Source organism: Schistosoma haematobium, chromosome 4, assembly GCF_000699445.3.
Source record: "Schistosoma haematobium chromosome 4, whole genome shotgun sequence".
NCBI classification, from domain to species: domain Eukaryota; kingdom Metazoa; phylum Platyhelminthes; class Trematoda; order Strigeidida; family Schistosomatidae; genus Schistosoma; species Schistosoma haematobium.
Genome location: NC_067199.1, coordinates 39743827 through 39815915, shown reverse-complemented (window position 1 = coordinate 39815915; position 72089 = coordinate 39743827). Strand labels below are relative to the sequence as shown.

Here is a 72089-nt window from a genome sequence, read left to right as displayed (position 1 = left end):
ACGATGATGCGTTGATTGTTGTTGTTTAGCTGCTGACCAAATTGTTATGGATGGTAAGGCGTTCAAGCCAACCGCTGTTTCATCATCACCAATTGATCGACTTACCGACGATAAACATCCAACTCTACAATCGACTAAACTTGGATTATCAAGAGGTGGTATGGAAATACATTTACTAAAACAATTATTATTAGGTGTATTTTCTTTGACACCACGAGTTACAGCTAAATTGATCATAGAATCTTTAGGTGAATGTGAATAGAAAATTTTATTCTCCACAGATGAACTATTTTCAGAGCCAACTTCAGTTAATATTGAACCGCCAGTTCGTAGGATAGAAACAAATTCGGACTATAAAGGAAAAATTAAAAAAAAATTATTTAAGACAGGAACATAGTAAACAAAAAACCGAATTTTCAGATCTTTCAATATCAACTTCAATTTAAAACAATTAGTCCATCTGATAAGTTCGAATACTGTGAAGACGCAGGACGATTCCCATGATTACTAATATGATATAATTAAAGCAATATATTTCTAAAAATATAAATTGTTAAGGTTTCTTTGTTGAACATGGATTGCACTCCTAGTGTTAGTGTTCACACTGGGACTTAAACTCACTACCTTTCTCTTCAAACGCTAAAACGTTATTTATTGAGCTACGACGCCCAGATAGCCACTGACTTGGTCAAAGGGTATAATGTTTATATCATTGTTACCAAGTGACTTCATGAAGTCCATTAACCCTTTCTTTGACAATCGTATGAAAGCGGTTCAAAACATGGAACTGTTCGTACGACCACGATCAAAACCGGTTATCAGTTGAGAGTACTTTTTAGATTCATTGAAAGAAAATTACTTCATGTCTCAAAATACTCCTTGTATCATCAATTCACCAATTGTAATAGAAATGTTCCATGGAAAGAAAACTGTAGATAAACAACAAGGCCCTTTTGACAGTTTCTAAAATGCTAGTTTCAAATAGTATCACATTATACGGGATAGCTATAAATGAATTGTCCTCTGACTGAACGAATTCATGAGTCAAATTAGAGTACCTAATAAATTTGTAGTTTCATTAATATCTCTTAGAAAAAAATTAAGATGACAGTGATGTTGGAAAATATTTTTGTGATATAAGTATTTTATGAGCTTTTTGATTCGCAAAATATCTTACATTAAATTCAGCATCAACCCTACGTAAAAAAGTGACTTTTACTCTGAAAAAAGGGGAGAAGTTGTTCACACTTTAGTGAGTTTTCAAATAAGCCGCGATCAGCAGAGTTCAACCATTTCGAGTGAGACGCTTATCAATGTCAGGCAACGGAAGATAGTCGCTCAATATCGTGAGATTAGACATGTAAACCATTGGTTGTGAGCTCAGTGGTCTAGAGGTTAAGCACTGACGCGAGAGACCGAGGGTCGTGAGCCCTAATCCCAGTGGAGTCCTGGATAGGATCTGCTGAGGAACCCTGTACTAAGACGAAAAAGATATCCAGTGCTGCCTCGTTTTTAGTGATGATCTGTCTAAAATCGGTTCGTGATTAAAACTGAGAATAAATAATAGATTGGAATATTTAACAAATATTTGATAAACACGATACAATTATTGTTGAGGTGTAGAGATTATGGTGTAGACTTTTACCTGGTGACCAAACAGAACATGAAATTAAGTTCTACAAATTGGTGATAGGAGCCTAAGTAAATGAATCATTGATAATGACTCTGAATGAGGGAATAGCAGTCCCTCTGTAGTTGCATTCATCCAGCTAAAATAAATATAATACTCAATAAATCAAGTTCGGAGACAGATATTTAAAATGAACTTGTGACATATCATTTTTTTGTATAATACTGACTATCAACTGAGGGTATATATATAATTGTGAAGTCCAATGATAAGTGTTTTGAAACTATAAGGAAAAATTCGTAGCTAAAGTGGATACATTTGGAGAGGGTTTTAGACTTTATAGATTGAATGATTTATATCTAAGCTATCGTAGTCATCTTATATATTTTTCTGGTTAGCGTTTTTTTAGCGAGTTAGTTTTCTACGGGATGGGGACGCTAACCCCATGCCCAACCCTCCTCCTTTATCCGGGCTTGGGACCGGCAGTAGCCCCCGGAAGGACTCCAGGTCAGGATTTTCAATACAAATGTCAAGACAGTTCTACTGTATGGGGCGGAAACCTGGAGAACTACGAAAGCCATCATTCAGAAAATACAGGTGTTTATTAACAGTTGTCTACGCAAAATACTTCAGATCCGTTGATCGGACACTATTAGCAACGACCAACTGTGGGAGAGAACAAACCAGATCCCAGCGGAGGAAGAAATCAGGAAGAAGCGCTGGAAGTGGATAGGACACACATTGAGGAAAGCACCTAACTGCGTCACAAGACAAGCCCTCACATGGAATCCTCAAGGTCAAAGGAAAAGAGGAAGACCAAAGAACACATTACGCCGAGAAATGGAAATAGACATGAGAAAAATGAACAAGAATTGGATGGAACTAGAAAAGAAGGCCCAGGACAGAGTGGGTTGGAGAATGCTAGTCTGCGGCCTATGCTCCATTAGGAGTAACAGGTGTAAGTAATTAAGTCGTCTTATATGACATTATCAGTCTACTTAAAATATAAGAAAAATAAGTGTTTAGTGAACTGATATATTCGACAGAGAATTAACGGAAAGATTCTTTTTTGGAAAAGGAACAAAAAACGGACCACAGTATACAGTATTTACTTGACTGAAAGAAAATATTGAACCAATAGTGTAAAAATTCATTCATTTAATTTCAGTTCGACTTACAGGTGATTCTGGGCGATGTAGACAATCAGTTAGTGCAATGCCTAAATATTCATTTATATCCATTTCATCATTAGTATTACTGTTATTATGCATGGAATTCTCCTGATCCATTAATAATGAGGAAGAGTCTTCAGTGAAATGTTTCACTTCAATTGCCGACTGTGGAGTATTTTGTTTTTGATGATGACGCTTCTCGATGATTGAAGCACTTTGACTAGTAGGCATACTTCCATTACATAATGATGATGATAAGCGATCAGGCATAATATTCAACGATGTCGACTTGATAACACGTGTATTATTATTATCAATGACATTTTTATCCGATGACGGGATTTCCATTAATACAGACATTCTTTCCGGTGACTCATGAAAACTACTACTACTAATAGTATTAGTAGTACGATCATTGTTTTTATTCTCTTGTACGCTACTATTGCAACAATTAAAATTACTTTTTAATATATTATTATGATTAATAATACCATCATCATTAATATCATCTGTATATGGAAAAATAAGCCAAGCTTGTGAATCACCGACCCAAGCTGTACATATAGTATCACCAGCAAATGCACATATTGTAGCTGTTGTACCAGAATTCCAAAACTGATAAAAAAAATAAAAATAAAAATGAGAAATTAGTAATAGCACGCTAACAATAAGCTATACTTGGTAGGTCTCAGTAGAAGTGCGTAGTATAAGAATTACGACCCATGGTAAAGGCAAGGTTATGAATACTGCTACTAATGCTACCACTGTCAAAAGCTGCGTAAAACTACCATTATAACTGATGCATATTTATAGATGTTCAGGCTGACACCGACAAGGTCATGTGGGAAATGACTTTGGATAGAAAAAACACACTACTCACATATAGCCCTGAGACATGAGATGATTTGTCTCGTTTCGATTAGCATCCACCATTTAAATGATGAGAAAGTAGGTGGCTCTTCTAAGCTTAAATTTCACGTTTTATCATCATCCTTCAGTTGGTAGACAGCAGTCTGAAAGTTTATTTTTCTGAAATCTGAAAGTTTGAAGAATTTACGGTCGCAAAATACGCCAAGTTGATGGAACTTAGAAGTGCAAATCATTTGATACCAACTCAGCAATTCCAAAAGTTAAGCGCATGTTGAAAGACCTGAAGGTCCCGGTTACGATCCCCGTCAAGGTCATGTCTATGCATTTCTGGGGAGACACATCCTAGAAAGAAACAGATATCTAGTGCTTCTTATTTTGTAATGGTTATTTAAGAAAAATTTGTGACGTAAACTATGAGATTTACGATAGTTAATAATTCACTTCCTGGAAAGAAAAAATCAGAAGACAATGAGTTGTGTGTTAAATTGTAAATACATAATACCTGTTACATAATACAAAGAGATAGTTATATAAAGTTGAACAATATTACCTGGTTGCATAAAAAAATCATTGCTCAGGGTTAAAATATTTAGAATGATGACCATTTTGTAGTGGGATGATCAAGCACTTACTAAAGTATATAAATAAACTTCATTCCGGATGGTGAAATAAATTTCTAAATGCATTAGTGTAAAAAAGAACTTTTAACTGTATTGTTTGTCGGCTTTCCAATGAAGAACAACAATTTTCAAACCTGTGTCGATGATCTAATTGCTGGTTCCCAAATATTGTGGTACGATCGAGGGTAAATGGAGTCCTCTATCTCTAAAAATGCTCTCTTATAGCCATACGTTCATAAACTCTTACAAAGAGGTCATATCAGCCATCTTTATGAGGTGTGTTGCTTACAAAAGTGAGAGGATGGAAAGTGAACGTTCAGGGTTTAAACTAGGATGGTGGATACGGAAGGCGCAGTTAAAAAAGACCCTAACTTCAAACCAATGTTGTACATGGACTTCTAGATCCTGAGGGAACGAACGAGGTATGAACCACCAGCTGCCCTGGGACGGTACCTTCTTACGTTGTTCCACCGTTTTGTGCATTAAGCCAACAGATTGAAAGTTCAGAATGCTGTCCCCTAAAGTGATTTGTTGACAAAGTGTATACGAAGTAACCGGGATATACATTGCAGTAGAGTCAATATCATACAATAAAACTGGGATGAGACGGGTACTAAATATCACTTGTTAATTTGAATTGTGAAAGAATAGCTTAACTTAAAATAATCGGTTAAATATAGCGAATAGTTACGTAACAATGAGATTAGGAAATAAGTTTGAAATTAGGCAATGGAATATAAACGTACGTTATTTTTAAAAATAACAGTGACAAGTAGATAAAACGGGACCAAAGAATATATATATATGAATGGTGCATTTTCATTATAATCAAAGTTTTACTGTGTTCACGTTAGTAATTTGGCTAGTGAAAATCAAAAGCCATTTCAAATTTTTCGCATTTAGATTTTTCACATCAGCCCAGGGAAAAATCACTACTAGTGAAATGGTGTCAGACATAATCTCAGGATATATTCAGAAAATTCAGTTAGTTCTTATCAACTTGGATTGTCTGTGGCGTATGCGAAATATCGATCTACCAACTAAGATGAAGGTCCACTGCTTGTCACTCGAAATGTGAAATATGGGCCATGAAAATGGAAAACGCGCGGTGGCTTTAGACTTCGTTATATATATAGTGTTGAATTTATGTTTTAAGTAAAGACTAAAACCACCGCTATCCCACCCTTGCGAACTTGAAAGCGGAACGATGATAAACATACCTTGGACAAAACACTATATTTTATGATGTATTAAGGAATACGATGGAAAAAAGCTACTACTAAACTAATTGAACTAATTTTGTGCCAAAAAAACAGTCACCAATGTCACATTTGTTTAGTTCTGCTTAATAGTTAAGGAATTCCATCGACCAAAAAGTTGAAATGTGACCCCTAATTATCTAAGTAATCCGATATTACGTACACTGTATTGAGATGTAAGATGGTTGGAGGCAGTCGTCAGAAAACCTCAGACCTATATTGATCGTGACCTCTTATTTCAATCAGATGCAAATCTTTTTTTCACATTCATCATTAGTTGTGGTAATAAATTGCATCAGTTTATTTGCTTGTATCATTGATAAGATCTTGATATTTAGAAAATAGGTGGTTTCAAATAAAAATTACAAATGTACATTTTTATAATGTAACATAATTTTATAATTGACTAATCACTGAATAGTGACCAATGTCATGTTAGCCAAATCGGTTAGATTAGTTTTCATATTGTAACTTGATTGATAGAATTCGATCAGCATTAGACAAGTATGGTATGACTTAGTGATTAATCAAAAGTATGGTTATATTAGAAGGCATCTGATTTGAGTTGATAGATAATTTGACTCTTTCAACTACAGTTAGGTTATACAAATTTTGTTTTGTTAATTCCGAATGATTGTGGAAATAAAAAATTTGCCACAATTTAAAATAACTTCATGACAATTCATTTTTGATTTGAATCTTCTCATTGATGTTTAGGACTACAACTGATGAGTCTCTTATTAGCATATGTACATCCTGTGCGGATTGCCTCGATATTGCCTTAAGTCACAAGCATTATAAGGAAAGATGAACATCAACTCTGAGATGTTACATCCAGTTGACGAGTCCGAAATAGGACGAAACGCGTACCATGGATTCCACTGCTAGTCACTATCCATCTTTGCTTATAACTTTATTACATCTTCTCCCAATCCAGACGTTTAGAACGATGGGCGGAACAGTTCAGCTGGCCTTCAGCTACTCTAGAACTATCCTCCATTCTCAGACAGTGTGAATGGAACATTGATGTAGGTCCCCCAACTCTAGCAGAAGTTCAAAAGGCTATAGTTAATCTGAAACGAGGAAGGGCAGTTGGTCCAGATGGGTTGGCTCCAGAGGTCTTTAAGGATGGTGGTCCAATTTTAGCGATTAGGTCGACTAATATTTTAGCTAAGATCTGGGAGTTAGACGTTATTCCATCTGACTGACTGATACCGTACAAAAGTTTGTTTACTCTATATGAGTGGTAATAATAATAATAATAAGTAACTTTAGATTTCAAATTCCTTGAATGTCGAAAATTGAACATATTTTAAAATGAAAACATATGATGTACTCTTTTCTGTTTTGTTTGTTTAAAAAAACAAGTAGACATGTTCATGTTCAGACTGAAACTCAGTACCAGTGGCTTCAAATGCCGAAGAGTTACCCACTGAACTACTGAGTTCATATTATTACTAACTTTTTCAATGAGTATATTGTTTAAATTATTATTAATCAGCGTTTAGATTACTCCATTGCTGATATGTACCATTTAAATTTGATTTAACAAGTTCTACATAGGACGGAACCAACATCCTGGATTTCTAAATTCACTAATTCAAGAAAACTCATTTGATAGCCTGGCTTTTCGAGGACAAAGAATAAAAAACAACTTTATTCACTTGATAAAGGATAATAAAATATTAGCAGTAACAAAAGCGCTGTCAATAACACATATTTAAGTGAGTAGGACTTTTGCATGGACATTGACACACAAAGAACGTAGATTATTACGAATTCTTTCATAAATATAAGAAAAGAAATACATAAATAAAAGAATATGCATAGGGAGACATAAAGAAATAAAATTGAAAAAATAAAACCTGTTCATCAACCTCTATCAAACAACATCCTTATGAGGAAGTGGACAAAGAGAGAAAAATAGAAGCGACTTAATAAGAAAAATTAACTGGAAAGAAATGACGGGGATAATAACAAAGACATCGAACAATGTTGCAAACATTTCGAGAAAGCATCTATGAGATAAAAAAAGGAAGAATCATCTTGGCCTGTCCCCGTTTTTCCCATACAAGTGGGCACACACAAACATAAACTCTCACACACATTTAAGTACTATCTTTATCTAAGCTGTCAATTACAAAGCTGTTGCAGTGGAAATATAATACAAAGATTTATTGATTTTCTTACAGAATATAACCAACACCAAACAAAGAATAACCACACAGTGAAGTTAACAGAAAAACTAAGATTCAATGGATAAGTATGGAAAGAATAGAGACACATTTATTTCAAAGTATTTGTTTATATGAATAAATTGATTAATATACCATATTGTGTGTGTGTGTGTATTATTCGAGTGTGAGTGATTCAGCTAACCAATACTAAATTCAATAATTAGAGGAAAATAACGAACGAATACATTTACTTAATTATGACCGATTGCCTCAAGTTGTATCGGAATTGTTACATGAGTTTTGTGATAGATAATTTTGAAGGAAAAGAAACTCTTGTGCAATGGAATCATTGTGAACCATGAAATTCTGGCAACAAAGATGGAAGTTCAATTTTAGATTATGGATATCAATGAAATAAGGTGATCATAACGTATATTATTATGCGTTTATAAAATTATTATTTAACTAAAAGCACACATTTTGTGTATGTAGAAATGGAATTGAAATATATAAAAAAACGTCAAGGTTATTTATTAGCAGTAAGAAGTTTTGACTATTGTATGCTCCGATCAGATTCATGCCAAAACGCGTTGATTCATCCCTTTTTAAATAATCAGAGCCAGTGGACAAATCAAGATGCTAGAATATTCTGATGTACATTTTAAATAAACCCTGGTGTCTTATACTAATGTATCTCAGCGTTTCGAGTTTATTGTTCCCTTTCAATTCTTGTCTTGATATGACGATAGTTGAGTGAAGAATAGTTTTTAATAAATACTATGCAATTAAATAATATATAAATACTGAAAACTCGAAGTGAGACAGCCCTAAATTAAGCATCAAGATGCTTTTTATTTGTTGTGATCCTTCTAAGTCTCTGTTTTAGCATCCAAGTACTGTTTAAATTTTTTTATAATAAAAACTCGAACTGATGCACATTAGTAAGTTTACATGAGGGATTGGTCTTAAATAGACAACCATTAAGAATCAGGAAGCATTGATCAGCTAGCTTTAGCCTTAATGTAGAACTCCTCAACAATGAGAACCTACGGTCCCAATGGGGACTGAATTCAAGTCTCGAGGTGAGCGCTTGATAATGGCTTTTTACTCACAAATAAACATAGAAACTGAAACCGACAGTCCACTAACTTAAGTCACAATGACAATGCACAGCAAGAGCTAAACAACAAACTGGTTGAACTTTTATTCAGTACAATAAAAGAGATCACTCTATAACACAGAATTATTTTGCATACCGAGAGGTATCTAGACACTAAGAAAACAATACTAGTACTACCTAACGTAAATATGTATGTACATTTATATAGTCAGTATCTAGTAGAATGAAGACACGTTCAATTCACTAAAATATGAAATAATAAAATGTGCATACCGCCAAGACAATAGCCTATACAACAAATATCTATGATCCAAAAATAAATACAGACGTACACACACATACACAAATGACCATACATACATGCATAAACGTGTACACAACATACCTCGATTACTTTTCATGCAAACGATATTTTCATTATAAAGACACAACTTTCACTAATAAATATGAACAAATTCTTCATTGAAAAACAAAATTTCAGTTGTGTACTGCCTTTATATTTATATACATACCGACATATTAGAAAACTGTTAACTATGTACAATCGTTCTAGATATCATTTACAAAAATAAGTAATTTCCGTTCCTTCCCCACCTCTCTTGAGTTTCTGTCTAACATGAAGAATGTGGTGACGATAATCACATTAAAAGGTGAAATAACCACGTCTTCAGAATCAAGAATTAAATTAGACATTATTAGACACTTGTTTTGCTATTTGCATTTATGTAGTCAAGTGATAAACACACACAAACACGTACATACGTGTTTCTGTTATGAATATACACCGGTGTGTACTCAGTAGTGCATACTCAGAAATCTCATGGGATCCAACCCAAAAATTTTAGGTTTGTGAGGAGCACGGTATTGAGTCGATGAAATTTACCCTCAAAACATACAAAAATATCCACAAAATCACCATATATATGGGTGGAAATTTTCGAGCAACGGTTTAACTAGTTTCCAGTTAGCCTGTTGTTATCAATCAAGGTTGAGAAGGCAATACCTAGTATACAGAGAAGGACAAAAGTGAGCTCTGATACATTAAGCCCGGAGATCACTAAAGCACGTGATCCAGTTGTTGTGGTTAAATTCACTATTAGCCATTATCCAACTTCAATTATCTTGTAAAAACTTGTGATTAAATAGTAATATCGAAGTGATCTGCTCAGGATGCATACATATTAACAGAAACACATCAGTCCTAGGTCTTAATATTAACAATGGCAAAATACAAACACTTGTACAAACTAAAAATGGTAATGCTATGTAGGTGGAAGTGTAACAAATAAACAAAACTAATAATAATAATCAATTGGAAATAATCAAGTTAGAAGAGAACAGTGAAGAACTAATGAGAACAGGATGATTCGTGATAGATTTAAATGAAGTCATGTAAATAAACAAAACTTGTGTTATCACTCAATCATAAACGTCTTCTTTTTGTACATGTGCATATTGATACAATTGTCTATGTATATGTGTTGAGTAGTATATGTATGTTTATAACTAAAGGTACACATATATAAATTTGCATGATATCAGACATACTAAAATTATATTATGAGTACATTTATTTTTCATGCATCAATATGCTTATGAAAAAAATAATAAGTAATACAAATGTGGTTCTTTTTTTTTTGGAAAACAACGTCACAGACTAAATCTGAATGTGACTAAATTACGTAAACAAAGGCATACAGAGAGAAAGGGAGAGAGAGAGAGATGTATATAACTGATTCATCTCAATCATTTGACCATTGATTAAAAATATCAAACCTATATAAGTTAAGAGGGCAGTATCAAACGACAGATTATACATCAGAGAATTTATTGTCAATGATTATAAGATATAATCATTTATTTTTATGAAGATTTCATTATGTAATAATGAGGATAACTTTTATTATGATTGATAAATTCAATGTTAAAAGAATCGAAGTTAGAAATGTTTCATTGTATATAGTCAAAGCTTAGTACTTTCGTTCACTACAACCCTCTTTTCGATTAAATGAATAAATGAATGACTAATTGGTATGCTTTCGACACAAGAGAAGATCATTATAACAAAAACGGCTATATACTTACTTAACAAAAAGAGATAAATATTGATTACATAGTGACAAAAAGTTATTTAACATGGGAAAGAAAACTAGAAATCTTTTGAAAATATAAATATAAAAGTGTCGTATTCAATCACTGATATGGTGTAAACCAACAAAAAAAACATTGAAAAGTAGAAAGGTAATATTAAATAAAGTATCACATATCTATAACATAGATGAAGTTCGAGGGAGTATGAATTTACTAACAACAACAATTTTATTAAACCAGTTATTGAATTGTAACCTATTAGAAGATGAATATTTGAAATAGGTAATTGCCAAGTTTTATTTACTTTTACCATAGTTACACCTTGAAAAGTTATACTGAAGTTATTCGACATGTACAGGATTAAATAAGCTTACTCGAAGATTTTGCTGATCGATCTTAGGTACACACAAATGATACAATGTTGTTAAGTGATGATGCTGAAGATATCAGAATTTATTACTCATTAACTATGAACACTGCTTCACAGCTAATCTGTGTCGATGTCTAATTTGACAACAAACAAAGATGAAGTAGTTGATCCCACTGACTATTACACTTACCTTAAGAAACTTATAAAATCTAGTGGTCTAATAGTTGATAAAACCTCAAGGAGTCATACAGAAAAGTGGTTTACTTATAACCAACTTATGCCATTTTCAGAGTGAAAACACGATGTTCCATATTGTTCTCTATTGTTTGCGGGTGTGGAATATGTCCATTGAGGATTGAAGATATGATTAAGTTGTTAGTGAGTGGCGACAAGTATCTTTGGATGTATAATGACGTATGAGTATGTATAAACTTTAATTGGTTGAAACTATTGGGTCATATATATTATGAATATTAACCAACCGCCTACCCTAACACGCTACGTTATTTGTCATGGAATCGGATCGGAAGAAAGGCAGAGATACTCGACCGAAATACAACATTGGTCCACGAATAAAATGACTGATAGTCCGAACCATGTAAAAAAAATGAGTAAGTGAAACAAGCTGGACGAAGAACAAGTCAATAAATCGTCAACTAATTAAGAATATCACCGACTGATTTGATTTAGAGTGATATTGCTGGGAAAACCTCAAGTTATCAAGTCATTTGTAAATAGATGTTACTTATTTCCTGTAATGATAGACAGAGTACATTTTTTCGAATCCATATTTCCGCTCGGCCTTTGCAGTTTCTGATTGGCCGTTATCGCCTTTAGTTTACTAATTTTCCTATGTCCCACGTTCTGCTGCTAAATGCACAGAATTATTTTACTTCAATTTTGTCCTCGTTGAATATCAAGCTTTTTCTGCACGCCTGTCTTTTTGGGTCCCGTTGTTTTAGGATTACTGCTGACACTATGTGTCAGTTGCCATTCTATCGAGTCCGCCATAGAACACAGTTATGTATTATGAGGATCTCGATCGTTCGTGATCTAATTGAATCAATCTCAAGACACAATAGATATAAGTAGTCTTTACATACTTGTTATTCAGTAAATAATAAGGAAGCTATCGTGACAAGAAAAACTGAAAACACCAATTCCAAATACTTCACCTACTTTTAACATTATCCACTTTAGTTTTGTTAACTATACATTTTATATTTGCTTTCTTAGATCATACAACATATCTGTTTGATCCAATTTATTTATAAAGTCGGATACGATTTTTTCTCTCTCTCTCTCTTAATGTTAGTTATGAAAAAACAAGTAGATGAACTGGAATGAATGGACACTTCTGTACAACGACACTATTGCTCTATTGAACAAGACAATATTTATTCATTTGTTTCACACATTAATGGCAACATAATGCATACATTAGTCTCTTTTTCTCGTGCGCATACACACAAACTTTTATAGAACGACACATATATCACAGTAAGAAAAAATGTACCGATATTCATACAAAAATAAGCACTGAAACAACATATATATATACATATATTTGTTAAGCGAAAAGTGTATTCTATTATTACCTTTTGTGCTCTTCCACTGTTGACTGATTTATTCAATCGATGAAAGATTTCGGCTAATATATCTGGTATACATTTAGAATAATTACGATTAATACTAGATGACGATGATAAAATATGTCGTTGTAACTCTATACTAAGTAAATACGGTGTAAGGTGAGAACAGTGTTCAGCCACTTCTGGACCATTATGACCATCGAAAATACCGAATGCCGTGATTGGTGAAAAATCTGTAAGACATGATTGGTCAATCTGTGTAAAGTTAAAGAAAATCAAGCAAAAAGAAAATAGATGAAAACTATACTAAGTGATGAATAGGATTGAAAATCACTAATTTTTGGCAGATTTATTAAGTTCCCTGTTAAACAATGAGCAGTAAGCTGATATCGTGAATTGATTAGACCTAGGTATGTAAATGATTGGATGACAACTCAGTGATCTGAAGGTTAAGCACTTGTCGCGAGACTTGAAGGTCCTGGGTTGGATTATTGGTAGGGTCTTGGATGTGTACTGATGAGGAGTCCTGCACAAGAATAGAACAAATGTCTAGTGTTCCCTGGTTATCAATGATTGTGTGACTGTTGTCAATTCGTTATCTAAACTACGAAAAATGACCGTCTTCACAAACCCTACATAGTAATATTTAATGTTGTTTAAAATGGAAGGAAAGAAAATGCATTCAAAATAATTGAAAGCTTAAAAGTGTCGTACAGACATTTCATTTATAGCATAGAATGCCTTGTTAGTGTTAAAAAAACAATGAATTTTAGATGAAATATTTCCTAAACATGATTAAGGTATAAAATGTTAACTGAAGAAAATGACACTTTCGGTGTGAGTTGAAAAGTTCCGAAATAGATGTATTTAGGAGAGAGCAGGAGTAGGTCAAGACATGATAGTTGTTAGATTGTCTCTCACACACAGTTTTTTAGCGATCGCAATGAACTTTCTCCATTTAACAAGCTTTTGTCAATTGGAAGTTCGTTTCATGCAACGCTTCCAATGATTTTGGAGAATAGACTTGAATATCATCAACTACTTCACTGTATACGAATCAACCGGTAGTTGAAGTCAACCAATTGTGTCATCATCCTCAATTTCGCAATTTTAACGTACACACACATATTTATACAAAACTAGCTTTGCAGTCCACAGGAATATGTTATTTGTATTTTCAATGGTTGAGATCGTGAGTCAGTTGAAGCTAGACTACCATGGAAAACCTGGGGGCACTGGATGGCCGTTTCGTCATATTGTGGAAATACTCAACAGTGCGCATCCACGATCTTGCCTCGCAACATTCCAACCCAGGACCTAACAGTCTCGCGCGCGAGCGCTTAACCACTAGACCACTGAGCCGGCCGGCATTCAACGGCGTTAATGTCTAACTCCAACTAATCCACGAAATCGAGCCACACATCCACCATTGTCATCAGTGAGTTACTATCTCACAACAGACCTGGTTGAACTCCACTGGTCACTGTTTCTCACTAGAACTCCAGGATATACCTCTTGAAGCCAGTCACTAGTGAGCATATGTTGATTAATATCAGAAAGGGGTTTTGTGGATATTATAGTAATAATATCCACAAAACCCCTTTCTGATATTATTTGTATTTGCCAAAAGAAGGCATTCATTCTTACATCAGATGACTGGATGTCTTAGCCAATCATGAAAACTGATTATTTCTTATGAATGGTAAAACTAATAAGGAGGATTAGAAGCCTTCCTAATCAAATGTTTGCAAACTGTTTACATTCATATAACGATAACGTTTTGACAGCTTAACAAAAGGATACAGAGAGAGCGATTCTTATCGTACTTGTAACTAGTTAATAGAGGTTGATCAATTCAATATGAAAATAAACAAATGGAAATTTCTGATCTTCAAGAAGCCAATAATATATCATATCCACGTAACAAATTTTGATTATTGTAACTTTAGTCTGGTAGACCAAAGTCTAATATCTGAAACTATGAATAATGAGTTTGAATCTCAGTAGGAATATCATTAGGAATTCCAAAAGTACTACCTCAGCTAACTGAATAAGATTTTATATTATTGCACCTATCTGTCTATCTACCCATCTATCAACATGTTACGTTATCTTATTTCACAACACTTTCAACCAGATATCTAATTAAGAAATCCTATCAAAATCAATAAACGTTTACTTTACACATATTTTTTAGCTGGATTATCCCTAATTATTGAAGGATCTTTCGAAAATATTTCCTTAGACAAAATTTTTAACAATCAAAACAATGGTTACCCTACTAACAAAATAGTTCGCATTTTTTCTACAATTTCAATCGGAAGATAAGTGTTTACGAGATCATACTTACCAAGTTGTTTACATATAAGTCGTAAATGGGTTCATGTGTAAAAATACTTCCCTGAATGATTAAATGAAGCCACATCAAATGAAACTACATTTAAGTGGATTAATAAATCGTTTAACATAGAGAATAAACATCTAGGAAATCTATGCATCTCTAAAGAGCATAAAACTGCAGATCATGGAATCAACCATGCTGAAACTATTGAATAATGGTCGTGTCATACCACGAAAAACTGTAAACTATTATATTCCAGCTCAATGATCTGAATGTATGTTGGGTGATTGGAGGTAGTCAACATGAAATCCTGGACCTAAATTTCATCTTAATTTGCACTTGTCAGCAGGGCGCACCTGCATTCTTGTGGGAAATTGACGTTCCCTGTAAAATTCGAACTCTTATCAGCTAGTTTCACAGTCTGAAGTATGCTGCCCGCCATAAGGCCTAAAGGCTCTGTACCCGATTGTTTGTAAGGGCCCATGAGTAGGCACTATTAAAGAGTCACGACTCAGAACTAAAGAATTATTCAATAATCTCCAGTTTCCAACCGATTGTGACAGAAATTACTTTCACACATTAAACAACAAGTTACCATTTACTATGTCTTATAACTGAAGGGAATGAAACCAACTGAGCCACTTATTTAGTTATCGATCAGCTGATAGATCATAAGAAAGATATGGACATGCAATAAATTTTTTTGTATTTTTTTTATTTTCAACAAATTGGTCAGACAAAATTCGCTTGGTTTTATAACTAGCTCCCAATTATCTATATTAAGATTGAAATCGAGATCAATCGAGAATTTTGATAGGATCGCTTTCATTGAGCTTTGGAATTATTTTTTTATAGCTGTTCCGTCTACACTTGAGAATTATCAATAGTGGAAACTTATAAAACATTCTTTAATGGACGACTATAGATCATGAAGTATGTTTCCGTGATACAGTAAACTAAATGTGAATTTTAAAAAAAATAAATACTTGCAATTTATTACACATTTATATACATAACTGTGATTTGGTTGTTCTCTGTGATATATTCATTTAGGAATCGATTGAACTTCAAATAACTAAATCGAAATCAGTGATTGAAAAGTCAATGCATCTACACTGTAACCCATATGTGAAATAATATCTAGAATGACTAAAACACCTGACATTCACAATAACTAAATCACAGGTTAATAACTCACTACTACATCCTACTTACTTTGCACTTTGTGAATCCAAGTACCATCACTGGCGCTCAGATACAAAATTGTAGCTGAAAGTCAAGTACATTAAGTTTTACTGTGCTGAAATATAGTTTGCTTAGTCCAGAAACTGAAAACAGTAGCACAATTGTATATAATTAGCTACTTACTAGAATGTAATTGTTTAATATGAGAGAATAGTTGAGCAAGTTAGAACTTTTAGAATTATTCTGCAGAAAATAATTACCAATATTTCTAATTGTAAGCTTTTAGTTAACTTACTAACTGTTGATATATATTCTACCATTAATTGATTATTCACCTATTACTCAAATTTGTATCATAAATAACTTAAATATATACAAACCATAATTTCTTATTTGTGGCATGATCTTTTAATTAGTCAATAATATGATGTGAATTTTTGAGTCATGGAACAATACAGTTATAGAGAGTAAATCAACTGTTTGCGTTTCTGTCCAGACTCATCATCGGGGATAGAAGGAACCGCATGAACTAGTAGGAGTCAGGATATCAAGTAGTTGTTGATTATTCGAATCAAGTAAAGGTCACTGATCTTGTTGGAGAAAACCCAACTCCTCGTTAATGTCGACTATAATTGAGTGATTTTAATGCACGGGCATACTTAGTAGGTATATAAAAAGTTGAATTCATAACAGTAATGACAACAATTGGCGATTTTAAAAAGTACTCATTTATTAGTATGCTTACATGGCTTTTATACGAGGGAACATAAGACAGTAAATCCGCAACAGCAAACCAACGATCTTCTTGACGTCTACGTCTGTTCACAATTGAATGTGTATCCAATAATAAATTTAATGGATTCAGTGAAGCACGTGAATAATAATATTGACATAATGTTTTGTCTGTTGTATCATGACATAGCTTAATAGCTTTCTTCAATGATTCTAAAGCGACTGTTTGTATATAGCCAAAATCATAATTATCTAATTGTAATTATTAGTTGGTTCGGGTGAGACGAAAGGTGAAAGACACCGAGTAATAAATGAAGAAAAAAAGAGAATAAACAGAGATAATTAATTGTAATACTACGTAAAAAACATTGAGAATATTGATATAATACGAAACACTAAATATGCACTCAAAGTTGTTGACAAGGAGGATAAGCTAACCAAATAAAATTTATGTGCACATGAGGACTGATAAAGTCAGTCAGTAATCATCAACATAGAGATGAACAAAAACGTAATTTACCCCAAGTTCCCGTACTACGACAACACGACGAGATGAAATTAAAATGATGAAGGAGTTGAAATAATGTGATAACAATGATAATGAGAAAGACTAAATATTGAAAATATGGTTCCAAAAGACGGAATGAAAAGGTAGGTATGAAGGAATATTAGAATTCAAGATCGAGTGAAAGATAGAGTAAATCCATCTGTGTCACTATGACCGACTCTGACCCATGTCACTTAAAGTCTCCAACCACTGACTGTGGTTACTATGAGGACTCGGACCAAGTTATCTGCATATACAAAAATAGCTCAGGCCAATAGTCAGTGGCTTAGAGGACTGATGCCATGCTTTGGTTTGGCCGCTTCTAGCCACGTCATCAATAACGCAAGTTAGCAAACACTAACCGCGATTTCTGACTCCGTGTCGAGACTTCATCAAGTACCAACCCACCAGGACTGAGACTTCCAATGATAGTGAAACAGTCAATACACTCAACTAATTTACTCCATATCACTGGGTTAGGGATCGACGCACACCAGTACTGAAGAAATATTTTGCATTTGCAGGGAGAAAAGTGTATCCTGGAAATGCTCATACTGTTGCTCAAGAAGATCAAAGAACTCTAGATCTTGTCAGCGACTTCATCAAGCTAAACAATTTTGACAGTAATAAAATTTTGGTGACGGAATAAAAGGAATAAGTTTACGTAAAAAATTACAGTCATATATACATTGATGTGGTGGTTAGTGGATGTCACTTGACCCTTGATTAATGAAGTAGCAGTTGGGGCAGGGTCCCAACCTTCTGTATAACAGTCGAGATTCGAGTCCTTTCATCTCCTCAAAAATAAAAACTATCTCTTAACACTTCGAATAATTCGAAACCTGTTCACATGACACATTATTTACTTTGTAGAACCTAATCGATCATTTATTGTCGTCATATTATATAAGGGCATGATGAGTGAGATACCTGTATAAACAGTCCATCTCAATAACCAAAGAGAATTGGTTTGCTAAACTCGATAACCAACAATTTGTAACATTGTAGACTAGGCCACTAACTATGAACGATGATACTAAGATTCGTAAGGGTTTGTATATTCTTATTGTTGACACTTAGAGGCACGGAATACAAAAGGACATTTCAAAAGCCAACTCGTCACAAGATACAATTATTTCTAGATGTATATTCCAATTGGGATGCATCAATACATGTTTAAATCGAAGATTTGGATAACTACCTTTAAAATGATAAGTCATACGTTATGGGTTCTATCGACAACCGCTACTTAATTAGCACGAAAACCGAATTATCTAACCTGGAACAAACTTTATTATTATTAGTATTGATATTATTACTGGAGGACAGTCAGAAAGTATTCGTTAATTTCTAAATAAATATTTAAGTTAATTATTAATTTTAGAAGCGACCTAAATATCTTATATTAAAATTATTGAATAGAATTTCAGAAAACTCGATCAGGTTTGTGTTGTGTGCCATAAACGCCACCTGTCGGACGATGATGACTGGTGACTTTAATCGACCCCATCAACTTCAGTAGACGATGAAGATTTCGGACTAGTTTCTCATTGGGTAGCTTATTGGTCCAGCTTAGTCGAAATTGTGCTGCTGTACATTACTAAGCTAAGAAAAACAGTAGTGTACAGACCGACAGAAAGAATAATACAAAGTCTGGACTATTGATATCAAGATTTCAATTAATAGATACAAAAAGGGATCGGAACAAGAAATGAAGTAGTCAATCACTAAGATTTAGCTAATTTATTGACCCTGAGATATTTTTCATCTTACTGTGTTCACAAAACCCACTGATTGATCAGCAGCACAAAATAATGAAAAGGCAAGTGATAGAAAAACGTTTTTGGTGATGACCACGTAACGGTTTCTTGAAAAACGGATTGAATAAACCTTATCCACAAACCGGCCATAAGTCATACCCAATAAGATATAATATAAACATTGCCACTTAGTTAAAAAAAGTCAGGATTGAGCCAGAGCTCTTAATATTTGAAGTCAAGTGTGACAATCACTCAAGACAAAATAACAGGTAGTAACTGCATTTAGTAACTTAACTTTGTGCCTTACTTCACCTCTAAGTATAACTAAAGTATCAGGAATTTCACAAACAACATACACAAACGCGATTGTAAGTCCGAATGTGAAAAGAAGACTTTAGGTATTAAAGAAGTTTGTTAATATTGTTTCGTAGGAATTAAAATGTAATATCTTGAACCTTACTAAACAAATTACAGATAAGCCTGATAAATATCAATTGCAACAATTCGTGATACTAATGCCAAACAGGCAAAACTCACAGAAATGTCTGAAAGATTTACGTTATTTTTTTAGCAAGAAAACGACAAAAACGAATTCAGGAGCTTTCTGTGCTCACCACACCTTCAGCGAAGTTCCTCTTCATTAATTACACAGATTTCCAGAAGTAATAGCATCGATGTCTGTGAGAATTTCGAATGGGTCATTCCCTACTTTCTTCCAGTGTGATTCCTATTATACCTCTTTCCAATTATTATTCTTATTGATGTGATCGAACATTAGAAACTTGGCTTTATAAGCTGCACTGGATTAAATTTTCAATATTACCCTGATTGAATGAACATGTATAAATCACTACCGTTAAAGTTTGATTACTTTTTTAATGATGAGTGAATAGAAACGAGAAAGATTAGAAAAGAACACCTTTGAAAAGTGGTTGTCTTATTATTTTTATTGATTTAATAGGAATAGATAAATAATAAACAAACTTAAGATGATTTTATTTCATCGTAGATATAACTACATATGAAGATGTGCGAAATGATGATCGAAACATAGTCATCAATACATAATGACCTCCTAGAATAAAAAAATCTATGCATAAAAGCTAGATTTAGTTTTATTAAAGAATGGTCGGAATTGGACAATTAACACCGAGTACCGAGTACGAGCACTTACCTGTGAAAATGTTCGTTTAACAGTAAACAATTTCAGAAATAAACTTAAGCGAATTCAGGACGGTGAAAACAACAGATCTATCGGTCAAGAGTATTTTAAAATAGGAACCCTAAGATTGAAACAAGTATCTTCTGTTAAACACCAGGCTAAAAATATAATCCAACACCAATAAGATATATTTGTGACAGTTGGTGGTTCACTTCATGTGAACAAAGTATTTTTTTAAGGACAAAGCACAGTAGAAACACTTTGATTTAGACATGAAATAGGGAGGACGAAAATTCATTAATGTATAGCGCTGTTGACTTTTACGAACAAGTGAATATGGTCAAAATTAATAAAAACAAGCGTATATTTGTAATATCCTAATGAGAAAATCAGATTTTTTGACGTTTTACGACCCAGTGTAAGCCACTTCTTCAGAGAACAAATGACCAATATATTCCATCCATTTTTTTCATTGTCCACAAATGATAAATGCATGCCTAGTTATCGAGTTCAAACAAATTGCCTTTTTTCATTTTTTCTTTCTATTTCATTATTACAACAAATTTAAAAAGTAAAAGAAATGTACATTTTGCTTATCTAGACAATACAAAAAGAATATTATAATCAACATCACTTTTGAAAGTAGTGTTTGTCTTTATGTGTGAGGATAAATATGGTGTAGTAACTAAATAAAAGATGATAATCTAGTTCCAAGTCTGTGGGAAAGATGAATCTAATCCGTAAAAGTATTATAATGACAATTTCTTTTGACACACTAATAATCACATCTAATTTACTACAGAAGCTTTAGGATTAAAGATATAAAAGGCAAGTACTCAATCTATTGACATCAGTGTTTAATTGATAGTAAAGTTTGATTTATTTGGAAATTGTTCTGGCAACAATTTTTAAAAATTAAGATGTGAAAAAGTGGTTATTTTATTTTCAGATTTTTTGTCAGTCTCCATGTTTAAACCCTTTTCGGAGAGTTAACTTAAAACTTCAGGGCTATACAATGAGAATGGTGTCTTCCAAGTAGTTGGTGATAAGTAAAGAGTAACATCTGTTTATTCCGGATCACACTACACAAAACCAAATCGACCATATTTGCATCAACAAAAGGTTCAGGAGGACTATAGAGGACGTGAGAACTAAGAGAGGAGCTGATATAGCATCAGATCATCACTTGCTGGTCGCCAAGATGAAATTGAAACTCAAGAAGCACTGCACAACGAGGCGGACAACATCACAAAAGTTCAATACGGCCTTTCTTCAGGATACTGACAAACTCAACAAACTCTAGATAGTCCTCAGCAATAAGTTACAAGCCTTTCATGATCTACTCAATGGAGAAGGAACTACTGTGGAGAGCAATTGGAAGGGGATCAAAGAGGCAATCACTTCAACATGTCATGAGGTCCTAGGTCACAAGAAGCACCACCACAAGGAATGGATCACTGTTGATACACTGGATAAGATTCAAGAAAGAAGGAACAAGAAGGCAGCGATCAATACCAGCCGAACAAGAGCAGAAAAAGTCAAGGCACAAGCTGAATACACAGAAGTAAACGAACAAGTGAAGAGGAGCATCAGAACCGACAAACGTAAATATGTGGAAGATTTAGCAACGACGGCGGAAAAGGCTGCAAGAGAAGGAAACATGAGACAATTGTATGACAAGGCAAAGAAACTCGCTGGAAATTACCGTAAACCAGAACTACCAGTGAGAAGCAAGGAAGGCAAGGTAATCACCAACATTGGAGAACAGCAAAACAGGTGGGTAGAACACTTCAAAGAACTCTTGAATCGACAAGCCCCACTGAACCCACCCAACATCGAAACAGCACCCACGGACCTCCCAATCGATGTTGGCCCACCAACAATTGAAGAGATAAGCATAGCCATCAGATAAATCAAGAGTGGCAAGGCAGCAGGACCAGACAACATTCCAGCAGAGGCACTAAAAGCAGACGTAACGGCAACTGCAAGGATACTCCACATTCTCTTCAATAAGATTTGGGATGAGGAACAAGTACCAAAAGACTGGAAATAAGGACTTCTGATCAAAATAACGAAGAAAGGCGATCTCAGCAAGTGTGATAACTACAGGGGCATCACTCTTCTCTCAATATCGGGAAAAGTCTTCAACAGGGTATTGTTAAACAGGATGAAGGACTACGTAGACGCCCAACTTCGTGACCAACAGGCTGGATTTCGTAAGGATTGATCATGTACAGACCAAATCGCAACTCTACGGATCATTGTGGAACAATTAATTGAATGGAATTCATCACTCTACATCAACTTCATTGACTACGAAAAGGCATTTGATAGCGTGGACAGAACAACACTATGGAAACTTCTCCGACACTACGGCGTGCCTCAGAAGATAGTCACTATCATACGGAATTCGTATGATGAATTAAACTGCAAAATCGTGCATGGAGGACAGTTGACAAAATCGTTCGAAGTAAAGACCGGTGTCAGGCAAGGTTGCTTACTCTCACCCTTTCTCTTCCTCCTGGTGATCGACTGGATCATGAAGACGTCAACGTCTGAAGGTAAGCGCGGGATACAATGGACATCTAAGATGCTGTTGGATGATCTAGACTTCGCAGACGATCTGGCCCTTCTATCCCAAACGCAACAACAGATGCAGGAGAAGACGAACAGTGTGGCAGCAGCCTCAGCAGCAGTAGGTCTCAATATACACAAAGGGAAAAGCAGGATTCTCCGATACAACACAGAATGCACCAATCCAATCACAATTGACGGAGAAGATTTGGAAGATGTAAAAACCTTTACATATTTGGGCAGCATCATTGATGAACATGGTGGATCTGATGCAGATGTGAATGCGCGGATCGGCAAAGCAAGAGCAGCATATTTACAACTGAGGAACATCTGGAACTCAAAGCAACTGTCAACCAACACCAAGGTCAGGATTTTCAATACAAATGTCAAGACAGTTCTACTATATGGGGCAGAAACCTGGAGAACTACAAAAGCCATCATCCAGAAAATACAGGTGTTTATTAACAGCTGTCTACGCAAAATACTTCAGATCCATTGGCCGGACACTATTAGCAACAACGTACTGTGGGAGAGAACAAACCAGATCCCAGCGGAGGAAGAAATCAGGAAGAAGCGCTGGAAGTGGATAGGACACACATTGAGGAAAGCACCTAACTGCGTCACAAGACAAGCCCTCACATGGAATCCTCAAGGTCAAAGGTGGAGAAGAGGAAGACCAAAGAACACATTACGCCGGGAAATGGAAATAGACATGAGAAAAATGAACAAGAATTGGATGGAACTAGAAAAGAAGGCTGAGGACAGAGTGGGTTGGAGAATGCTGGTCTGCGGCCTATGCTCCATTAGGAGTAGCAGGCGTAAGTAAGTGAGTAAGTAAGTAACATCTGTTTATTAATGTGCAGAATTTAAATAGATATAAAAATGAAAGAAACATATAGAAGTGAAAATTGTGGGATGATAAAACTCCGAATACAAATGTGAACAAATTAACTTAAGAATAGCATGCTTTACAGTCATCGTTAGGAAAATTAACATTTCAAACAGGGTTTTGTTGTAATAAGAAATCGATGTTAGAAATTTTATTGCCTGATAAGAATAAAGCAAGGTTTGATATTTAAGTATACCTATCAGTGATTATTTAATCCGTGAAAATTTCCAAATTAATTAACACTTAAAAGGCCATTTAAAAGTAAACAAATGTTTTATAACTTACCGGAATTCATAGATCTAATAACATCAACTAGGCTTGTCCACACTTCTGGAACATAGCTCAAAAATGAAAAACTTTCTTTCTCACTAAAAGTCAATACTAGTAAGAAAAACTAAATAAAAAATAACTTACAGATTCAAGCATTGCTTTTGTGCTAATGATAAGATATATGCCATAACATACCGTCTAGGAATGTGCTTCACAACATGACGACAACGAACAGTGACAACTTCTGCATTACATAGTGGCTTTGAGTTATGTACAGACAATTTTGTCGCCATAAGGAAAACAGCGTTTTGAAGATCGTCCATTAAGTCGTACTTTCCAAATTAAGAGGTTAACTTGACTGTTATCCAAGAATAATTATGATCAGTTGTATACAGTTGAAAAAATGCAAAATAATCCCAGAACAACAGGAAGGATCTATAAAGAGAAATAAGGGGGAACTTATCACTAATGTTGAATGTGTTAGTGAAATTAATCTGCTCAAAAAATGTGAATAGATTTATACTTTTTAAAAAAATGCAACATTTTGACCAAATATGGAGGTTTATGTACTAGAATTTGAGCAACACCTGCGGATTGATGACACAATTTGCTCTCGTAACTGGTTGTTAGGGATGAGTTCTAACTCAACATCCACATGCTGATAGGTAGGTATCAAACGACGTGGAAACATTGGGTTGGAAATTTACCGTATTGCAAAATAGCTACTGACAAAAGAAAACATGATTTTGCCCTCATGCAATAACAGAAAACGTGTCTTTTTTCGACAACTTATGTTTAGTGCCTCTTCGTCTTCGATCTGTTAAAATAATGAGTGAACGGAAGCTCATGACCACAACTGAATTCGTAGTGAGCTAATTGAATCGCCTTCTAGCTTCGCAACAACATTTGCATATAGATGAAGTTGTTTTATTTATCTTGAAATATTGTTTGTCACTGGTCTTTCAGGACTGTCGAAACTTCGAAGATAAGTTCAGTGATCGCTGCGAACAAGAGACTAATTCTCTATCAGTTGACTGACTAATAAATATATCCCGAAGTATTATTTTAGATTTGGAGAGGACAAAACAATCCAAACACTATCCCATCGATGTGCAAAACGTTCAAAATATAGCACTTTGCTGGAACATGACTATTATTATTATACTTTCTGTCAAAAGAAATTTTCGCGTTGATGTTAATGAAAAGCCGGATGAAAGTCACTTCTGTGAACATGTCTATTATATTACTACATATATTTGGACGAAGCGGTAGTCCTTGAAGAATATTAATCAGTACATTTGTTTCCGACAATCTTGCCGTTTAAGCCGAAATACAAAACCATACTTGGAAGTTTGATGTGAGTGAATGCGGATATATTTCTGACGGTGTAATGAACCAAGTCACACAAATAGAGCAAAACCGTGTCTTCTTGTTGAAAAGGTCTAATTAATAAACAGATGTAAAGAATCCTATCAATCACAGTATTAGTTAATACGATCGATGTTATTTTCTCGATCGAGGAAAGCCATTGCTCTGAAGGTGTTGAGGAATCATCAAAACTGTGAAATACTAGTACAGCATAATAACATTCTCAAGGAAAATGACTATCATGATGACTAAAAAACCATCCACTAAATATCTATATAAGTAGTGAAATTATATTCCTTAAAATAGTATTTGTGTCACTAACAACTAATTTCGACACCAAATGACTTACAGGTTTTGTCAAAATATGACTAAAATAAGAAATCTTCAATTCAAATAAAACAATATTATTACTAGACCTGAGATCTCAACAACAATTGCAGAAACTCAAGGTCAACGAGTACCTTGAATGACCGCTACATTCGGTTTCAATATGCAATATCCATTGTCATCAGTTATAAAGGCAGCAGATGGGTGGACTTGTGTTAATCCCTACCGTTTTTTCTTCAGTGAAAGTCCAGCTTCTCCTTAAAAATGTTTAGTAATGGGGCTGATAGTACTAGTTCGAGTAGGGTGTTGACCACTCGATGAGAAAAACGGAACCCCACTTTGAGTTTATTAGATCTCGGTTTTTGAACCTCCTTGCTATGACCCCCAAGATTATCAGCGATGGAGGGAGACAAAAAGATTAGACATATTATCATCCAAATCGTAGTCGAAGATACGGAATGCCAGTAAAGGGTCACTTTGCGTTATTCGATACGACAAGATCAAAAGGTTTAGGCGTCTTAAGCGCTCGTAGTATGGGATTTTGGAAATGACCTCTACAAATTTTTTTCACATGCTGAACACGCTCAAGTGAGTTGGTATCTTAATTTGACATGGACTAGCCGCTTGGATACAGTACTCTAAGTGTGGCCTTACTGACAATTTATGTAAGCGTTTGTATGTTCCTTTCCTATCCTACTCATCACATGTCTGTAACTTATTTTTTCGGCTATAAATATTGATCAAGGCTTTATTAAATGAAGTTGGCTCACATTCCTTCTCCACTCCACGTTATTTCGATTCGCTCTCTTCTCTTTCTTAGTTACGTTCCTCTGAATGTCTGTCTAGATCAATGAGTGAATAAAATATACGTATTCAAAACTTCATTCTCGCATTCAACTTATTTAATTCTGTTATACATTGACGCGAGTTAAGTCGATAATATTATACTAGGATTGACTATATTTATGTTTCAATAGCAATCACAAACGATACAACTGGAGTCAGATCATAGGCCCCAATAAAGCGGTGAGCCGGCCGACAACGAACCTAACGCAGCAAAATATGTCGTTGATAAACCTTCTGCACTTCATTCTTTCGACGAAAAAACTCAGAGAATCCGGCTCATTCGATAAACAATGCAGTTTTGACCATACAACCGAATCAGAAAGAGATCATGGCACCAATAAAATTTGAATGCTCGGCGAAGTGACCACAACGCACGAAACACTTTGTTAGCTGCTGCGCTGCAATGAGTAGTTGTTTTCGAGTTGTGAATTACTATAACCCCTAAGTCGTTATGTTCCTGAACACATGGAACAGGTGTACCATCGATAGTATACTGATAACTGTTACGCAGCCCGATGTGTATGAGCACTCTCCTTCTATTACTGATTCCTAAGCTTCAAAATTCAGACCATCTAACTTACTCGTCTAGGTCAGTTTGAAGATCAAAATGATCAGCCCCACTTCACTTGACATCATCCGCAAACAATAATGTCGACGATTTAGGCAGTCGCGGTAATTCATTGATATGGAGGAGGAAAAGCTATTTAAACAAGTGGGTGTTTTGAATCAATACAGGAGGGAAATATAATTGGTTCAAAGTAATATAAAATATGGTTTGGGCTTAAATGGTAATAAAGATAAATATGTGTGAAAAATAAAATAGAAGGTACATAGTAACGTCGAAATTACAAGAAAACAGTGGTTTCAACGTCATTTTGCGGCTAAATACACAAACAGCGTGTGTGCCTGCACTTTCTGGTCACATCATATTGTATAGCCGTCCCATACAGAACTTACACGGTGTCTGAAATTCTGTTATTTCCAATGTGAACCGTCATCAGGAAATTGGTTAAAATTTCGATAACTTCGACAGTGTCGAGTAAAAAGATCGATTTGTGATGGAATGGGCCTTATCTCCCCTCTCTCCCAAAAATTTAAAAATGGATTGTTCTCATTGTTTTAAGAGGTACTGTGTCTACGGTGAATACCTCACTTTTATCACCCTAGATTTGTTTAGATCATACACACACTTACGGTTTGATTTTTGACGATATGTCTAGTTTAATTATTTATCGAAAAAGGAGTTAGGTATTATCATTTTTTGGCTAGTAAGGCCTCCACAGTTTATTGACAACATAAATCTCCAAGTTAGTCGGCTTGTTTAAACCACAAGTTGTAAGTGGTAGTTCAGTCAACTTGAATATTTTGATTCAACTGGTCTGCAGGAACCTCATAATTCCCCATACCTTTTAGTTGTATTTATTCATCTGTATTAGATGATCTGCAGCTCTACTCCCTTCTTGAAACTTTCCATGAATTATAGCTTCTGCTTACTGACAGAAGCAGACGGTTCGTCTAATAGTCATTATTTGAAATGTCATGAATATTTATCATGCCGATGAGCCATGGTTCCTATGATGAAAATTTAGTCCCGGGTGATTTAGTCCCTCGTTTATGAATAGCTAATTGGACACAAAAATATAAAAATTGTGGATAATCCTGATGGTGATGTCTCATATTTCATGGTAGTGACCTTATATGACAACAACGTTGGCTGGGTCACAACAAACACAACATTCCAATATCGAGCTAAAAATACACATCATCAGCTTAAAATGTAACATAACGGAACACTTATCTGACCCCGCTACTCTTGTTGCTTAGTATCCTTGGAAACTACTTCACTCGACAAATCCAAATGTTAGAATAGGAAAGGATAGGAATTTATTTATATTCCAAGTAAAAACGTCGGATGGGACGAGGAATCACAATGACAAAAACGTCAGTATATTTATAACTTTGACATAATACGATTTCGAAGTCCTTCTCGAGAATCCACTAGCTCTGGTTTTAATCCAGTCTATATCTCGCTAACGCATTTGAATTCAGTAAAAACTTGAGAAGAACAAAAACCGCAATAAAAATTAGACAGTGACTGTCTTACCCAGAATCAGAAGACTATTAGAAGGTACAAATTGTAGTAATAAACAAATCCCCAGATTCAATAGCTCTATAAGTCTTTGACATTTTATGCTGACCACATCAGTTTTACTAAGCTCGCCAAATTGATGGCGCTTGGTCACGCATCTGCACGAGATCACGAGTAGACACGCCGTGATTCACATTTCTTACAGACACTTGTCAGCTTAGATCGATTACTTCCCAAACTATCGATAGCCTATCAAATATGTCTTCAAGCCTTTTCGCTACTGACTTCTGATTTGACTGGGTTGTCATATTTCGATTATAAAAGTTGTTACAGGTTAAGGAGTTGTCAAACTCCAAATATTTGTGGTAACTTTAAGATGAAGAGATCAGGAAGGATAACTTCACATATAGAAGTAAAGCAACAAACTGCAGTACCAAAGCGTGTACGCGAAGGAACTTACACACACAATCACAAAACTACCAGAAAAAGCCTTATAACTGAAGGAACAACATATTTTTTTATGTAAGAGAGGGGAATTTAACTAGTCAAATCATGCAGTCTGGACAATCGTTCTCATGTTGACCTTATGTAACCTTCACGTTTTTATGTCAAGCATTCATCGCTCAGCAAGAACCTTCCAATTTAGTGTATGTTCAGTACTAAAAATGATCTATGGTGACGCTCCGGTGCCATTCCGTTGTATCAAACTTCGAGCACTACCAAACAATTTGCTCACCAGTAAAGATGGAGGCTTTTAAAAACAGTAAATCTACTACCTATGAAGGACAAGTCGAATCAACCAATTTCAACAGCAACAATCAAAATGCTCAAAACCAATATGGTAGACACTTAAGCATGATGTTTGGTTAAACAAGTGAGCCACACTAGAGAAAACCAACAAAAATTGAAATAGTGTAGAAAGCGCCGAGTAAAACCTCTACTAAGCCGAGGAAGAAACGTCATTCACTTGAATAAGTAGATTTTTGGAGTAATATGTTGTGTGCTACTTTATTTAATACAGGTATCATACTACCACTATTAATACTTAAATAATAACTGGGTAGTGTGTGTGTTCGACCCGGCAAACTGTTTCCACTGGTTTTCTAGCGTGTTACACTTAAATAAACTAACTTTTCCTGTTTATTTTATCTTCATCACATATATATAACTGATGTGTGGGCGAGAATGATAATGATTGGTTGTCTGCTTAGTCAGACATGTAGATAGTCTGACAAGTGTCAGATGAGTTATATATTCCCCTGTCTTTATTATTATTACTCTCTTATTATTGATTGTTCATTGTTGTCGGATTGTGTCCGGTTTTGGTGTGGAAATATATTCACGCTGTGATCAGGCTAATCACGTGTTCTTGATCTTAGTTGTGTTGAAGTCCTGTAGAATAGACACTGGGAGGGAATCTAGTGTAGATATTCTTCTAAGGTAAATTAAGCTATCATACGCGTAAACGTGGAAACCCAACTGTTATAACATTCGGCGAAGTAAAACTGAGCATTATAACAATAACCTACACAAATTGATATTTGAGTATCGTGTACAATTAATCGACACTTACGAATCCGGGTGGATGTTTCGATGGCAACCTGCTATCAGCCATTATACTGTGCACACTTGTACAATGTATTTCTTTATTACTGTTGCACGAAAATCCAGATATACTTGCTGAATCAGATCTCGACAAGGCTAATAACTTATCAAAATATTCTGGTGGAGCCTACACTAAGGGTACCATTGAGATACCAATTACAAGGGCTGTACATTTGACTGAGGAAGCTGTTCTTCAATTGACCATTAACCTAGGACCTAGGGAGACACCGGGATATGATGGTTTATGAACACGATTGCTGTCATCTCTCGCAATTAGTAATTTAAGGCCACATACGATAGAATATATCTGACTGCCAACAGTATAGTATGTGGCGACCGAACTGCCGATATTCGGTTTGAACGCAGAACCAACGAGCCAAAGTTTATTCCATTAGGCCAGACTACGTTCTTCTGTATAGCGTACGAAGCGTTTTTTAGTTAATCGTATTAAATTATATCAGAACACAAACTCTGTGGTCAATTTAAACGGTTCCAATTTAAGAAAAGTGGAAAAAATTATATCAAAATACAAAATATCTCAAATGGTACAGCCTGTGCTATGCAGTCAAAAGTTTCTCCAACACAAATTAGCGTGCTAAGCAACAAAAGAAGCGGTTAATACAAAAGAGTTCAATTCCTGAGAATCTAAAAAATATTCATAACAAGATGGAATTCCTGCAATCTTCCCAAGCAGACAGTCAAAGGTTAACAGTCACACACTGAATCACGCCGTGTCCTTGAGCTTAGTCAAACACGATCTTACTGTCAATAGTCTGGCAAAATGCAATTGAAAGTTAGGTAACAAAAGATAAGCCCTTAATCAGAATCGCATAATAAAGGTTAAAATACACGACCGGGAGAAGAAACAAATAAATGACGGTACTGTCCAACAAAAAAGCTGCGAAAGGATTATCATCGTTCTCTTTCCGTTACATTGTAGATATGTTACTAGAAAAAATCAGTTCGTGCTGAATTACCAAGTCACATAGAACCATACAATATATTAAATAATGAACAACACGGGTTTCATGATGAGTGTTCATGCTTAACCAACTTACTAGTTGCTAGAGAAGAGTGAACAGTAGCCGGAGATATCACTTTGTCTATTGGTGTGATATGCATAAATTTAGTAAAGAATTTGATAAGGTTTCTCACCAAGGTGACTCCCAACAACAGAATCCAAGCCTTACAGGATCTACTGAAAGAAAATACTATGGAGGACAACCGGAAAAGGATTGGAGAAGCACTAACTTCAACGTGTCACGAGGTGCTGGGTCGCAAGAAGCATCATCAAAAGGAATGGGTGTCCATGGAAGTCCTGAACAAGATTCAAAAAAGGAAGAACAAGAAGACAGCGATTAACAACAGTCGAACAAGAATACAGAAATTCAAGGCACAAGCTGAATACACAGAAGAAAGCTAGCAAGTGAAGAAGAACATTACAGCTGGAAAGCACAATAATGTAGAAGAGCTAGCAAATAAAACAGAAGCTGCAAGGAAAGGAAATATTTAACAACTATATGACGCGACGAAAAAACTTACAGGGAAATATAGTAGATCAAAGAGACTGGTGAAGGACAAAAAAGGCAAGCCAATCACTGAAATTAAAGAACAGAGGGACAGATGCGTGGAACATTTCGAGGAACTCTTGAATAGGCCAGCTCCACTGAATACACCAGAAATCGAAGGTGCACACACAGACTTTCCCATAGATATCACTCCACCAACGATCGAAGAAATCGGGGTGGCCATCAGAAAAATCAAGAGCGCGAAAGCAGCAAAAAACAACAATATACCATCTGAAACACTGAAGTGAGATACGGAAACAACTGCAAAAGTGCTTCACACTCTGTTCAAGAAGATATGGAAGAAAGAATAAGTAAAACACAACTATGTGAACGAAGAATATTCTTTTCAATAATTTCTCATCAGGCTCTACAATTATAAATCCAAATTAATAATCCATAAAATTGGCCAGGTTTAAAGCAAAGCACGTCATTTAAAATTGTAACATGTAAATCAAGGATTGTTTGTCACATAAATTCAATTCAAATCGTTAATGCTGGGATGACTAATATGAAATGTTAACTTAGATCATTTTATAAATAAAATAGAATTGAAAGATAAACCATTATTAGAATAAATATAGTCAACATGGGGTGAGAGAGAATAATGTAATTACAAATCAGAAATTACATAATATGTAGAATAACATGGATTGGGTCAATTACAGTAGATCGAGGTGGACGCCGAATAAATTTCTCAAAATTTTGGCAAGTGTAATAATAATGACAATGGTAAAATGTGTGGATGACTTTAGCATATAAAAATGAACATTAATCTGATTACGTCACCATATTATAAAATTGATTATTAACTAGTTGGGCTGGAAGTTGGTAATGATAAAAGAAGTGGCTGAACATATTCCTTTTGGGTGAAAAGCTCTGGCTTCAGCCATCGTCAGGATTTTCAATCTGACCGAATTAGGTAGATTACTGTTAACACAATATAGTACTCGGAAAGATTGTTCCATGTTGGCTGTATATCCCGTCCGAATGAGATGGGCTAAAATGGAACCGTTAACAGTTTTAACTACACATTTGCCTAGCCACATTGAGAGGTGCTCACGAGCCCAAATCCCTGGGACATATGCCAATATAACTTGTACCACAAGAAAAGTTGAATTGATAGATACAGAAATAAGTGGCTGGTTTAGGCAATTTATCTTTCAACCTTGGAGTGACCATTGGACGTATGGAAAACAGTAAATGTCGTTTAACTGCATTAAAAGTTCTCTGAATTGATTTGCGTAACTTCCATTTTAGCATTTCCCTAGGTGCATCGCCTCCGGATTGTAAGCGTATATACAGAGGCATTATATCCACGGTTAGGCATTCTATATGCTCTCTATTATTGGCTATGTTTTTATTTATAAATTTCTCTGGATATCTGTTTTCTTTCAGGGTTTTGTACAGTGCCTTTGTTTCGTTTTCGATCGCATTTATCGATAATATGTTCTTGACTCTATGATGCAGTGTCTTAATCGGGTCCCTGTTGTACCGTAGAGGAGCAAAACTAAAAAAGTTTGTATATTGGCCCGTTCAACTAGTTTTCTGGTTTATGTTTCTCCCCAACGATCCGTCTTTTCTCCCTGTAAGTAGAACAATTAGAAAGGCTATTCTACCTCAATTTTCTTTCTCACATGTGAATTTTATGGACGGATGAACTTTATTGAATTGCTCAAGTATTTCTATCGGGCCAGTATGGTCGTTACTAAGAATAAACCTATCGTCCATATATCGGCAATCTGTTGTGAAAGCAGGCCGTTTTTTAGTCTAGAGAGAAAAATGCCAATCAATATGGAACCTAGGGGTGAACCCACCACGATACAGTCTACTTGTCCGAAGATTTCATCATTGAATTTGAAGTGTATGTTCACATTACATTTTATTCATAATCATAATTTGGTGATGAACTACATTGCAAAGTCGTGAATGTAGGGTAGATGCATTCCAAGTGAGGATCGGAGTCAGACGAGGCTGCCTACTCCCCTCTTTCTTTTTCTTCTGTGAGTTGGTTAGATTATGAAGACCTCGACATCTGAGAGGAAACACGGAGTACAATGGACAGCCCAGAGTCAATTAGACGATTTGGACTTCGTAGATGACCTAGCCCTTCTATCTCATACACATCAACAAATGCAGATGAAGAAAACTAATGTAGCAGCATTCTCTGCATCAGTAGACCTAAATATATACAAGGAGAAAAGCAATATCCTCAAATACAACACAGAGAACACCAACACAATCACACTTGTTAGAGAAACTCTGGAAGATGTGGAAAGTTTCACGTGTCTGTGTAGTATCATCGATGAACATGGAGGATGTGATGCAGACGTAAAGGCGAAGATTGACAAGAAAAGGACAGCGATTCCACAGTTGAAGAATATCTGAAACTCAAAACAACTGTCAATCAATATCAAAGCCACGATCTTCAATACTAACATTGAGGTGGACAAGTGATATATGAACTCAAAAATGACGACAGAGTTATTAAGTACAAATGGTAACGTTAATATATATATATCAGTTAAATGTTATAAACACAACCAAAATTAGAGACGTTACTTAATTCAGCAAAGTTGGTGCGTGTTACGATTGAGTCTGGTACCAAAATCCACAATTATAGATTACTGAAGATTCCAGTAAGGTTGATGTACTCCCAGTGGTATAACCAAACGTAGAATATGGTATAATTTGGTTGTAGTCTATAAATGTAGACGGTAGTTGATTTAGAGTTCAGTTAACACAATCACGATCAATGAAGTACAAGAGGTATGTGTATAGCAGTGTATTTGTTAGTATGTAACAGCGTGTGTCGTGCTATGAGTGTAACACGACGGAGAGAAGTGCTTTCAAGGTCACACGCTTAAATAACACGTATAATCATTTAATGGTAAATGTGCAGGCTATGAAAAACTAACAGAATAAATACAAATAACATAAAAGCTACTTGCAAAATAAGCTTGTCATGCATATCTCCACAACATCAAGTTAGTGAGTTCTGTTATACGGAACTACCACAACCATCATCAAGAAGGTACAAGTATTTATATACAATTGTGTACGTAAAATACTGAATGTACGTTGGCCGGATATAATCAGGAACAACCTACTGTGGGGGGAAACAAACCAGCTTCCAACGTACGTTGGAAGTGGATATGACACACATTGTGGAAATGATCAAACTGCATCATGAGGCAAACACTAACTTGGAATCCTGAAGGGAAACGGAAAAGAGGAAAACCAAAGAACATACTTTATCGGGAATTGTAAGTAGAGATGAAAAGGATGAATAGTGGCTTTTCGAACTGGAAGTTTAGTCCTAACGTAATTTGCATTTACCAAACTTTTGCTGTGTTTTTACGCAACAAAAGTACCATTTCAGTTCTAAAGAATCTATCCCGAGCTATACGTTCGGTAGATTACTTTTTTCGAGTTTCGCCATATTTAATAGTTAACTGTGGTCTTGCCTCAGCTTACTATTCGGTTTGTTTTTGTTTTTCACGTAAAGACTAATTCAGTTTATCTCACTCGTTTTTACCCATTTTTGTCCGTTTTCAGTGTGCTTTTTAGTGTATTTTTACGGTCTTAGGCTTTTGCAAGCACCTATAACATAGTTTGCTTCATGAAAAACTCATGCAAACGTCCGGGATGCCATTTTGCTGTTACAACGGGAGTGCAGTGCAAAGGTTGATTCCACGAAGCGTGCACAGATCTGACGGCAACTTCTTACAATAGACTCAGTGAAACGGACCAAAAGTGGGTATGTGTCACGTGCAGCACGGACGCTGAGGTCTTGCTGAGTAACATCATCGTCCTACTGACAGGTCTGCGGAACAAGTTGTCAGCAAACTTGGATAACGACAGTAAAAAAACGGGTAAACAAACAAGAGCGCGCAATGAACACAAGACTATGGATGTCGACAGGTATACAATCGATGGAACATCCATTAGCACTAATGATGACGTGTTGAAGCTCAGCACCATCATTACGTCGACGGTATTAGACTCCCTAAGTAAACTCGGGTCTCCCAGCTCAGGGTCCCTGAACACATCAGTGGTTCCCAAAAACCCTGTAGGTGATTCGACCCACGTTAGCAGAGCCCAAAAGAACCAGGTGTCACCGCCTAAGCTGAGCATCCCAAGTGTTGTTGTACGGAAAACAACTGTTGATCTGGTCGCAGTCTACCCCCAAGAATGTTCGTCCGGTCATCAAGGAGCCCAAGATTCAAAAACGTGCCTTGACCTCCGAACAACAAGGTATTAAACCTGAACCCATCGGGAAACCTGGTAAATCAACAACATTTCATGACGATTCTCTCATAATCACGAATCTCATTGACAATCCTGACCTTCCCCTCAGTCTGCAGGACAAAAATGATAGGATGCTCTGGGGTGAGCTGAACAGAAAGCTCGAAATTCCTAGAATAGAGCCTTTGACGGTCACTCGGCTCACTCGAGGAAGGGATTCCAAGGATCTAAATCACCCGAGGCTTCTTCGAGTAACACTTAAGAATGCTACCGACGTAGAGGACGTCTTGCTAGCCAGTCACTTGCTGAAATCCGACGGAAACATAAGAATATTGCCCGACATACAGTAGTCTGAGCGCAATATCATACGGAACACCCCTGAAGAATCTCGCGAGAAGTTTACCCGTGGAAGAAACATAAATGTGCAAGGTATACCGGAAGATACGGAACTTACTCAACCAAACTCTGACATCAGGGAACGGAAATTCATCAAACAGTCCTTGAGGCTTAAACACCTACTAACTCAGCATGTGACGAGTCTAGCCAAGAAGGATGGTGATCCTAGACCCCGTCTAATGAAGATGACCTTCCCATCCTCCCACGTGGCTGCTGCAACTCTGGAGGCCTTTCGTGCAAACAGACGTCGATTGCCGCCTGGAATCCACATGCACCCAGATAGGCCATATGAAGCTAGGACCAAACACAAAGGCAAGATGGAGCTGACCATTCCACTTGTGGACTGTTTAGATGATAAAAAACGTGTAAAGGACAGGGCCTACCATCTCGGCAAACCTCATATAGGTGGGCTACTTGTCCATTCACGTAAGGTTCATACAGACAAACAGGAAGAAGTTCACGCGTTTCAAATTGAAAGCATAAACTGCTTATACATGGACGCCGTGAGTCTACCAAACAAAATGGATGAATTACGTGAACTTAGCAATACTAATAAGGCTTATCTGATAGGAATAACGGAAACTTGGATATCTTCTCAGTTCTCGGACCAGGAGTTAGCAGTACCTGGGATGACTTTGTTCCGCAACGACAGAAAATCAGGAATTGGGGGTGGAGTAGCCGTGTACATACGATCTTGTTTGGAGGTACACCAAGTTCATAACCTCGAGTTTAACAATCTTGAGGAATCCATATGGTGCTCTGTAAGATTGTCTGCTACTTCGAGGTGTCTAGTCGGAGTCATTTACAGGAAGCCAACTGCCGACATCGAGTACGATAGTCGTATGTTGGAAGGACTATCCCGCTCTACCCGTCTCGGTTTCACACACATCCTGATTCTAGGGGACTTTAATCTCCCTAGAGTCAACTTCGCGGATCACATGTATACTGGAGGCGACAACTCAATTAAAGCTCGGTTCTTCAACCTCATCGATGACTTGGGCTTATATGAAAATGTGAGGTCGGCAACTCGTTGGAGAAACAGTCAGACACCATCGCGCTTAGACTGTGTATTCACAAACGAAGAATTCCTAGTTGACAACCTCTCAATCCTGGCTCCTCTGGGAAAGAGCGATCATGTCGTCATAGCTTTCAGTTTTGTCATCAAAAGTAAGCTAAGGTATCCCAACAATAATTTGCGTTGGAATTTTAAACGGCTGAATGTGCCAGCTCTACATGACTATCTACAACAGGTGGTTTGGGATGTTCACCCTCAACTCGATGTGGACGGTCATTGGGACTTCTTACTGCACACGCTATTATGTGCTACAAACCATTCAGTTCCTCAAACGGTTCCCAAAAGCTGCAAGCCACCTACAGTAATCAAGAACCGTACTCTTCGCCTGTTAAGCCGCAAAAGGCACTGTTGGGCGGAATACAAACGAACTGATAACGATGGAGCGTATAGGCAATATAAACATATCAGGAACACATGCACGAAGGCTATAAGAGAAGACAGGCTTCAGTACCAGACAAAGCTTATGGACAAATTTGCCTGTAACCCTAGAAGCCTATTCCGTTATGCAGCCTCTCTTTGTCAAGCCAAAACGGGAGTTTCTCAACTGCTAGGTCTTAACGGCCCGGCCAACAACGATGGCGACACCGCTAACCTTCTGGCGGCACATTACTCTCAAACATTTCAACCGGCTGACATCAACTTTACTGACGACAGTTTCATCTGCAATTCCACAGGACTTTCCGAAGTGGACCTAAGTGCTGACTTGGTGTTCCGGAAATTGCAGCACTTAAGAATAGACACACCTCCTGGCCCGGATATGGTCCACTCAACCATACTGAGGGAAGCAGGCTCAATCCTGAAAATGCCTCTTAGCGTGATGTTCTCACATACGCTAAGCCGAGGTAAATTACCGAAAAAAATTGGAAGATGGCCCACATAACACCAATTTTCAATGGAGGTCGAAGCAATAAACCTTCAACTTATAGGCCGGTAGCTCTTCTATCAATACCTTCAAAAGTCCCTGGTATGCGATGGTATAAATGACTATTTACTGTCCTTAAAATTCTTCTCATCCCAACAGTATGGTTTCAGGAAGGGTCACTATTGTATAGATGACCTGCTGACTGCGGTGGACAAATGTACAAGCATCCTCGATCACAAGGGGAAGGTTGATATCATCTACCCAGATTTCTCAAAAGCTTTTGATAAGGTTAACCATACATGTCTTATCAATAAGCTCAAACGATCGGGTATCAGACCACCTCTAATCGACTGGCTCACTTCATATCTGAAAAATCAACATTTTAAGGTCAGGGTTAATTTCACTTTATCTCAGGCTATGGAATGTCCTAGTGGGGTCTCCCAGGGCTCAGTACTAGAACCTCTTCCCTTCTTGATCTACATACATGATCTTCCTCAACAGGCAACGTCAGAATTATTACTCTTTGCCGATGATGTTAAACTTTAGAGAAAGATACGCAATCAAGACGATATATACGCACTTCAGGAGGATCTGACTCGACTTCAAAGTTGAGCAGACGATAACGGACTTTAACACTTCAAAGTGTAAAGTATTCCATCTGCGACATGTCGCAGACTACAGTTATAACTTAGGAAGCTCCTCTCTAGTAGTATCCCAAGTCGAAAAGATTTAGGAGTCCTGGTGCCCTACGGTTTAGAGTCTTATGCTAACTGTGACAAAAATGCCTTCCGAGCCAACCTTGCACTGGTAACATTGAAGCGCATTTTTGGACAGTTTGACGGAGGAACTTTCCATATAATCAATAGTTTTATCCATCCCCATTTAGAGTACGGAGACATAGTATTTCCTCCCTCACTCCAAAAGGATAAGGACACCCTGGAGCGTATCCAACGGCGAGCCACGAAATCAGTTCGAGGACTCAAATTTAAACCTTATGAAGAGCGCCTCCAATCACTAGACCTTTACCCATTAGAGTATAGGCGTCTTAGAGGTGACCTTCCAATGGCTTACAGTATCCTTAACACTTCTGGACATCCTCTTAAACACCTACTTAAGCTTAGTTCGAACACTAACCTAAGGGGTAACACCCAGAAACTGGAGACACAACATAGCAAAACGGAATATAGACATAACTTCTATTCCTTAAGAGTTGTCAAATGCTAGTCCAAGCGACTTCCCAGGAGTCCTTTAGGAGGCAACTTGACCTATTATTAAGGACCCAGGACAGCATCATACTATGACTTACCAATTTCTTTCTCCTCTTTTATTGTTAACATATGATGATGTCACAGGTATTCAGTGTTTGACAACGCTTCTACCAGTAACACCTAATATATTTCGTTCCCACCAAGAGAAATCAAAAGACAAAGTCGAGGAGACCGGAAGAGTATATTTGGCGATGACCAATATATCGGAATTCTCTGATCTAATCTGGCTAGCGATTGCGGTTGATGTTGAGCACGGCGTTACCACACGTGATCTGGTGCGGATGCCTGACCGAGCGCCTTCAGCTAGGTGAGTCCACTAAAACATATGGTCAGCATCCAATGTCGAAAACTTAGAGCTATTTATTTTGGGGATTTATTTACCGCTACAGATCACTCCCCCCCTAGTGGGGTAGTGACGACCCTAAGACGTGGCCAGCCAGAAGTTTAAACCCAACGAGTTTGTCGTCGGTAAACACTCTTCTGATAGCTCACTAAATTTAGCAGCGTCTGGTCGTCTTTCCTTACTATATGGGACGGAGGTTCAACATAGTAAAAAAAGAAAATGTACAATGAAAATTTCGGATCCTCATAAACGTCATCGTTCTTTTCCAGCCGTCCTGGAAAAGAAAAAATAAAATGTAAGTGCATGTCGAAATACACTCGTATGTGTGTAAAAGCACAATGTCAGAGAAAAAAATGGAAAATAAACTCATGAACACGTAATAGCGTTAAAAAAATTGTTTTTTTTGTTTTGTTTTTTTTAAATAGAAATAAAAATATATAAGCATATTAAAATTGTTTTTTTTAAAAAAAATAATATAAAATGTCGAGAAGTGCCTTACGTGCAATAGTCGTTTAAATGTTCTGGAAATCTCACCCTTCTTCCAGAACGCGTCGTTTTAAGTTTATTTTCGGATACTGTCGAAGTATCATCGTGTGTGTTGGTTGTCGGATGAGGTATTGTAAGTGTCGGAGTCGTGTCGTTCGATTGTACCGAAGGAAAATCGACGTGGATAGGATTTCCTTCTAAATACGCTGCTTTTAAGCGATCGATGCTGATGCTATCGTTTGTTCCGTTCTTATCGACTATATAGTACTTAGATTCACGTTGAAGAACTTTGAAGGGTCCTTCGTATGCTGATTCGAATGGTCGTCGATGCGAGTCTCGACGAACGAAAACGTGTGTACTATATCGTAAGTCAGGTTGAACGAAAACATCAGTTGATTGAGGTCGAGTGGAAGCAGGTTTAACTGAACGCATTGCGTTTGTAAGCCTGTTCGTGTAGGAGGTTAGATCCATGTTCATTGAAGAGGATGAAGGATCCACGAATTCTCCTGGAAGTCGAAGTGTCGTTCCATAAACGAGTTGAGACGCAGTGTATCCAATGTCAGTTTTCACTGCATTGCGGATACCTAGTAAGACGAGTGGAAGAGCGTTGGTCCACTGTGAAACGTTTGCTGCTGATAGCGAAGCTTTCAGTTGTCGGTGAAAACGTTCTACCAACCCGTTTGCTTGTGGATGGTAGGCGGTCGTTCGGAAGCGAGTGATTCCTAAAAGTGTGGTCAGACGACGGAGAAGATCGGATTCAAACTGACGTCCGCGGTCTGTAGTGATGGTTGAAGGGCAGCCGAAGTTTGCTACCCATCGTTCGACGAAGGCGCGAGCCACTGTTTCAGCAGTGATGTCCTTGATAGGTACTGCTCCTGGCCATCGGGTGAAACGGTCAACGCAGGTTAAGAGATAAGAGTATCCATTTGAATCTGGTAAAGGTCCTACCAAATCCAAATGAACATGGTCGAAACGAGCATCGGGAGTTTTAAACGAGCCTAAGGGACATTTATTGTGTCTGATAACCTTAGATTTTTGGCAGCTTACACAGGAGCGTGCCCACTCCCTCACGTCTTTATTCATTCCAGGCCAGCAAAACCTTTCTGCTATAAGCTTGATGGTTGCACGAACAAGTGGATGAGAAAGTTTGTGCAATGTGTTGAAGACATTGCGTCGATAATGTTTCGGCACGATTGGGCGATCCCTACCTGTAGATGTGTCACAAAGTAAGGTTTCTTTACCTGTTCCCATCTGTTTGATGCGTAGTTTAAGTGTTGTGGACGATAACTCGTGCTGAAGATCACTGTCTTCTTTTTGAAGCTCGGCGAGTTTAAGAAGGTCGATTCCTTGGAAACTGTTCAAGGAAGTTATGCGAGACAAGGCGTCTGCAACTACATTGTTTGCTCCAGAAATATGTTGAATATCTGAAGTAAACTGCAAAATGTAGTCCAGTTGTCGAGACTCACGGGGAGAGTACTTGTCAGGAGAGCTTAACGAGAAAGTGAGCGGTTTATGGTCCGTGAAAAGAGTGAATTCACGGCCTTCGACATAGTGTTCGAAATGCCAAACAGTACAATACAAAACTCATAGTTCCCTACCGAATGTGCTGTACCTTGATTCGGTGTCTAGCAACCTTCTAGAGAAAAATGCCAAGGGTTGCCAGGAGTTGTTAACCCATTGTTGTAAGACTCCTCCGATTGCTGAGTCGGATGCGTCTACTGCGATGCTAATGGGTGCTCGGGTGTCCTGATGTGCGAGCATTGTTGCTTTAGCAATCAGTTCCTTAACTGTGGAGAATGCTTTTCGTGCGGTGTCGTCCAAATTAATGGATTTCGCATTTCCACGAAGTTGGTCGGTCAGAGGTTTCATAAGTAATGCGCATTTGGGTATGAAACGTCTATAGAAACTTACGAGGCCGTTGAACGTGCGTAATTGCTTGACGGTGGTCGGTTCTGGGTAATCCAGAATGGCCGCCACTTTGGTTCTAAGAGGTCGAATGCCTTGAGCATCGATAGTGTGTCCCAGAAAGTCTAATGAGTCGGTTCCGAATTGGCATTTCTGAACGTTTACAGTAATGCCATGTTTTTGAAGTCGTTCGAAAACAAGATCCAGATGCTTGAGATGTGTTTCTCTGTCCGGACTTGCGATTAGACAGTCATCAACATACGCGTGTACGAAGTTGAGACCTCGAAAAACGTCGTCTATGAATCTTTGGAATGTTTGAGCAGCATTCCTTAGACCGAAAGGCATTCGCAAAAATTCATAGAGTCCGAAAGGAGTTATGATAGCTGTTTTCGGTATGTCGTCAGTAGCCATAGGGATTTGGTTATACGCTTTAACCAAGTCGATTTTCGAAAAGACAGTTGTACCTTTCAAGGTAGCTGTCAAATCGTGAATGTGAGGCAACGGGTAACGATCGGGAATGGTTTTCGCGTTCAATCACCGATAGTCACCAGTTGGACGCCAATCGTTGCTGTCCTTTTTAGGGACCATGTGCAACGGAGATGCATATGGGCTACTTGACGGTCGTATGATTCCTAAGTCCATCATGTGATCGAATTCGTTTTTCGCTAACCTTAGCTTTTCAGGAGCTAGTCGTCGTGCTTTAGAGAATACAGGTGGTCCTGTAGTCGTGATGTGATGTGTAGCGTTGCTGGTTACACACGGTAGTTTCGGTTGAGTTTGTTGTATCCCAGGGTACTTATCGAGTAGTGGTTGATAGAGTGGGTCGATCATATGTTTAACTGTGACTGGGGATACTCTACAACCAGTAAAAGAAGTTACGCAAACGGACAAATTAGTGTTTCCGTCTACTAGCCTCCGTTTGCGCGTGTCGATGATCAGATTATGGTGTTGTAGAAGATCCATACCAATGATTGGCATAGAGACATCTGCAACAACGAAAATCCAGTGTATGGGTTTGCGTAAACCCACGTTAAGGTAAACGTACCTTTTGCCATACGTAGCGATCGGTTTTCCGTTTGCCGCCTGTAAGTTTAGGGTCGATTCGTGAAGTCGGTCGTTAGGATTTGCTGGGAGAACGCTAACTTCTGCGCCAGTGTCGACGAGGTAGCGAACTCTCGTTGTCACATCTGTGACGAATAACAGACGGCTTTGTTCGCCGGCTACGGTTGCCGTTAACGCGTGCCGGCTTGGAAGTTTCCCGAATTGTTTTTCGAATCAGTCGGTTTCGTGTTGGGAAAATTGCAGGGTTTTCTGCAATTTCTGGAAAACTTTCCATACTGGTTATGATACCAGCACCAGTCGGGGTTATCTGTCTCTCGTGGTCTAGAGACAGATCGCTTACGAGAAATGCTTCTACGTGGTGTGCGCGATCTCTTACGGTCGGTACGAAGACTAAGATAACGCGTGAGTGTGTGACATAAGTCGTTTATATCATTCTGAGTCGTGTGAGGCTTTTCTTTGACTGAAAATACCTCGGTAGTAGGTTTCGTAATTTCTAGAATGCGGTCGGCAGATGCAGCTAGCTCGTCTAAGCCGTTGTTCTGGAACGAGACCAGAACTGCTTGCACCTGTTGGGGAAGTTTTGACAAGAAGAGTTGTTTGAATAGACCTTCGTCGAAAGTTCTTGGGCCTATAACCTCTCTCATCCGTTGCAACATGTCTGTCGCAGAACCGTGTTGCAGGTCGATGTTATTGAAGAGTTGATCTAACCTTTGTCGATCGGTTAGGTCTCCTCGTTTAAGAATCGAGCGTTTTAAGATTTCGTAAGGATCGGAAACATCACTAGTAAACATACTAGGTGTTACGTACCTGCTGAATTCGCGCGGTAGTGCCTTGACTACTGTGAGGAATTGTGCACGTGTGTCGATCACGCCGTGCTCGGAGAAGTCGGCTTCTGCGTAGCAGAACCAGGCTTCGATGTTGTCGGGCCAGAAAGGCATCAGTTGAAATGAAGGTGGGGACAAAGTCTTAAGCTTGAGTACTTTAGGTGTCTGTTCAGTCATGATGAAGTATGAAGTACGATAATGAACGAGGGGAAAATATATATATATCCAAGAAAAAACACGAAAAAAAATCACAATGTTTAAAAATAAAAATAAAAAATAAGGCAATGATATATAAAAATCCCAAAAAGGAACAGACTCACAGTTGCAATTAGGTGTACCAGATCACGTCGGGTTCACCAATGATGATGTCACAGGTATTCAGTGTTTGACAACGCTTCTACCAGTAACACCTAATATATTTCGTTCCCACCAAGAGAAATCAAAAGACAGAGTCGAGGAGACCGGAAGAGTATATTTGGCGATGACCAATATATCGGAATTCTCTGATCTAATCTGGCTAGCGATTGCGGTTGATGTTGAGCACGGCGTTACCACACGTGATCTGGTGCGGATGCCTGACCGAGCGCCTTCAGCTAGGTGAGTCCACTAAAACATATGGTCAGCATCCAATGTCGAAAACTTAGAGCTATTTATTTTGGGGATTTATTTACCGCTACACATACCTAGGTTCCTGCCTGGAGGATTTGGTGATCCTCTGCTACTAGACTCGGAAGCCTGTTAAGCGGAAGCTTCTTCTATTCCGTCCACAACCACTTGAACCTTCATTGACGGGTAATGCCACTGTGTAATTTAGGCGGGACTATAATTTCTGAACAAAACAATTAGATTTAGGTAAGTCTTGGATTTTAGCACGAAATCCATTCATTTGTGCGTATAAATAGCATTCTGGCATCATAGCTAACGTTAGTTCGTGATGAAAACCCTCCCCTAAATTTGGGGAAATTACCAACTTACCCATTGGTGGGGGTTTTCCTCAGAATTGGGAGCCTGGTCTAACTCCTATCCCTAACTTTAGTATCCAACTCTAAAACGCTAATCTAATTCCCCACATAAATTTAGAACCATCTGTTTTGTCCCTAGTAGAAAGGTAGATTTTTGGAAAATCCGTTTGGCATCTCTCATAAACCATCCATAATTATGGATGATTTAAATAATCGTTAACTGTAATTATTGATAGCTTATAACTTGTAGCGTGTTAACTACTGAGTAAGAACCTTTCATTATATAATGAAATAAAACAAATAAAAATGAGATTTGTTTAGAATTTTGACATAATTCATTGACTTTTTATCTTAACAATTCTTTAAGTCTCAAGACGAGAAAAACAAACTTAGGTATTCATTTATATACCTACAATATGTTCTTCGTTCGGTCTTAACTGTTAAACATAGCCTACTACAGTTTCCTACAACTAATTTTCTAAAACGCTGTTTACCTTTTAAGTGGCTGATATCTAAGTAAAATTTGACAAGATCACTTTTATAGTCACTTGACATCGATGGTTCAGTATAGTTCTCTTGGTCATTAAACCCAGAACATTGATTACTTCGACATAAGTCATGAGATCACAACATACACCATTTTGAGTCGAGTAGTATAAAATATGACAAAAATAGTGTGCTTTTGTATATCTTTCATTGTTTAACCCTTGGTTATATCTGGATTAAATTTACATAAACTGTGTGTATAAAATAAGCCTTTGCAACCTATCTCCTGTGAAATTACTTAATAACGACAAACATCATAGCCTTCATTTCGATTCATCGTTTAGGTTTTCATTTCCGTTTCATTTATTTCTTCAATATCTTTGGCATATTGTACAACTGTTTGTTCGACCGTGTTTTCCCTGCATTAGCCTCAACGTAACCCTTCCACTTTACGAAAGTAGATACGTACGTATATAACGTTACTCAAGGAACAAGACCTAGATATACTAAAATCAGATTAACTGGATCGAAACACTAATTTATGGGTTTTGTTTATCCTAATGATTGGTCAGGTTTTTAGGCAACTTTGATTTAGTTGCACGACTAGGACCAAAATGTTACAACTGACAAGTGTAAGTAATTAATTTTGTAGTTTCTAGGTCAGCTACATATTCCTGTTTGTCAGCTCTAATATTTTCTTCACTCACTTGTTTCCTTCTGTATATTCGACCTGTACTCTAGCCGTTTCTGTTCTTGTTCAGCTGTTGTTGACTGTTGTTTTTTGTTTTTCTTGTGTTGAATCCTGTCCAGATTATGAATTAAAAATCATGCTGTTAACGGGTGCTTCATGAGCCCCGGCACTTGGTATGTTGAGGTTATTTCCTTTTTCCTTCTCAATTATTGTCCATATGGGTTTCTCTTCGTAGTATATCTTGAAAGATTTGGAAACTATTGCTGAAAGCTATTCCTAATTCGCTTGATTTACTGGTATCTCGAAGGACTGTTTAATTGAGTTTTTGCTGAGTTGCTTGTCCGATTGTCCTATGCTTCATTAACTTCGATTTCAGCTTGATCACCACCAAGTGTAAACCTGAATTCATATTAGCTCCTCCCTTTTCCCTACGTCTTCCATGGACCTTCCGAATTTTCTGTTGATCCAGATGCGATCGATCAGTTTCTCCGTAGCGTGGTCTCGTGAAGCTTTGTGTGTACGTTTTGGAGGGAAAATTGTACAAACCATAATCATTTTGTTGAAAGCACATAGACTTACTAGCCTCTCAGCAACCTTGCTCCTTTCTCCCAGTCCATGTCGTCCCATAATATCATATCTGATGTTGTCCATTTCAACTGGCATTTTTAGAGTTTCCATCAGGATGGTTTGATCTTTTCCAGGGCAGTTCCCTATAATGAACTGCTCCCTCTTATAAAACTAATTTTAACGTCCTCTTTGTTATCATTGATGAACACATGTCATAAAATGACATTAATTTTAATCCCTTCGTATGTTTTCAAGGATCCTTTAATGACCTAGAATCCATGAGATTCCTATCTTATAAGTGTTTCTCGTAGTTCTTTGGACAGCATCACTGCAACTCGTTGCATGTGTTAGCAGTTTTCCTCTCCATGAACAGAATGCAACAGCACCTCTTTCAAAGCTAATATTTTCTGTCCAGCTTGGGTCCAGTCGGCTTCAATTATTCCAAGCACCACCATGGTTGTATCTTATCATTTTCGCCGCTATTTGAATGGCCCTTGCGGTCTCCCACATTGTGCGGACAACCTGTGCGTCTATTTTTTATTCGTTGCTTTAATTATTAGAAGGGACATCAGCCTCGTGACTTCCGAAAAATCTCGGCTTTGACCATGAGACGTCATAAATATTCTATATGAAAACCCTCCGACTATCACTGGAGATTTTTAATGGTCTAAATGCTTCTTTTTGTTAGGTGCTTTTTAGTAAGGTTCTCTTCTACGGGGTAGGGTTTGCAACCCGGACCAGCAACAGCACTAAAAGGGGTCAACGTGGAATTGATTTGTGTACTTGCTTCTTGATAATCTTCCCCCGTTGTAGTTAAATTGGTCCTTTGTTTACGAAACCATTGTCCTCTCATTCATTACCTTCTTAGTTCATTTAGAATATGACTTAATCAGTGTAAAATTAAACCTTTCAGAATCATTGTTAATCTGGTTTTGTTGTTCATATAAACTTTCATCTGCCTGCGTCTTGTGATCTCAGTTCAGGTCAACAGTTCACTTCAACGATACAGTTATAACACATAACCCTTAAGTCTTTGTTCTAATATTAGTTATCTTCGTGGTTAACAAAATGTTCTATATTCATATACTTTTTTGTTTTGTTTGAAAATGGGTTATTAAGTTTTGTGTGGTAATTTTCAGTCGGCCTGGCAACTTTTTCCTACGTGAAGAAAATATCCTAGTTGAGATTCGTGTTGCTAAGTAGCTGTGTGAGTGGTAGGTATGTGATAAGGTCAGTTGACGTTCAATGAAACGAAAAATGGCTGTATAAGAATGATGCATGTTGGCTCGTCACGATTCCTTAAGTGGGTCCCTAAAGACTATAACTTAGTAGCCACATATTTCGTCATTGATCAAAATAGAAGCCAGAAACAATCATGTAGTTTCCTGTTTCATTCTTCTCGAACATAAGATCGATATTGTTAACTGGAGAAAATCTGTTTTTGTATGATGTTTATCTTTTGTCAAATGCCAAGTTGTTTATTTATTTTGTAACCCCTCTTCTTTTTTTTCAATACTACTATCCCATCTTGTGTACCACAATCTTTTAGTGTCCTACTGTACAAAAAAGTGTTGTGTTTTGTCAACTTATGGTTGAGGGGTCATGGTGTATTTATGTATTAGATCAATGACACAGTTAACGCCCTTGGCTTTCCATCACTGGACGTTATGTCTGTTTGAACAGGTAAGTGGCAGTAGTACGTTAACTGTGACTGACTGACTGACTGACTCGTATCCAGAAGGATTCCTCAAATCAATGTACAAAAATGTATATTTTGCGAAGCGACAAAAACATTGACTAACTTTATATTTAGAAACAATACGTTTCACACTTATTCACACATCAGTAACACCTAAAAATTCATTTCATCTCTAACCTTGGTCGTTAAGTAATATAACGATACATGTCACTACTAAATTATTCCAATCACAACTGATGTTTCTCAAGACAGTTGTATGTATTAATTAGTCCTCGAATGGCAACTAATCTCATTTCTCATAGAATGGTGAAGGAGCTCTGATTCTCAGTTTTAAACTTCTTTTGATCTACCTCTTTCAATAATTGAATACTATCACTAGTCCTCACACAAAACCGCCTCCTTAGACCTAGCATGCAAACTTACATGTCCGATTATAATATCTATACGCAATCTTCCTGCAAACAAACCCAACGGACAACCCAAGTACAAACAAAGCTTGTTCACTAACCATAGTTCTGGTTTCAGGTACTTTTAATATAAAACAAGAATATTAAATTCTTGCTTTTTGTATTCATTAAACGGATAATACTCTTATTTCTTTTTACACCCAGCATATGACCTTTAATCACGTTAGTCATTTCAATGATGATGGTTTCAACTTGTTTCATAAATAATTGCGTTTACTTCTCTATGAGCTTTAATCACATTAATAATAGTAATTATCTTATTATATTTATAGCGACTCACATACAATTGAGTTGATTCTCATTTACCTCAGTTAAACCGTTTTTGTTAACTTATTCAGTGGACAAAGTCATCCATACTATAACAACTTGTTGTACTCTTATTATTATTGTACGTGTATGAAATATATGTGAATGAACATGTTTACACCCTACGCATATATTCATTCTGCCAACTTCATTATTAGCTGCTTAATCTAATCGTTGACTCATCCATTTCCCTGTATATATGTACATTTACTCTGTACACACACTATTAGATTATTGTTCATTAGATTACCAAATCTTGTCTAAGTTTTCTTAACCTTTATATCTAATGAACGTCGGAAACGAGTTTACGAATAAATGAGCTACAATGGCTTATCAATGATTAATCTATAAGGCATATCTAAGTTCGTTAGATATTAATGGAAAGAAATTGAGAAGACATTATGGAAATCAAATTGTGGGTGGCCCTGAAAAGGGCCTGTACACGTTCCCGTTTTAGTTTGTAATGGCGCCACACATAGGACAGTGCACTGCTCGTACGTTCGGTGATGAGTCGTAGGCACAGAACCTATGAAACATTGCTTCACAAGGACAGAAAACCCAACCAACTGCATCACCAGTTTCACATAGAGGCTGTGCACGATTACATATATCACACAAACAGTTCTCTTCATCATCTTCATATTGGAAGTCCCGTTACATGAACTCTTCGGAGTTAATAGAAACCACTTCCTCCTCATCGTTACTGAACGTTGTGGCTCCTGACCAATGTTTCCTTTTAGCCGACACTCTGATGTATATTTCTGTAGTCTGGCTTCCATCCAATATCTAGTGCGAAGTAGCACACTGAAAATGGATCTCAACACCGGTGTTTTTCGATTCAGCTTATGCATCTTCAAAATTCGACGACTCGTCTCCACGAAGTTGGTATTATTTTGTTCAAGCAGCGTTGATGATGGTCGAAAAGCAGTAGACCATTTGTGTTTTTTCGGTAGTAGGTGGTCTCTCACATATCTGGCAAACGTTCCGTCGGAATTTTCGATTAACGATAGTACACTGTTAAAACTACAAAATAATGTTATGCACCTTTTGATTTACCTTTCAACCGTTCGAGTGAACATCAGGCGAAAAAATAGTTGTATAATTTCTGATCGTACCCTCTACATTTACGGTTAATGGGTTAGTGTTAATGAACGATACACTTACCCTCTTTATCACATTGCGAACAAGGTGTACACGACACAAAATATGGTGGGCATTTGGATAGACCTGCGTGATGGCAGCAGCTATTGCAGGTGAATCATCGGTCACAATGCCTATCACCTGTCGACTGTTCGTAGACCGTTGAAAAAAGAAGAGAAATCGAGAAACCAAGGCCGACGTTTCGCGACTTAAAAATGCAATGCAAACGGGTATTGCCTTAAAATTCATATCAAGGGCTACGACCTGATATAAATGGACGTTCTCGTTATTCGTCCTGTACGTCCCGTCAAAACCAATAACATCACAGAAACGACCTGTCAAATTCATTTGCTCAGCAGTCATGAAGAAAAAATACGATAGACAGTTATCATCGTCTAATTCGTATTTGCAAAGCCTGATATTTGGTGCCGCTGCATTCCGCTTTAGGAATTTTGCCTACCAATCTTATGGGAAACCATCATCATTGAAATGACTAACGTGATTAAAGGTCATATACTGGGTGTAAAAAGAAATAAGAGTATTATCCGTTTAATGAATACAAAAAGCAAGAATTTAATATTCTTGTTTTATATTAAAAGTACCTGAAACCAGAACTATGCGTACGTATGAAGCACGTCTGATCGTCAACTAAGCCTTCATTGTTATTTATCACTACTTATTATATCACCGTATTCATTTGCACACCTATATAACTATTAATTACTGGTACAATCACATTGTAGCACTTGAAAATTCTCATAAAATATTCAAAAATGAAAAATAATTTAGCGAGCAATAGTTTTCAATAACTTCATCATCTCACTATACCGTTATAAGTCCATAATTTTAATATTTTATAAAGGCCAGAAATAAGGCATAGCCTTAATGAACTTGACAATGTAATGTGCTAACAATGGTGAACGTTTGCATCTGTTACGACATATATATATGTATATACTTACAAATTGTAATATTTGCAAATTAGAAAGGTCATTCAATAAAGGTCTGAATGATTTGAAGTAAAGTGTTCAGTCACGATAAGTGGAAGAGCATTATCGGAAAATTGAAAATGTAAAATTTTTTGTTTCAATGAAATGCTTAGTATGAGAATTGAATCTTGTCAATTGAGATAATAATAATAATGATCATAAGGACAATAAATAATAGTAACATTTTATATGTTATTTTATGCAATTGACCTTATTCATATTTACACGTTGAATGTCCATAGATATTTGTTGAGTCAGTCAGACGACGTAGGCTTGTTCATTTACAATTCATGAAACTGATATTTCAAATGCTTGTCAAAAATGGTTACATTCATAATGTCTAGATACTTCAGGTTTCATATTACGATTAATAATATTCACACATGACTGATTAGTTTTTATTACGACCAGAAAATTAATTTTAAAATACAGAACTACAAATAAATCACAAGTGAAAACAACAAACCGTTTCAAAATTCACCGCATTGAAATCTAACGTTTTCTAATTTTCATTAAGAATGGCCATTTACAAAATAAACTTTCACTAAATATTAAGTGCCTATTTCGGAAAATTTATTACTACTTTCATATACTGTCAAGGTCAGTTCGTTAAATGGTGGTTTACGGTCGGTTCACCTGAATTATACATATTGCAACCAGTAATTTATCATGATGAATTATTGATATGTTGATTTGTTTCTCCGATTAACAGACCATGTGTTACTAAAAAACTTATGTACACACTTCGGTATTAATTTGTTTATTAATTGGGTATTCAGCATTAGACAACCGACCGAATTCAGTAATAACTTTTATCAAATATTCAAACCGGTTTTCAGTTCTTTTTTCCCTAAACTTTCTTTTAATGTGATACATATAAGTATTCGTAGGAACATAACTAACAACTTCAATGGAAGGTTGACATTAAATCAAAAATTTATCCTAATACACATTGACTAACAGTCGGATTGCACTTAAGTTAGTGTTTTTTTCTTAAAATGTCTAAATTTCTTACAAGACTTACATTACACAAAAAGAATTATTCATTATCATTTCAAATGTAATAATCTAGATTCTGACATCCAATCACAGCACTTGATGCTATTTCGATTTCAATTAATCAGATTACAACGATGAACAGTTTACGACCAATAACAAAATTATTAAAGGTGACAAAATTTTTGTTCATTATCACTTAAATACACACTCGCAAAACAAGTACACCAATCACCGATCAATAAATCTTTTTTCACACACTACAATTTCTAAGAAACGGGTTGTAGGGAATCTTAATTGCCGTGGGCTTAATGTCAACCCCAATCAACGATACCTAAATTTTTCATTCACACCCTACCATTTTTAAAAAATGGGTGGTAGGGAATTATATTTGCCAGGCACTTAATGTCAACCTCCGATTGAAGTCGTACATATATGTATCGCATTAAAAGAAAGTTTGGGAAAAAAGAACTGGGAACCGGTTTGAATATTTGATAATAGTGATCACTGAATGAGGTCGGTAGTCGAATGTTGAATACCAAATTAATAAACAAATTATCACCTAAGTGTGCGCATACTTTTTTTAGTAACACATAGTATGTTAATCGGAAAAAGAAATCAATGTCATCATGATAAATTACCGATTACGAAATGTATAAATCATGTGAACGAACCTCATCGGTTAATGAAGCGACTTTGACGGTATATCAAAGAAGTAATAATTTTTCAGAAATAGGTACATTATATTTATTAATGGGTTATTTTGTAAATAGTCATTCTGAATACGAAATAGTTGTTTACTGTCGCTTTATAAACGGTTTCCATTAGAAAACGTTAGATTTCAAGACGGTTATTTTTAAAATCCATTGAAAGGATTTATTGTTTTCACATGTACAAGGAGAGAACTGATTTTCGTCTTAGTATTTCAATGAAGTATTTAAATATAACGTTTGAGCTTTTAATAATAGTTTTATCTTTTTTAAAAACATGAATAAATCAATGTAAAGAAATATATTTAATTGACCTTAAATGTAATGAGTTAAACATTGGTGGATGAATAACAACTTCAGAGAAATAAGCCAGGAATATTTATATTAAAGGTGATATCTCTTTTTATCTCTATCTATTATTAACGGCCAGTGGTATAATATGGTGATTAAATAGAATTGATATGTCATTTTTTTAAGTAGTTACAATTTCATATTAAACGATGATGGAACCGTCTGACAGATATTTTAAAAATAAAATTCAAATGTAAAAATGTAAATTTTAACATTCAATCAAAACCGTTTATGCTACATTGATTTTAACTAATCAGAATACGAAAATGTGTAATTTACAACCAATTTATTACAAACGAAAAGTACTTGTTCATAAATACATGACCATACATGTTGGAACTTAACCAATCAATAATTTTTTTTATTTTTATAATCATATCCAAAAAAATTTCATTAAATAGGGGTCAGGAATCACAATAACTGTGCAATAAATGTCAACCAACTGACATAAATGTCCAAATCGCAGTGGGCAAATAATAATAAATATATTAAGCTTACTAACAGGGTTGACGTCAGATTCTCAGTTAGAAACTGAAATATGAACGTACCATTTTATCCGTCATACCAAGTTTTGGGATGACGATGTCTTCCGTAATTGCATCACATATTGGACAACTGAATCCAAAGTGTTGTAGTTGTGGATTCCAACCACAGAACGAAGGAAACATAACATTTTAGTGACAAACAATTCAAGTTGTTCCTTCAGTATTTTCATTTGGTTGTTGAGCATGATGGTATATGTCACTCAGTCCGTTGACATCAGAATCTTCGTCTATGTTGTTGTTTCTGTCATTGAATTCTTCATAGTTTACTGAAACAACATCATCTTCATGACTTAGCATTGCATCCAAACCGACGTTCGTTCGATAGCTGGCACGGTTTACAAATTGGATTCCTGGAATTTCTTCATCTATAAAATTGGAGGCTTCTGTATGAGGCTCGGGCGTTGCTGATAACGCAAAGCCTGTATTTCGGCATCCTTTTGTAGACCAAGTTATGCGCGAAATTATAAACGACATTAAATTGTTCTTCTGAAATACGCCGGACTAATGAATACATTTTTTTTCTGGTTGCTTTGCTGTTTTAGTTGAACAGGGAAATAGTTATCTACAGTTAAGTTATGGTTGTTGTTGTCCGATAGTAACCACCTGACACTAATAATTTCTGTGTTGACATATGTATTAGTGCGTATGTAATAGGCCAAGACATTACGGTACATCAATCCGTTTTCGGTAAAAAAAGCTGCAGGAACAATTGACAGAACTGCCGGAGACTCTGTAAGTGCCTGTAGCGTTAACTACCGTGCATATGTCGACTGATGTTATGACATCTGTTACAGGTAAATGCAGGTGATTCTTCAATAACTGACATGCAGTAGGTGTCAGTTTATCTTGAAGACGACGTATTTGGAGCTCACAGCTAATTAACCTGACACATTCTGAAGTGTTTTTCAACTCGTGCTTCCATCCAACATCCAGTGCTAGGAAGCACACCAAAAATTAATCTTAACACGGGTATTCTTCTTGTCAGTTTGTGGAGCTTCAGAATACTATTTTTTGCCTCGACGAAGTTGGTATTGTTTTGTTCAAGAAATTTAGCAGCTAATTGAAACGCATTAGACCATATGTGTTTCGTAGGCAACAACCGATCTCGTATATACCGTCTGCTTCTTCAATAACTGATAGTTTCGGGAACTACAAAATACTGTCAGGTCTGAAAACCTTCATTTATCTGTCCACGTTTCAAGTGATTTCAGATCGCAGACTCTGCAATTTAATCTCTTTCGAATTATAACTTACCCTTATAATAACATTGCGAATGAGGCGTACACAACATAAAATGTGATGCGAGTTCGGATACATATCCATTATGGCAGCAGTCATCGTCGGCGAGTCTTCCGTGACAATCCCAACGAACTCTCGATTATTAGTTGACAGCCTACATTAATTACCTAAGAAAATCATCCTGTAACAACCATAGAGGGATTAGTTTGACTAACATAGCATCTAAAATACTAATCCTAATAATTATCCGGCACCTAACAAAGACTCGTGAACTGCGAACGCGAGAAAAATCGAGCTGGCTGCATCGGTCACATATTCACCATTCGTCAGGTCCTAGAACACAGGCATACTTACCGGCGTCCGACAATGGTGGTCTTTCTTGACTTAAAAGCAGTATTCTAACTCTGTTGGCCGAGAGGTTCTGTGGCAGTGTCTGTCATTGAAAGGCGTACCTCAGAAATACATAAACCTTGTGAAGGCTCCTTACTCGAACACTACCAGTCGAGTCAGAGCTTATGGCGAACCGTCATCCGCTTCTGCAACCTCAAGTGGTTTCCGTCAAGGCTGTCCACATTCTCCATTTTTGTTTAACTTCATCATAGACATACTGATGTAAATAACATTCTCATCGACTAAATTTTCAGGCATTGATCTACCAGGAGGTCTACTTATCGACCTAGAATACGCAGATGATATAATCCTGTTTAGTAAAGACTCTGATAAAATGCAGTCTTTTGGTAGCATTGAGCAACAATGCCAAAATGTTTGGGATGCGTTTCTCTCCCCTGATCTCAAATAGATTGATGAGGTAGTAAATCTTCATTACCTGGAGTGGTTGGGATATGTGTTACGTATACCCAACCAACGCCTATCTCGATGGGCTATGTTTGTTGGTGCAGGAGTAGGCTGGAAGAAAGCTATGGAGGGATCAAACCAAAACGTGACATCAGTTCACGAAGTCACTGATAATTGGACTTAATCACTTAAATAGGTGCAGACTACCTGGTTGGGGTCCATGTGATTATCGTAACCAATGGTTACAGACTTTGAATTTTTATTTAATTATTATTAGCTTTATTCAATATTATATTTTTTGTACAACATAGAATTCTCAGAGCAAAGTATTTCAACAAATTTCCATTTCGTATTTCTTGATCGATCCTGAAGATAAATATGGAGGGATCCCCAATTAGATGTCAGAAGTTCAGGAATCGACATCTGAATAATGTACATTATTTTCTATGTATATAGCAAGCAACCACAATGTCTCTCGTTGTACTCTTTCCTAACTTGTACAGAGAAAGGTCGTGAACTTTTCACAAACGCAACTGAATAGGTTGTGCAATTAATTGACATAATAATCTGTTGAAACAAACAAAAGACAGATAACTTGTTGAAATATCTGGATGGCAGGAACAGGTAGCCCAGATATTCAAGCAGGCCATTGCTCGAAATCGTTTGCAATAGCTCAGGTCCATCGATTCCTTGTCTTCCTCCAAATCGTGTGATTATGAATTCCTCATAATATTTGTTTTTATTTCGCTAATTTACATCTTTTCGAGTCATATCTTCGATCCCTAATCTTTCCTATTATCACTTATACTGCTACTACCTCTACTATTCTGGGATTTGGCCCGTCTCAGTGTGCTAATGAGATATGGTAACCGATGTACATACGCAGAGGTTCTACGTTGTGACTGACTAAAGGAATTACCCAATAAATGCGAGGGAACAATAGCTATTAACGTATAGAACTAGTGCTCATTTTTCTTCTCAGCTAATCATTTCTCCTGAGTTGGAGATCATCAAACTGGTATAATTCTTCAATATTCTATTATTTATTACCATATATTTACTGACTGTCTTAAGCATTCTAATTCATCACACTTATACTATCCATAAGTCGAAGCCTAACTTGCGTACAAAAACAGTATGTTCAGTCCCTCATCCTTCTATGGTCTTAATCTTCCTTTTAATCTCCCATAGTCGCTGGTTTTTTTAAAATATTTATTTGTACTCTTTTTGGATTTTTATTACAACTATTAATGAGCCATTATTACAAATTATTATTATTCTGTTCTTAACAACTTTCAAGTGGACAATTATCTTCATCTTATCACTTCTCACTAGCCGTTTTTTACATGACTTCCTTGGAGTAACATATTTTCGTAAACATTCTGGGACTAGATACCGCTTCATGTTTTTTTCAAGTATTCAATTCCATTCTATTGTACTAGAGACTACTACTTTTGCGTATAAAATTAACTATAAATGCGACTATACATAATATTTTTAATAGCTAAATTCATGAGTCTATGTAAGCCAGACCACTATTGGAAACCTGGACGGCCGTTTCGTCCTAGTAACCATTTATCCATTGTCTGAGGTAGATAACTGTCTCTACCCAACACATATTTGACTCCATTGGTCACAGCTTCTCATTAGAGTTCCAAGAAATCCATCTTAAAGCCACTCACTAGTGAGCACATGATTACTATTATCATTAGAATGGGCGACATCTATGTCAAAAAACGTTAATGTTTTGGATGGAAGGCTATCTAATATTACCTACCAAATTTCTTATTATACTTACTGTGGTTTACATATTTGTGTCAGTTTGATTGAACGCAGGTCTGCACCCATATCTTCATTTATCCTCTCATTGATTACAAACTCAAACAATCATTAACTTTACTCACGTATCGATTACCACCCATAAAACTCTTTTTTACTCACTCGCTTTGCGGTGTGCTTGCTATCGCGCGCTCGTGGATTTTATTAATTTTTAACGATACACCATCCCAACGATTCGTGTTCTGGCTTTTAAATACTAACCTGCTTCGGTTTGGACACCCGGGCAGTATCACAGCCCTCATATATGTCGAATGAGATTTGCGTGGCGCATATGTATTTGGTGCCTCCTTGTACCAATATCTGTGTTAAAATAAATAAATAATTTTAAATACTATCGAGTAATCTCATAGTGATACTAGGAGAATCGGTCTACTAAAATACTCAGTCAATGGGACATTATATTTTTCTGTTTTAGGGGCTTACAACTTATCAATACGCCGAGAGATTTGACCGAAACTGAAGTGTCAGTGATTATTAGTATAACTAGGATAACTTTGTGACCTTTACGATAAATACTTGTCATTTTGTTGTTTATACTGAATTTTTTTTATGTGGATGGAATAATTTCGTGTTTATTATTCCTATTCACACTACAGAATGTGATATGTTCCTTCTGTACCGAAACTTTTGTTAACACAGTATGTTTATATTATAATATAATATAACACTTAATCCTTTGTGTTTCCAGTATATTTGTCAAGATCGAGGTTTAATTTGGTTTGAGTAGGAGAAGCTTGTTGTATTTCCGTGAGCAAACCACCACACTACTTAAATACCATAGTTATTCGACCCTCCACTATCCCTAAAAATGTGGTGAGCAAACAATATTAACGATTCCTTCCTACCCTACCAGCTACTATTATTGTACACATTAGCTATATTCATTTAAATCACCAGTAAACTTTTACTTATATGTTGTCAGTAAAGTTTAGCCTGCTATAATAATGAAATGTCCTGAGAGTACAACGGTTTGTAAATATTTGTTTTTCTCAGACATCCAACTAAAAAGTTGTCGTACTCGGAAATATCAAAGTAACAAAAGTTTCACGATTGTTATCATGTATTTAACCGCTAGTTAAGATGTTTATTTACAAGCGCCCTGGTACGGCCGAGAGTGGGGAGAGTCCGCCCTCCCCCTCGAAATGCTCTCACATGGCCACGCGTATACAGCCTCTGCCAGGGAAGTCCTACTCATGGCCTTCTGGTGGCGGGGGTGTTTACGAAATCGAAAAGCGAGTGTCCGGCGCTTTAACCGGGTTGGTGGATATGGAGGATCCACTTAGGGGAGTTGTAAAACTTTGATTCCAAACCAATGGTGCACATGGGCTCCGGGATCCTGAGGAGACAGATGGCTTATGAACTAATTGTTCACTGGCTACCATGGGACTGCATCTCCTTACGTTGATCTACTGCCTTGTGGATCAGACCTTTAGGTCAAAAGCTCGGAGAGTGGCCCCCTAAGTAAACCACCTGCTTCGGTTTTGACACCCGGGCAGTATCACACCCCTCACATAATTAAAATGAAATGACAATAACTATTAGGTAAACTACTCGCACTCCTATTAAAATTCAAATAACCCATACCCATTTGAAAACATTCGCTTTTATTTTTTGTACCACGTCACTTGTCCACCCTCTTCCATTCTCACCTTGTGTATCCTTACCTTTCAACTTGTGTGGCGCACATATATCTGGTGCCCCCTTGTACCAATATTTGTGTTCAAATAAATAAATAAGGGAACACTATAGTAACATCCTACAAATGATATAACTAAAACTTTCCGGTCTTCATATTGTACATAATAACTTTGAACAAATTCGTTAAAAAAGTTTCCAATTATCAACACTCAAATTACACATCATTGTAAAATATAAACAATAGATCTAATTCCAATGAATTAATTGTATAATAATCCGGTTTATGTATGTTTAGAAGTAGGGTGGTATGTTTTTCACATTTATACTTTTAAAGTAATTAAATACTTTTTTTAATTAAACTTTCTAATATTTCTTCTTATTTACTTTAGAATTCATTCGTTTCTTGCTCACAATATCTACACATATATGTGTAGATATACACAGAATGAATAAATCCAATAATAATGAATACGATGAGTTGACAAAACGTATAGGTTTTACATCAATGATGGAACTTATCTGTATTTGTTTATTTCCATTAATATTACAATGTTTACGATCACTGGTATGTATACATTTTAATATATTATCGAAAAATCGATTTTATTTACCTTTGATTATTGATTATTTCATTATTCTATTACCAATTATTTTATTATTAACTTTATTATCTTCTTATATTATTATAATTGTAATAAGTTGTTTTGTCATATTTCTATTATGGCTATTATTACCAAACTATAATCAAATGAATTCTTTTGGAAATTTCCATTTTTTTCCAACGGATATTTTAATTGCCTATTTACGAACCACCATATATATACTTTCTTGTATTATGATTTATGCTATTGATTTACCAATCTGTCCAAGACGTTTTGCTAAATCTGAGTTAAATGGTGTTGGTTTAATGGATGTTGGTACAGGTTTATTTATATGTGTATCTAGTATATCCGGTTCTAAATTAGTTTGGTATATAAATATTTACAGAGATAATAGTAAAAGTTTTTTAGATTGTACATTGAATTCTGTAGTACCATGTTTACTTTTAGGATTATTACGAACATTATTAATTCAAATGTCAAATTATCATCAGAATATTGTAGAATATGGTGTCCATTGGAACTTTTTTTATACTATTGCATTGATACGTGCCATATCACTCGTTGTGACCACTGAAAATACTATCAGTAGTTATTTGATAACATTTTCACTGAAAAAACAAATTCTGTTCTATTACGTTGTATCCTCTATATTCTTAATATTCTCTGAATTTTTGCCAATAATAATTTGTCCAGAGTATTTTCAAACAAGATGGCAGTTTAATTCAAGAACACTACACTATATAAATGATAATCGATCAAAATCTTTATGGATTGCTAATTTTGAAGGTGTCACCTCCTTATTTGGTTATGCATCAATTTACTTCTTCAATTTGAGTTCATCACTTATATTTCGATCTTATTTGTCAACAGACACCAATAATGACAGTAATAATGGAGTAAGTTCACTGAACAAGAAGGAATTTCCGCGTAATATTCCGTTATTCAGATTACATTTAATCTGTGCTTTCATGATCCTATGCTCAATAAGTTGTTTCCACTCACTAGGTGGTAGTCAAATGACATCCAGACGTTTTGGAAATTCTAACTATGTATTACTCATTATATTTCTCTCAGCCATCTGCTTTCTTTTTCTCTCTTCGATGATTTCATTACTGATACACTTTAAATCACTTTTCAACCTAAATTTAAGCTATTCTCCATTATCCTTGATAATTAATGATAAAGGCTTGTTATATTTCATCATTTCGAATTTATTGACTGGTTTCTTCAATGTGTTTTGTTTGAATACTCTACATTTGTTGCCTGAACGGGCAAAGTTAAATGTTATCACGGGTACGTATGATGATTTGAGTTGGGCTTCGTCATTGTTACAATTTTTAGTGCTCTTAACCTATTCGAGTTTATCAGTTATTTTTGTTTTAATTGGTTCCTATTACGATTGTCTTAAATTTCTTACTTGTAGTGTGTTTGGTATTTTTAAATAAATGATTGGTGTGAATCAACGGTTCTTCTAAATACATTCCTTAAGTAATCGACGGCTATACCTAAAAACTTCTGCACACAAGTTTGCATTCGATTTTAGGCAATTTATAGACATTTTAAGTTGACCTAATTTATTTTCGACTGACATTCATACTTAGACCTGTTCAGTTATTGCATCTATAAGTTGTTGATGGTTTTCCTGATGCCTCTTTTTCAGAAACCAATCATATTATGAATGAAGACAGAAGTGCCTATCAACGACATTGGTCTAGATTAAATGAAAACTTCTTTAGGCTTAATAGAACATTAGTTATAATATTTCGTTTTCTCAGCCGGATTGTAAGATGATTGACTTTAAGCCCTAAGATGCTATAGACTCAGGAATGATAATCAACTGCTTACTAACCATGAATATGCCTAATGAGGTGGATCAAATGGTATTTATAGACTAGTCAAAACTGTGTAGCACAGTTTTAATTGTTCTCCAGAAGGTGTAACTAGCACAATTCACTTACTTTACTGGGTGTCTATCGTCATACAAATTAACACAGTATTTTCTTCATGCTCAGATCTTTAGAGTAAACATTAATTTCTTCTAGATACATTTCGTAATAGGTGTCAAATGTGCATGTAACTTGAGTCAAATAAAATTGCGATAGATTGTCTACAACTAATTCCCACTTAATAGTTGGTATATTGTATTTTTGGTATTTATCAAAATAAGGTTATGGTTTCCACTACGAACTGAAATCAGCTATAATGCAAGGATCTTAAATTGTATCCTAAGTCATAGTATATTGAACCATTGACCCACCCTTCCCGTCTCTTGATTAACTAGAGCGATTAAGATCCCAGCATGGTTCGGTGATGTTCATCTTTACAACTTTGTACAATATAAAGATGCTAATTGCACCAAGTTATTCCATTTTACTAATAGCAAAACGAAGATAATGTTAGAAGCTAATATAATTAGGTAGTGCATTCAGTCATAAACAACATGGGACAAGTTTGCAGTAAACTAAACTCTGATAATATCACCACATTGGAGGGGGGCTGTCTTATAGTTCATATAATTTTACCAGTGATATCAAGAACTATATGTAGATAACATAGCAATAAAAAGACGAATGTAGTGTAATAATAAGATTTGAAGTGATGAGAGATTTTAGAACCTCTAGGTTCTCTAACACAACCGAGTAGATTGGGATGCGTTACGTATAACTTTCCCATATCCTAATGTAGATTTTGCTGCTCGGTTTACTCACGAGAATTTTTAAGAATAGGTTTTTATCAAGTCGGATGATTTCATTTACTGTTGAAGTGATTTCCATCACGAGATGATATTGGTCCGGGGGCTAGATAATCAAATGGGAATCGTGCGTACCATAGGTTTACTAAAGTTTAAAATATGAACCCCTGGATCTTGACTCTGGACTGAAGGTGTTGTCAAACTTCACCAATAAACTTACTGATCTTCATTTTGATATCATATAAAGCTTGTGAGTGTTTACTGCTAAGTAGTCAGAAAATATGTAATGGTCTTCCGGTGTTCCCTAAGCTTTTATTAGTATTACAACTGATCTCATTTCGTTGTTCAATATCATCTACAGAAGTGGGTTGATTTGACGTTGCTTTCTTCACCCGATAAAACGTGAACATTTAATTATTAACTAGTGGTTTCCGTAATATTTGTACTGCTCTTTCCAAAACTGACTTTTCATAGCTAACAAAATCAATCGAAGAGCCTTTCTTCCAAGTTTAGTTTCATGAGAAGATTAAATTATCGGGTAGTTTTTATCATTAGTGAAGTGAATAAATGAATCCCTTACATTCAGAGTTAGGGGCAGTTAAGCTTTGTAGTCGTATAATTCGTCCCAACAACTAAGATATACGCTCGAAAACAAAATATGGGATTCGCTAAACATAAGTTTAGTGAAATAAATTAAACTTCTCAGATTGATATCATGAGTCAGTTGGAGCTAGACCACCATGAAAAACCTAGACGGCCGTTTCGTCCTAGTGTGGGACTCCTCAGCAGTGTTCGACCACGATACCGCACCCCGCGGGATTCGAACCCAGGACCTACTGGTTTTGCGCGCGAGCATTTAACCATTAGACCACCGAGCCGGCACCCAACGGTGTTAATGTCTAACTTCAACTAGTCCACGAAGTTGCGCCACCATTGTCTTCAGTGAGCTGATATCTCACAACAGACCTGGTTGAACTCCACTGGTAACGGCTTCCCACTAGAACTCCAGGAGTATCTCTTGAAGTCAGTCACTAGTGAGCAGATGATTATTATCAGAAGGGGTTTGTGGAGATTTTAGAAATTTCACAGATTGAAATCATGAGTCAGTTGAAGCTAGACCTTCATGGAGAACCTGGAAGCACTGGACGGCTCACTGAAGACAATGGTGGCGCAACTTCGTAGATTAGTTGAAGTTATACATTAACACCGTTGGGTGCCGGCTCAGTGGTCTAATGGTTAAATGCTCGCGCGCAAAACCAGTAGGCCCTGGGTTCGAATCCCGCGGGTTGCGGTACCGTGGTCGCACACTGCTGAGGAGTCCCATACTAGGACGAAACTGCCGTCCAGGTTTTCCATGGTGGTCTAGCTTCAATTGACTTAAGGTTTCAATCTGTGAAATTTCTAAAATCTCCACAAACCCCTTCTGAAAATAAAATAAACGTCTAAAATTCAAAAACCTCGGATTGTCCAGTTGCTAGTTTCGTTACTCAGAGATAAATATTGTTCTGTACAGTATATGAAACGTAGAATTAGTTAAATATAGCTTACACTACTGGTTCAGTGAGTACCGCGACAAAAAATAAGCAAATGTAAATTGTCTATAAATAACATGGTATGTTAGGTGAAACAGTTTCTTAGGATATTTAAAGTAATTATTCAACCGAGTGTTCGTTTGTTTTACAGTTTGTAAAATATGTGAGACATTCTGAAGCATCGATTTAAAAAGAAATTTAAGCTGATTTGAAACAGTAAATTTATTTAAAAGGGCAAATGGTTTAAGATTATGTTGGTAGATTATTGAGTAAGATGTGGCGATTGTGACAGTGGTGGGAAGTAACTCAAGTAAATAGTTTGACAAACATTCAGTACTAACGCTGATCTTTTTAATTTTAATGGACACTACAGGCTGAAGGCGCTTTGTCAAGCATCATCACTAAGTCACGCCACGACGCTATATGGGATGTTTATCCTCATCAATTTAGTCAGTTTGGAAGTCACACGTTTCTCTGTCAATCCTTGCGATCAGATGCCTTTTTCCTTTCAACAACCACTGATTTCTTTTTTCATCGATGGCTATAAATAGTGGGTCAAGCTTTGTCAAACTTTTTCACAGCGAATATGGTGGAAAAGGCTTTTTTTTCTATCTGACCGTAGTTCCTTTCTGTCGTAATCAGCTATCATACAGCTTGGGTGATTGCCTTCTCAGATCCGTCAGGGTAATTATGGGAAATCACTGCTCCGATTCCGTAATTTGACGCATTTGCTGCGACCGAAATTCGATCTGGATTATAGTGTTTAAGCAGAAAGTTTGGTGATAGGAGCTGTTTTAGGAATGTTTCTTGACATTCTGTTGAACAGACCCATTTGTTGTACTTTTTCAGCAACCAATTCAGAGTGGCACGGAGGCGATGCAAATCTTGGAGAAAAACACCATAATACTTAACTATTCCCAAGAAAGATCGTAAAGTTTGTACATCTGTCGGTGGAGGCATGGTTTTGACAGCTTCAGTGTTTTCTGGATCAAGTTTTCTACCGTTTTTGTCGATTATGAATCCCAAATAGCGGACTTTCTCCACGTGTAAATCACATTTTTTGGCGAGTAATCCGAAACCACAATTTGCTACACATCTGAGAACCATATCCACCTTCTTTTCTAAGTCACCATAGCTCGTACCTATGATTAGTATATCATCGAGATAAGCCGCAGTAACAGGAATAACTTGCAGTATAGTGTTCATAGCCTGTTGGAAGACTGAAGGAACGATTCTTACTCCGAAAGGGAATCGGTTACACTGGAATAAACCTTTATACATGTTTACTGCCAGGTAAGGTTTGTACTCTTCGGCTACTGGAATCTGTAGATAAGCTTCTGATAGATCCAGTTTTGCAAAATACTTCCTCTTATTCAGTTTCGCAAATAAGTTCTGGTAACGGCAAACAGTGATGAGCTTCAAGTGCTTCGTTTAATCCAGTCAAATAATCTGCACATAGCCGGATACTTCCACTAGGCTTCTTAATCATTGGTGCTGTCCAATCAGAAACATTCACTGGTTCTATTATTCCACATCTTTGCAGACGCTCTAATTCTTGTTCAAGAATCGGTAGCGCTGCATAGGGTGCCGGACATCTTGGTCTAAATACGGAGGCGACTCCCGGTTTAAGAATTAGTGGTGCTTTTACCTTTTTGCCCCCCCCCATTTCTTCCATAAACACTTGACTCTGTCTTCCCGACACAACATCCTTGAGATTCTTTTCGCTGGTTTGCTGGTTCTCACGGAGCCGCATATGTGGTTAATGGAGTGATTTGCTAATTGTAGTGTTTCTGTTAGGTCTAGACCCAGCAAATCTAGTCCCAGATTCTCTGAGATTTAGTGTTGCATTTCCTTTTGAAACTGTACAGCATACCTCTCCAACAATAATAAATTTCGCTCCGAATGCACTATCAGTTAACTGGGTTGTTGGCAGCATCTGGGGTTTCCTAATATGTTTCCAGGTTTTTCGGCTAATAACTGTGGTGTCGAGATGCAGGTGGGCACGGTGACCGTCAACCTCGATAGTTGCATATTTTCGTTGACTATGGCTTGATCGCGTATGTACTACCACTCTAAAGAGCTTCAACATTTCCTTGAACTCCCGCCCACCAATGAGGCACTTTCTTACGGATCGCCTAGTATCTAGACAGAACAAGAATATAACAAGCCCGACTGTTATTAATATGAATATAACCAAATCACAGAATACATGGCTTATCCTTTCCTATTATTCATTGTTTATTAATCATGGCCTTATGCTCCTAACCCTCACTTCCAGTTCCCAAATCTCTACAGGTTAAATGTACACTATTCTTCCTAATAGTCATGCATTTTTTTCTATTGCAAGTAGACAGATAACTCACTAATCTTATGGATGCCGATCTACTAAGGCCGATCATACAACGCTCAAAATTTGGCCACAAAGTCTTGTGAGTTTCTCAATGTTTTATTTTTCTTACCCTGAAATTTTTTTTCTACAATTTTATACCCTCTCATATTTTTTGATTTGCTATTAGTCCTTACTTCTTTAAACCATTAGTTATCTTCATAGCAGTGTGATATACTATGTGGACATCTAACCCATAAAACAAACATATTAACTATCTGATTTGCTTGTAACATGGACCTGGTAGAGACAGTGTATTCCAACCATGGGCTTTGATTAAAGCAGTATTCATACTTACCACAAACGTAAGAGCCCAACATCACAAAACGAAGGAGGGTGGCGTTACTGACCAGCAAACATGATGGTGGGAGATAACTTCAATCCACCCATGTTTGTAGGGCAGAACAATTTGTTTAATTACGGCTCCTTATGGTTTAGTGGGATGTCACGAACATAAGGTTTTAATGCTGATTTACCATGCAAAATACCTCATTAAATCGTGTTACGAACGTTGAATTGGTTTCACTTTCTACCCAGTAATCCTATTACAAGCAAACTAGACAATTCGCTGATATACGAAGCCTACTCAAGACCCTATAATACCTGAAAAAAATAATAATGCAAAAAAAAACGAAGGGTGCTCCAATAGCTTCGATAATAAAAGGAAGACAGCCAATTGTATATCACAATACTGTTTCTAGCACTATATTTTAATTCATAACCACACAATTCCATATTCAGCTCCTTTCTGAATCGCCCCGATTTGTCAGTTGTATGTCCACTCATGCCTTGTTAACACTTATCTTCTATAACCTATTAAAATGCTTTTTCTTAACAAATACCTTAATAAAAGAAAATTAGACTGAGTGATCATACCTTAAACATTTCTTCATGAATATCGGCTACTCTGCCTCTCGTCCTTTCTTTTACTTGCTCCCTCTTTCAGACCCCTTGTGATATAGAACGAAAGACTTCATCCTGCATCATCCTCAAAGCTTTAGACATTCCAAAGGGACATAAGGTTGCGACTTTTAGAAGCTCCCACCTTCAATGGACCTATCAGTTGCACATTCGCAACGCAACTTTCATGACGCGCGCTAACTGTGATACTGACTAGAACCATCTACATTCATATCTTATATATTATCAACCCAGCTAAGAAATTTACTACAGTGGATATTGTATCATTTGTAACAATTTGATCTTGCCTGTAAACTGGCATGCCTCATGTAACAAACTGTTATTTGAGAATAAATTATTATTATTATTATTTTGGTCGATACATTAGGTTTATCTCTCCTGGAAGGAAATCGCAGTGTGTGACGATACATTTTTTACAAAGAAATTCTATATGTACTTTATACTAACATTCAGTACAACGGTAGTTTTAGATGGGTAAAACATCTTGTAGTGCCGCTCACCTCATAACCAGCAGGAGGATGGAGGCTGTTTGTTTGAGCTGTCCTGCTTACGTACAAAAGAATCTTTCTGGCTATTTATTACCTGTACGTACGGTGGCCGGTCACTGTTTTAAACTATAGAAGTGTCGTGTTTTTAGTTCACCAACCTCTGACATTCACTAGTCACTTCTTGTAGCGTTATATTTGGATACTGTTCAATTTTACGCAGAGTTGTGATTCTGGTGTCGGCATCTTCAGGTGTCTACAGGCTGAATGCAAAAACAAGACATTTGAACTGTTCTTCTATCATTGATGATAATCTGAAACACTCACACACGCCGACATGTACCTAGTCTCTAGCTTTCGTCAACTTAAGACGTTGGTAACGAATATTAAACAAAGATGACTGTCCACCAAAAAGTTGCGACAAAATTACAGCTGTCGCAATCAAGATCTCTAGGATTCTTGATGATAATGAAGTTGGAGTAGCTTTCATGTTCAGCTGTGCCAAGTTTGCGTAGCAGTACTCTGACCTTTTTCTTGACGTTCCAGCAAAGCTTCAACTTGGTCAAATGTCAGTGACATTTTGATAAGTTAACCCCGTCGCTAGTTGTTTTATCTAGAGTTTAACTTCCTAATATACCAAGTATGACTTGAGCACTCGAACACTAGAACCCTCTAAGTCGCAAATGTGAAGACAGAAGACAAGTGAAAGAAATACCATTTCAAAACAGATACAAAACCATCAGATATTTATAGCCTTTTAGTAAGTACGAAATAAGTATTATGGTCATACAGTCCGAATACAAGACGTTTTAACATTTGTCCGATAGGGAAGCACACGTATAAATTGTGGAACATTCTTTCTAAAGATTATTGGATGGAATATATTCGGCTCTTTCTGAGCTTTTTTTGAGCTTCTCCTAGTCTACCTATGAGCCATCCTCACATGTAAGAACTGTTATCAACTATTAGTTTGTTTTCGGAAACCTTGTTTGCCAATTCACATAGAAAACTGACAAATTGCGCCGAAAAATTTGAAAACTATTTAGTAGGATTTTTTACTTGCTGAGGTGGAACCTAACCGTTTTTAGTAAATTTACTAACTTGTCACCGCAACAGTGGATTACAGCTAATAAAATCAAGTTCTAAAACTTCTTTGTGATGAAATCGTAGTATGTGGGATTCGTAATCCCATGTGCCTTTTCAGTAAGCTACAAAATGGGCGCTAACCCCTGTATCAATAATCACGAGATAATGAGAATTCTTCTTTGTTTCGTTTGTATACGACAAGCAGCTGCTGCCATTAGTTAGCCCTGGAACTAGTTCCCGCAGACAAGCTTTCATATTAGCTTACCAAAATTATTTTAGATAGCTTCCAGACAAATAACCGCACGTATTCTGGCATCAACGCCCTTCATATGTAAGAGCGTCGTTTCCATGAAAACCATTGTGCATCCTTGGTGAACCTCGGATACCTGTGAGTAAGTGTCATGTAGTTCTATATCGGTTAATTAGCAGTTTTATTTCTCTCAAGTTTATTTAGATATGCTGTAGCATCTTCATTTACGCTTGTTTGCGGAGGTTTAACTTTATTCACTGGTACACAGCCATCAGAATTTCGCTGATTCACTCATAAATGTCGGATATTTGCTATTTAATTACAGTGCTCCATCATATTGAATACAAATCACTGAGAGAAACCATGTCTTTATTATCGCCTACACGCCAGCAGATTGTAGACCTATTTTGTCGTTGTACTTAAGTACTTTGACATTCTGATGACTCCATGGTACAAACGTTACGTTATTACAGAAGCAAATCAGTAAGGAAACGTTCAAATATCAGCGTGTGACCAATGTCACATGCACCTATTCATAGCAAAGCTATCTTTGACTTGGTAAGAATTGATAAATTGTCCGGCATTCAGTGACCGGCCTACTGGATAGTTTGACCAGAGCCTAGTGACATTTCGCTTTCCCTATACAGCTGTACTATATAAAGTTCTAAAATGAAATTTCGCACCCAAAGAGATGCAACATTCTGTAATTAATATCCTAAACTACTTGATTGTGCTCGAAGAAAAGATAAGTAACTAACCTGATTTTCTAGAAAAATGGTTGATTACTCGACCTGGCCCTTTATTCTATACTGTGAAAGTTGAAATGTAATAAACTCCGCTTATACCCCATTTAGAGCTACTGACGATTCAAAGCCCGGATAAAGGAGGAGCGTTGGATGTGAGGTCAGCGATTCGATTGCAAATAAAACAACAATTTGAAGCGCTTGAACTCTGCCCCAGGAGTTGAACAATCATTATACACTTAAAACCATGATTTTTCCGGAGTCACGACACCGATGTCCCTTCTGGCAGCCAGGTTAGTGACTAACATGAGTAAACTGAAGGACTGAAAAGTTTTGCAGACTGTGTGGATCAGTCAAACAGCTGCAGAAATGAGGAGATACAACATGGCAGTCCTCAGTGTGAGTGAAACCCGCTGGAAATAAGTTGTAAATATATGTTGAGATCACGGGGAAGCGCTGTTGTGCTCCAGTCATGGAGAAGACACTGATATATACACAGGGATTAATACTGGTGCTGTCTAAAGAAGCATGAAAATACCACTCATGGAACAGAAATCTCCTGAATGTTAAATCAACAAAGCATCCCTCAAAACAAAGGAGAGCATCACAATGAATGTTATTCAGTGCCATGCACCTAACAATGATAGCAATAAAGGCGATAAAGATCAGTTTTATGAAAATCTGTTGTCATCAGTGGAACAGCAGCATAAAAGGCCAAGAAACAGACCGAATACACAAAAACAAACAAGAGAGTGAATAGGAGATTAGAGACGACATGCAGAAATAGTAGCAAATGCGTGGAAGACCTGACGGTTACAGAGGAAATAGCAGCAAGATGGGAAATGTGAAAAAACCATACGATATAACGAAAACACTATCAGGGAAGTATAGTAAACTAAAACGGTTAGTCAAAGACAAAGAGGGCACAGCAATCACTGAGATTCAAGAACAGACGAACAGACGGGTGTAACAGTATGAGAAGCTCTTGAATAGGCCAACTCTATTGAATCCACCGAATATCAATGCAGCACACGCAAACCTTCCTGTAGATGTCACTCCACCAACGATCGAAGAAATTAGGACGACCATCAGATAAACCAATTGTCGGAAAGCAGAAGGGCCTGACAATATAACACCTGAAGCATTGAATTCAGACACAAAAACAATTACAAACACCCTCCACATTCTATTCAGAAAGATTTGGGGGGTAAGTACTGGCGGACTGGAAAGAAAGCACCTCACCAAGATAAAAAGGAAAGGAGATCTGAGAAAATATGAGAACTACAGAGGTATTACATTACTATCAGTACAGTGAAACGTTTTCAGCAGATGAAAGATTCAG

At 36.7% G+C, this 72089-nt stretch overlaps 3 protein-coding genes across 4 annotated transcripts in view; 1 reads left to right on the top strand and 2 right to left on the bottom strand.

Annotated features, from left to right (window-relative positions):
* MS3_00008053 (uncharacterized protein) overlaps positions 1-26211 on the bottom strand; it is a 29794-nt gene extending 3583 nt beyond the window's left edge. Inside the window, exons 1-7 of the mRNA XM_051216391.1 lie at positions 26079-26211; positions 24506-24796; positions 24377-24459; positions 17173-17411; positions 12908-13156; positions 2809-3417; positions 1-351 (exon numbers count right to left, since the gene is read on the bottom strand). The exon at positions 1-351 is cut by the window's left edge and continues 3583 nt beyond it. Of these exons, the coding sequence (XP_051066983.1) occupies positions 1-351; positions 2809-3417; positions 12908-13156; positions 17173-17411; positions 24377-24459; positions 24506-24684 (1710 nt within the window). The 5' untranslated portion in view covers positions 24685-24796; positions 26079-26211. The remainder of the gene's footprint in view (positions 352-2808; positions 3418-12907; positions 13157-17172; positions 17412-24376; positions 24460-24505; positions 24797-26078) is intronic.
* Positions 26212-45238: 19027 nt separating this feature from the next.
* Positions 45239-64138, top strand: NOP58_1 (Nucleolar protein 58). 2 transcript variants are annotated; one of them, XM_051216389.1, is made up of 3 exons: positions 45239-45482; positions 48886-49019; positions 60440-64138. In XM_051216389.1, the coding sequence occupies exon 3, from the start codon at positions 60496-60498 to the stop codon at positions 62095-62097; it is 1602 nt and encodes a 533-aa protein (XP_051066981.1). In that variant the 5' UTR covers positions 45239-45482; positions 48886-49019; positions 60440-60495; the 3' UTR covers positions 62098-64138. The 2 variants fall into 2 exon arrangements, with proteins under 2 accessions (XP_051066981.1, XP_051066982.1); XM_051216390.1 differs by having other exon boundaries at positions 45239-49019; positions 60440-60615; positions 61100-64138.
* A 583-nt stretch (positions 64139-64721) lies between these two features.
* MS3_00008051 (uncharacterized protein) lies at positions 64722-68458 on the bottom strand. Its single transcript, XM_051216388.1, has 2 exons — positions 68139-68458; positions 64722-68092 (listed from the first exon to the last, which is right to left on the bottom strand). The coding sequence occupies exon 2, from the start codon at positions 66155-66157 to the stop codon at positions 65522-65524; it is 636 nt and encodes a 211-aa protein (XP_051066980.1). The 5' UTR covers positions 66158-68092; positions 68139-68458; the 3' UTR covers positions 64722-65521.
* Positions 68459-72089: the final 3631 nt, after the last annotated feature.

What these genes read in the sequence shown, in the direction of transcription:
- MS3_00008051 (XM_051216388.1), bottom strand. Translation starts at nt 66,157, where the DNA reads ATGTATAAAGGTTTATTCCAGTGTAACCGATTCCCTTTCGGAGTAAGA.
- NOP58_1 (XM_051216389.1), top strand. Translation starts at nt 60,496, where the DNA reads ATGAATAAATCCAATAATAATGAATACGATGAGTTGACAAAACGTATA.